Here is a 70984-nt window from a genome sequence, read left to right on the forward strand (position 1 = left end):
TTAGAGTCTGTGTATATTGTTCTAATTTTTCCTTTTAATAACCTTAAAGCCCTGAGTACTGCATATAATTCACAAGCTTGTGCAGACCAGGAGTTACTTAGTGGTCCGGATTCAATTACCTTTAAATCTTTTTATGGATTTGCAACTACTGGAAACCGGGCCAAAGTCCTCTTATTTATTTCTCTCAAATCGTGCACCAATCTGTAGGATCCATCTGACTTCTTTACAGGCAGGATGGGAGTATTGAAGGGAGACATACAGGGCTCTAAAAGCCCTTTTTCCAATAACCTATCTATTTCAGGTTTTAGTCCTAATTTTCCCTCCCTAGGGATAGGGTATTGTTTTATTCTTACGGGTTTGCCAGGATTACTTATTTCCACTGAGAAAGGCTTAATCTGCAATTTCCCCACTGTTTCTGGGGTATACCACACCTCAGGATTAATTTTCTTTTCATCCTCCACCCTTAAAGGGTAGAGCTTTATCTGTAATTCTTTATTTACAACTTCTAAATTAATACCCAATTGTATTATCAGATCTCTCCCTAATAAATTGTAATCTGCTTCAGGTACCAGTAGTAAAGAACCTATACCACATTTGGAATCAGTTTCTACCATCACATCCTTGATAACAGATACCTCAAAGGGCTCTCCTTTTGCCCCAATTACATGTACAGTGTCAGATGACTTTTTACATCCAAGCGGCAAGGCTTGCACCGTGGATCTTTCAGCCCCGGTATCCACTAAAAATTCCATCTCTTGTTGTTGGGGTCCCACTTTAAGCTTTACCAAGGGCTCCTTATGATGTTTCTTCCCCAACAAATAGAGCCCTTGACACCCCTAATCTTCCTTAAAGGCCTTCTCATCTGCTATCCTTTGTCTGCATCCCCTCTTCATATGTCCCTTCTTTCCACAGTAGAAGCAGACAATTTCACGACCTCTTCCTTTTCCTTCCCTAGAAATATAACTCTGCTCCCGATTCTCCCTTTGTTCTACATTCCTTGCATGGGAATTAGGGTTAGGCCCTTCCCACACAACTGCAGCCATAATCCTCCTTGTTTTTCTTGTTCTTTTCCCTGGCTGATAAGGCAAATAGTTTTATCCTTGTCTCCCCAACTGTCCACAGGGAAGCATATTCGCTCTTTTCTGAATCAAAGGCTTCTTTTGAGTTAACATATATATTTAGAGCCTGACAAATCCAATCCTCAAAGGACCCGAATACCGGCCAATACAAATGGTCTCCCCTAATTTGTTTCCCCCCCCACACTTCCATACAATAATGTATCATTTTAACTTTGTCTTTCCCTTTTCTAGATGGGAATGCATCCCAATTAATTATCATCAAACCCAAGGGGCTATCCCTGGGAATCTGGGGAAGCTTAGCATGGGTCCCCTCTCCCATGGGACCAGAGGGCTTGCTTTTCCTCTGTCCCATCTTCCGGAGTGCACTCAGTTTCTCACACACGTGCTCCCCTGGTTCGTGGCCCAGCCCCTCGCGGGGAATGGAAAACGCACTAATACAGAGTCCGTACTCACTTGGTCTCTATGAGACCTCTCACACACAGCACTCCGGGAAAACCACCCCAAACCGAGCGGGAAACCAGCCTATACTCACGCGTCCTGCGTCTTCGCTGGTTCTTCGTGCACAAAGTTTACAGGGGTAACCGGTTCTCCTTTGCCCGTTACTCAATTTAGGTTCATCGGTGGAGAGTGATCAGATAAGCCTGGGGCAGCCGGGCCGCCATAAGGGCGGGGTGCCTCCCGATCGTCCCGTAGCGACTGATCTACTTCTCCATCCGAGTCACGGCACCAAATTATTATAAATTGTGACGCGACAATTTGAAGTGTCTTAATTCAATAAAGCAATTTTATTTAAAATAGCAAGCGAGTAAGGCAGGCAAAGCACAGCGCTGGGCGGCCGGGGAGTCTCCTGCTCCACCAACGGTGCGCCAAAATGTTCTGTCCCAACCTTCCTTTTATCCCCCCCCTTCTCCTTGCAGGCGTGACTCTCCAGATGTAGTCTGAGTCTGGTCGTTGTGATAGCTTCTAAGTCTCTTCTTTTGAGATACAGCAAGCAGACCAGATACACACACCCAGGACTCTAATCTCAACCTCCTTATCACCTTGTAAGCAAATAAGCATTTCAAAGACACACCAGTACATTCTTATGCAAACCAAGGTAAGCGAGCATACCACAGTGAACAAATGATCTTCCACTTATTTACCCTTTCCTGGTTTAGGATTTTTTCCTTTTGGTCCCCCCTGCACCTTACTGTTTTTTTGTCCCATATTAAAGTTTTCCTTACCATATTCCAAGTCAGTGTCTGCCAGCTGTTCCAAGAAGTCAGCAATCCGCGTGCTAAAATGTGTATTTTGGTCCTGTCCTGGACCGAGTCTTACCAAGTGTTTAAACCGGTCTGTTCCTGACCGAACCTTGCCAACCTAGTTACTGCACAGTGAACCGATCCGTGGGTTTTCAGTTGGAAGAACAGTGAGCTCTCTTTTACCTTTTTGTCGGGCTCCCCGAGCCCGGGGCCAGTGAGGTTTACCAGTTTCTTGAATCCACGAGAACATACCTTCCCTCCCCCGACCCGTCCGTGGGTGGATCCCCGTAACTCCCTGAGTTTCAGGTCGTATGCATGTTGTGAGTATACCGAAATCCTTTCGCTTCCCCCGTGGCCAACCACCTCCCTCTCGGGCTAGTGGAACTGCGGCTCGTTGGGGTCCGCTCTCGCGCCGTGACTATGTCACGTCTCACACACACCCACTCACGCCCCACTCAACCACGCGATACTCACGGCTCCTTTTCCCGCGTGGATTCTTCGTGCACGTTGATTTTACGAGTGAAAGTTTGCTGCTGCAGCCTCGGAGATTTAGCTCCGAGTTCCGAGAGCTCTGGGCCCGTTTATACCCTTTCCTTAACGTGGCTTTTCGGCTGTTTTCGGAATCTGGTTGGTCCCGTGGAGTTTCTCAGTCCTGTCCGGGAGCTGAAATCAGCGGGGCACCGCCCGGATCAAGGATAGGGGAACTCCTGGATACCCCCAAACCAGATCACGTCGGGGTCACCAAGATTGTTATAAACGAGAGTTTATTTTAGCCAGATTAAAAAATAAAAATAATTTTATTAGCGGTCAAATTCTATCTAGCCAGCCATACAGAAAGGACAGAGCCGAGCCCGGGGTCGACCCTGGGTGTGCAACAAGGAGTCAGCCTCAGCAGAGGTTTTCCCCTATGCCCACACACCTCCATCCTGGCACAGGCGGTTTTTATAGGGAAAATTCTGCCTGAGGCCAAGGTTTTAGCAATCAGTCCTTTCTTCTATTCGGAGTCCATATGTTAGTAAGGATTTCTTTTTGGTGATGAGGAGAAAAATTCAATGTTGGGCGTTTACGGGAAGGCTTCTTTCACATGGATCTGTCTGAGTATTTCCATGATATCCATCTTGGACGATCAGCACAGACGATCAGCAGACAACGGCCCATCTCCCGGCTGAGCCACATCTGTTTATTCGTAAATCAGTTTCCAGTATACACTCAAGTCTCACCTACAAAAAGGGGGGGAAGGGGGGAGGAACTAATACAACAGGCATGATTTAACAAGCATCCAATATTACATATTTCATACAAGGAATGGTGCGAATTATATTTACTATACATAACATGCCCCAAGTCCCAAACACAGAAAGTTGATGCAAGCATCACAGTAACCTATTACAATTTCTAAAAAAATTACTTAGTTCAGGTAGAAACTTTAAATCAATGCTGAATCCAGCTTAAGAATGGATTTGTTTTCCTTCTCAAAGTGGAGCAAAGGCTCAAAGCAGAATCATTGTCATCTTAAAGAAGACAGCCAGCCCTGCTTTCTATTCAGAGTTACTGATCACCCCCATAGAATTGAGAGAGTTCATCTCCCTGCAGCCTTTCAGAAGGGAGAACAGACATGCATTTCATTTTCCTGCAAATCCAACCCTGCCACATCAAGGAAAAGCTTGCAAGCCTTCCTCACCTCTTTCTGTCCTACTGACACCACCCCACCAGCCTAAGAAAAAACAAAAACCACCCAAACAAAAGGAAGTCTGTAAAAATGAGTTCACTCTGGAGCTAATTGCATTTCAGAAGAGTTTAATTTAATACATGTTTATACAATTATACAATTTAGGAAGCACAAAGGGTTTAAAATTGAATGTATACAAGGACACATCCTGGCCTCACCTGGATCGTTTTTACTTTTGCAACATACAGAAAGTACACAAAATAGTATTTATAAGCCAGCCTACATTAATTAGATGCAAATAGCTCACCCTCTGTTGCTGCATCACAGGGCTAGGTAGACAGACAAGAAAGTAAATTTGCTTCAACAAACATCGCACAAATGTTGCATATAAAACTCTTCTCCATCAGTTATGCAAAATAACCCAGTAACATCGCTTCAAACCGCAGAAACCACTCCTGGAGAAGTGCAGATCTGTCAGTCTGTGTGCTCAGCAGCCCTAGAGCACATGGCTGGCACGGTCAGTAGACCAGCCAGCCTCGGCGGGACTTGTCCTTCGAAACCCAGGGACCAAACCCCAGAGGGGAGAAGTGCGGGTTGTTGGCGTCCTGTGGAAACCAAACCCCACAGCAGCAGCGGAGGCCGTGAGGACGCTGCGCTGTGCAACAGGACTCGGGAATGTCCTGGCCTATTTCAGCTCCCTCGCACCCTCCTCCCTCAGATGAGCTGTGTGTGATTTACAGCTCATTATCAGAGCTCCACTCTGAAGTCTTAGCAACCACTCCAGATCAGCCCAAATACAAAAGGGAAAGAACATATAAAAGATTGAAAATAAAAAGGGGGGTGTGGGAGGACGCAACAGTCTAAAGATGAAACAGCAGCTGCATTCTTCTGTGAGAGGGCTGGGGAGTCCCGAGGGGGAAATGGGCACAGCTCAGGTACCTGCGACCCGGCGGCGCGGGCGGCTCGGGGCAGACCCCGAGGCGAGGCGAGCGCTCAGTGCCGAGCGCTGCCCGGCTGAGGGCTGGGATCTGCGGGATGAGGGGTGGGATCTGCGGGATGAGGGCTGGGATCTGCGGGATGAGGGCTGGGATGGCCGGGATGAGGGCTGGGATCTGCGCGATGAGGGGTGGGATCTGCGGGATGAGGGCTGGGATCTGCGGGATGAGGGGTGGGATCTGCGGGCTGAGGGCTGGGATCTGCGGGATGAGGGCTGGGATGGCCGGGATGAGGGCTGGGATCTGCGGGATGAGGGCTGGGATCTGCGGGATGAGGGGTGGGATCTGCGGGATGAGGGGTGGGATCTGCGGGATGAGGGGTGGGATCTGCGGGATGAGGGCTGGGATCTGCGGGATGAGGGCTGGGATCTGCGGGATGAGGAGTGGGATCTGCGGGATGAGGGGTGGGATCTGCGGGATGAGGGCTGGGATCTGCGTGATGAGGGACAGTGGAGGCCCCGCCGGGCTGAGGGCTGGGATCCCCGGGCTGAGGAGCGGGCTCTCCAGGCTGGAGCACAGCGGAGGCCCCGCCGGGCTGAGGGCTGGGATCACCAGACTGAGGAGCGGGCTCTCCAGGCTGGAGCACAGCGGAGGCCCCGCCGGGCTGAGGGCTGGGATCCCGCGGGGCTGAGGGCAGCCCCCGGCCCGGCCCCTCAGGAGGCGCCGCAGCCACAGCGCCGCCCGAGCGCCTCCGGGCTGGGACAGCTCTGAGCATTCCCCTCAGCCAGGCGGGAAGCGCTCGGAATTGCAGAACCGGCAGGGCTGAAAGAGATCTTTAAGATCATCCAGTTCAACCTCAGCCCAGCACTGCCACTGCAAACCCAAAACCATTTCCCAGTGTCAGATCCAGAGGCCTGTTTAGCACCTCCGGGGATGGCAACTCCACCACCTCCCTGGGCAGCCTATTCCCAGGCCTGAACACCTGAACAATGAAAAATTGTTTTTGTGAAATCTAACCTGAATTTCCTCTCAATGTGAGGCCACTTCCTCTGGTTCTCACTGCAGGCCCAGCAGGAGAGAGTGGCCTCCCCCCACTGCACGCTCCTGTCAGGGAGTGGGAGGGAGCGGTGAGGTCCCTCGCTCTTCTCCAGACTGAACAAACCAGCTCCCTCAGCTACTCCTCATGGGACATGTTTTCTAGTCCCTTTGTGAGCCCTGCTGCCCTTCTCTGGACACGCTCAGCCCCTCAATGTCCTTTTCCACCAGGGCCCAGGGCTGGGCACAGCACTCGAGGTGCAGCCTCAGTGGTGCCCAGCGCAGAGGGGCAGGCACTGCCCTGGTCCTGCTGCCCACCCTGCTGCTGAGACAGGCCGGTGCCATTGGCCTCTTGCCCCCTTGGGCACACTTTGGCTCACACTGAGGCGGCTGGTGACCTGCAGGATGTGCCACTTGGCCTTGTGGAAACTCACGCCCTTGTCCTTGGCCCATTGATCGAGTCTGTCCAAGTCTCACTGCAGAGTCTTCGTGTCCTCCAGCAGATCCACACTCCCACCAACTGAGCATCTGCAAATTTACTGAGAGTGCTCTCAATCCCCACCCCCAGTTCATCAATAAAGATGTTAACCAGGATCAGCCCCAAAACTGGAGAACACATTTCAGTGCAGCTCATTTGCGTACTTTGCAGTTGGAGGCTGCAATGCCCCCACAACAGAAAGAGCTGCCATCCCTTGGCATTGGCCACACACACTGGTGCAGGAAAAAAACCTTTTACTAGGTGAATATGGCTGACAGAACTGAGCTTTCAGGCACACACTCCCTTTCCCTAATGACCCTGAACTCATTGAAAGGTATTTCACCTTCCAGCTCTTTGCACCATTGGATCCTCAGACCATCAGAGCTCCACCAGCCTCTCTCATCCTTTGCGCCTTCTCCCCACTCAAGCTGATGAGCAGCTTTTATAAGAAAAAATGCAGTTCTACTGTCAACAAGGTGATCCAATTTGTAAATGCAACTTACCCTGCCAAAAACAGCTACTGCCTTTTTCTTTCAGACCAAAAATTCTAGAATTTAAAAAATTGTCATGATATAGTATGATTTTATTTGTCCTAAAGAAACAACAACGACAAAAAGAAGATAATTATACATAAAGGAACTTTAATTGGCAAGTAATACAGGACAGAACAGTCCGGTCAATGGCAGAACACCAAAGTATTTACAGAACTGTAAATACTGTAAAAACTGTAAATTCAGCAGCAGCAGCACCTGAAGGCATCAAATTCAAGAGCTTATCCTACAGCTGGAAAGTTGCTGAAGTCTGTGACATTCCACTGTAAATAAAGGTGTTATTAAAAATTACGAACTGCCCTGTAATGACTTTGATAACTTCCTGTGCAGCAGCTCCTGCAAAAGAGAAGAAAAAACAGAAGGCAGTTAGCAGGTCATATTTAAACAACAGTAAAAAAATGCTACTTATCTATAAGTCCCTAGACTGGAATTATTTCAGAAGTGCCTGATAAATCTCCTAGGAGCCCTTCAGTACTTCCCATTATAAAAGATCAGGAAACTGCTACTTCAAAAGTTAGTTTTGCATACACTTTTTCTCCATGTACAGACACACAGAGTAAAAATGGGCGAGCACACAGACCCATGCAAGTTGCGACCCCTCTCATCTGAGACGCTGAATAAAAAAAACCCAAAACTTAACTGCAAAATAAACTGAAGGAAGGGTCACTTCAGTGTGATCCCTCAGAGTTTTCCTGTAGTAAGAAACATTTTGTAACTTCTCCAGAAATTACCTTTATGTATATCAAATTTTGGTTTATCAGAAAAAAAATTCTTAAATATGCAGAATATGTAGTACATAATTATCTTCAGCACTGCATGCAGCCAAATAAAAAAAAGTAAGTGAATTGATATATCAATTTTGGTCATCCATTAAAATATACTAGCAGGTTGAATGAAGGTAAGAATCCAAGGCTACTTATATTTCATAGATCTTTAATATAAGTGTACTATGTTAAAAGAAGATATGTACTGCACTAATTTTAAAATTACTATAATTATCACTTTCCTTTAAAATAAATTAAGCCTCTTTCCATCATTTCATTTAACACACTTTTAAGCTTGAAGAGTTGATGTATTGCAATTGTTTTTGAAGTTTATTTATTCACTGATTATAACGCTTGCTGCACTCACTCTATATGTACTTTAAGAGGAGGATTTGCCCTACTGCCCTACAGCCCACAGGCTGTGACTGCAGCCTGTGATTGCAGCCTTTGCTCTGAGAGTCCAGAGTAATTAAGGCAGCAGAGCTGTGGCTCAGCAGGCTGCTGTTTGTGTGGCCCTGGGAGTGTCACTCTTACCTCCCATGAAGGCAGCAACAGCGTGAGGCTCGGCAGCTCCATAGCGACAACTGCACAGGAAAGGAACAGTCACAAAGTGCCTGGCAGTTTTACCAACAAAGCCACACCTCAACAACAACACTTACAACTCGTGCACATAGTCATCTTTCACCACTACAGACAACCCATGTTCCTGAAGGAAACCAGTAAGGCATGATTTTAACTTTCCAATATCATCTTCCACCTGGTAGTTGTAGACACCTGGAAAATAAATCAACAGTTTCATCACACAACTGTAACATCACAGTCAAAGCTAATGGGTTTAAATGGCAGCCTAAATATTTTTTTTCCTAAAGTTTCTAAGCCAATTACTGTGTTATTAGTACTAGGCTAATAATAATTGAATATTCTGTTGATACTTCTCATGATAGACAAATTATTGCATAGCTGAACTGATTCATAGTACATTACAACCTATGAATGATACCAATTCAGATAAATTCCTTAAGTTCCCGAAGAGAAAAAACCTCTAATTTTCACATTCCTAAAGCTGTATTACTACAAAAAAAAAAAGCAGAACTAATGTTTTTGCAGTTTATAACTTGAGCCACGGTAACTATTGGACCTTTGTAGTAGATAGGGACAGGCGAACGGAAGATCTCGGGATGTGATGGAAAGAAAGACCCCCCTTCCCCCTCTCCTCCTGCAGCACGTTATCTATTACCCCAAAGAATGTAACCACACCTAACCCAGTAGTTTTCCACTCCTGACTAACCCTAGAGACCCTACCAAACCCCCCTGACGTAGCAAAGTCCCCCAAGACTATTTAAACCCATGAGATAAGATAATAAACGCTTTTCGACCGTCCACCACACTGGTGTCAGCGTCTGTTGTTAGCCCGAGTAGCCCGGGCGAAACCAGGCTGCCGTACTGTTCCTTGCAACCAGGTCGCCTTGCCTTCCCTGAAGGCAACAGACCTTCATATTTCTTTTGATGATGTGAAGTAACTGGTATTAACATACCTGGGTATCTGCCATGCTGCTTGTAAAACCTATTGACAGCCCTCAGCATCAAGTACAGCACTATTTCACTGTCTGTGTTATCCATATGGGAAACTGAAAACAGCAAGAGAACTGATTAGCTGGTGCAGATGGGATGGAAAAAGCAAGGTTTTGAATTCCCTGAAAACAAATGGTAAAATCTGGTGTAGAAAGAAACCTTAATGAATACAACCTGTGACAGAATCTTAATCAAACAGCTGTCAGATACACAATTTTGCCTCCAAAGTTTATGACAAAACCATATTTCGTGCATTTAATATAAACTATTCAGAGAAGAAATTCACATTTCAATTCTGGCAACTGCATTAATTTAAATGGGTATTCCTTAGTTATAATTTTATGATTTGAAATACATGCTTTAAGTATCTGTAATTATAAAACAGGTCTTAAATCCCTTATGCCACGGTACAATAGTGTTTGTAATACTAACTGCTACTTATATCCAGGTCAAAAAAAAACCCCAACAAAACAGGGTAAAATAAAAAGCTAAAGCAATATTAAGTAACTAGTTTGTTAGTTCACATCCTAAAGAGATAGGCTGAAAGGGGCCAAGATAATTATTTTAATTTGGTCAGGTTAAAGCACCTTTTCAGCTCTGTCAGAAATAACTGAGCTACAGAAAAGAGAAGCTTGAAAAAAACCAGTGTTTTATTTATAGAGTACTAAAAATAAAATCCACAAGAAAAAAAAAGCTGAAACATGCATCAATCTGTAAGGTCGTTTTTGAAATTTCAAAATGAAACTGAATTCAACATTTTAGACCTCAATCTCCACACCTGACATATTCCTTATGCTAGGAATTTAATTTAATTCACCAAAGACTTTGTGATATTCCAAATAATAAAACTGCATGATGGAACAGAACATGTAGCTTACATTTCCTTTTCCTCACCAAACCATTCCAAGTTGGAAATGCAGTGAAGTTTGTGGCAAGCAGCAGTACTTACTGATTGCATCCCTGCTGCAGGAGTTGGGGCTGTGCTCCTCAGCCAGTGAGCGGCAGCGCACCACGTGCAGGAAGGCGGCGTTGCTGCCTGGGCAGGGGGACAAGGAGAGATTGCCCCATCAGTGCCACCTCACTACAGCTCTGTCTCACTGCCCGTGGCACGGGAAAGCTACAACTTAACAGCATTTCATTGAACACTTCCCTGTTTCTTCTCAGCTTGCAGTAATAAAAACCTGTGTAACTACCTTTAGGTCTATGGTCAGGAGAGTTTTAGGGAAATACTTCATGCTCCTGTGGAATCTCCATGTATCTGCCAAGTTAATGTAGCAATTCATTGGTCACAGCCACCAGGTTTCCCTCTTCCAGGCTGCAAATCAACATGGTTCTTTCCATCTTCCACTACATTTAACACTGCCTCACATGTTCTTAATTAATATTTCGCCAGCACAGCCATGAGCTGGAAAAGGTCCATTTCCAGTAACATTGCTATGAACCAACCCAGGGTGCAATTACAACCTAGCACTGCAAAAGGAGCAATTGAGAGGTTTCCAAATGCTTTACCAATGCAGGGCACCACGCTCTTTGCTCTGTGCTTACAGGGGAGCTTTCCAGCTCTGAAGGAGCCTTAGCCAGGCTGCTGCTGGAGGCATGTACACATCCAGGACAGACACAGCCTGAAGTGCCATCAACTGGGTTACAGCTTTTCAGACTACTTCAAGTCTGTAGACTTCACACTCTGAAACCAGTATCCCAGCATGGGCAAGAGGGCTCAGGTACTCATCACAGAAAGCAGAAGGCAGCTGCTCCCTGTTGTTTGCAGTGAAAAGATACATAATTTTAAAGCCAACCTTTACAGACTGACTCCCGAGAGATGCTGAAAATCTGCTACTTCTCCTGAAAATGAGGGATGCAAACCACTTAGTACTTAAAAAAATTCAAATACTGATTTACTAATAACTACATGATAATTCAAAAGTTTTTGATTATTTGATCATTTGCATAAACCCAGAAGAGAATCCAAGCATACTCACAGAACAATTTCAATTCTCTCTCTGAAATAGACTCAGGTGCCTAAAAGAGAGAATATACTCATTCCAGTACACACAATAGCCAGAGAATTCCTGCTTTCACATATATAGTAATATATTTATTGTGAAATAACTAGTTACTAATGTACCAAAAAAAAAAAACTGTCTTAAAATCGTAAAGAGTATATCCCTGTATGTATTTTACTTTTATATGATCAAACCAAATTCATAAATAAAGCAAATACCTCACAGATACTTAGTTCCATTAAAAGAATGGCCATAGGTTTGCACTCACCTTGCCCAGGGACTGTAACAATTTAGCAGCATGACTCCCCACAGCAGCAATATCCTTCTTTGCTTTCTCACGGTATCTGGTAATAATGAAGAAGCAAATTACAGCAGAAAGCCATCCACTCCACATTGAGGGCAATCTTTTTTTTGTTTCACATTATAAAGACAAAATACAAGCCACATGAATGGTAGCGAGCTCTCTCAAGGAGTTGTCTACTTACACATTTTGCAATTTGATGAATTTATTGGAGTCTGCCATCATATCAGGAATGGTGCCTCGGACAGGCAAGCTTCCTTGCCCTTCATTTGCCACAAATTCTTTTAAAGCTCGAACCAAAATCCAGAAGGAAGATGACTACAAGTGCACAAGAGACAGTCATGTACACAGATGTTATTTACAATGCTTTTTCTACAGTTAAATCTTACCCTTAACTATTCATACCTGCTCCGTGAGTTTTAAGCAGCAGTCATCATTAAAAAGTTCTTCAATGCCTCTTGGAATCTATGAAAATAAATAATTTTGTAATTCCTTTTGATTTCTTGAATTTTCTCATCACTCACTACATAGGTGAGCCAACTCCAAGCGATCTCAGAGTTTCACAGCAAATCTCCCCTGAACCCTGTACAGTCAGTGCTGCTCAGACATATTTCAAATGGCAGCCCTACCCAAGAGCAAAGCAATGCTTCTGAGCAAGACCAATGTGACAAACAAAATCTCACCTGACTTCCATCTTTGATGGAGAAGATTTAAAGAACTGCAGCAGCAACTGCCCACCCTGCCTGCTGGGGCAGAGCAGCCGAAAAGCCAGAGAAGGGGGCTACAAAAGTCAGTGTTTTAGTCAGAATCCTGAACTGCTGAAGGCCAGTTTGGTACATAAACTCAAATAAATATTATTATCCTGGGCCATATCTTGTGGTGGCTTGGACGACAGCACTAAGTTTTACCTGCTGTTTTCTTGTTAGACTTAACATGACCATCCCAGCAAGGATCAGCACAGTTCAAAACAAAAAAAAAAACATAATCTAGGAAGAATCACAGAATGTGCTTTTGCTCTATGTGCTTTTGCCCTATGTAGCCTTTGCAGTTTACCCCAGATGAGAAACTATAGAAATCAGAGCTTAATTTTACACCATGAGTTACGAGGTCAGGATTATTTAAGAAACAATGAAAAATCACTTCTAATGCTCTTAAGCTTGACCGGTTTATTAAGTGAATTTTGTAGTAAGTTTCTTCAAGAGGAAAGAACTGAATTTCTTTTATCAAGAGTCCCATGCAGCCCTTCAGTTCTACAGAGAATAACTACTACAGCCCCTGGCTTCTGTACAGCACAATTTCAGTAACTGCTCTCAGTCTCTCTCACACCAATGTATTTAAATCAGCATCAGTCACACCTCTCGTACCCAGCATTTCACAGAGTTTTTTACAGACTGAACTGTAGAAGTCAGACAAGAACTCACTGATGCACTCTGGTTGCTGACTCATTCTAGACTTGAATTTAAGTCTGAAGGGAAATGCAGATTTCTTGCAAGGGCAAGGGAGTAAGAGAATTTCCATAAGCTGCATCTCCAGCTAGTCTAGGTCTACTTAACTATGCAATTTCAGTTCTAACATTGTACTAATCCTGTTTTAGCTAAATATAAGTGTTACAAATGGAATTTCTGTCCTAAAACTGAATAATATATTCTGAAAAAATGAAGCAGTTGAAATTGCTTCAATTTTATCACAGAAATGTTTATTTTACCTCTGTACGATTTAATGCTGTATTCACATTTTTTATAGCTTCCTCAAAGTTTTCCTCATCTTCTGGGGCGCCATTGTCATTCTTTAAGATACCTTATTGAAAAAAAAAATTAAAATGCATAACTGTTTGAATTACATCTCATCATTTATGTCTTACCAAGAGAGAAGACTGGCTTTGGATGTATTTGTGGCATAACAGCTACCACCAAAAAAAAAGAAAAAGAATCATACAGTATATACCAGCATATATTTCATAAATTAAGCTTGAGAGAACTAAGAATTACTTCTCAGGTACCACCTTGTATCCATTTCTGCCAGCAGGAATAAGGGACCCCTGGGACATGGATTACCTTGCCGAATCAGTTCCTTGAAGGCTTCTTTCTCTTTGTAATTCTTAGGCAACTGTTCACTTTTCTAAATTTAAAAAACACAAAGAGATTTTTGTCTTTAAAATGCCTACTAGTAAGCTCACTGTGTTTAGTCTGCTGAACTCCAGGAGTCTGTCATTGCTCATACATTCACTTGTATTTCAATTAGTAATCTTTTTTTATGATTCCACCTTGGTTTTTTTATGTTACACACTCTCAAAATAACTAACTGCTTCAGAAAAGACAGACCAATAATAGTAATAATAGTTTTGCAACATACCTCATTGAACCATTTTGTGAGATACTTGGCTACAATCACAATCCATGGGGTATGGCTGTGGTCCTGTAATTGAACAGTTGAGAAATCTTTGTCAGGTTGAGAAAAGATAAAACATGGGAAAAAAATTAAAAACCTATTTTTAATGTAAACTCCAAATATCCTTTCCACCACTCTAAAGACATGGGACATGTTCCAGATTTTGGTTCAGCCAAAATGTTCTTTAACTACTATAAAAGAAATTATCAAATAATTATTATTACTTTACTTAAATAAGGGTGAGCCATGTCTCCAACATTTTTCTGGAGTGGAATTTATGCTATGCATAAACACCCATGGTGCAAAGCTCTGCAACAGTAGGTTAACTATAAAAATTAAAAAACAAATTCCAAAAGAGGGTGTGAGGGAGTATTCAATCTAACAAAAGATCAAGTTGTCCAAGAATACTCCTTGCTTCCTAAAACCCCCACCTGCTTAAAATTTAAATAGACTGGAATATTTGGGGCAGAGGTAAAAATAGTTCCTTGTGACTGATTCTAGAGTTGGTTCTGGTCAGATGAGACTTGGCACCAGAGTAATCTGCCAAGAGCCATTTTCACGGGATCCATGCACTGTATATCTGCATCTGTCCTGGGGAACACAGTGCAAACCACACACCAACCTTTTTCTCCATACGCTCCAAGTCATAATCCTGAACGTGTTCTATCAGTTCTGGAAATGGTTTGTCCAGTCTCAGATCTTCTAACATATTGTCAGGGTGAGATTCAACAACTGTGAAAAAATGACACAACTCATTTCTCAGCTTTATGTCTGGCCTTCAAAACAGAGCTACACAAATACAGGATCACCTACTCCTTTCAGTGCTTGATTCTCAAAGTAAGTGTTCTGTGTAAATCACCCATAATGTCAGGTTAATCCCGAATTTTACTATTTGTTGCAGTCCATAATCCCCACGCATTCCTAAAAGAATGCAAACTGCATAAGACTTAACAAACACTAAATATGTCACAAGATGAAAAAAGACAAACAAAAAACCCCAAAGTGTGATGTAAGTTATTGAAGCTTTAAACCTTCCAGAGAAGTCTTTACCTCAGCAAACCCTCTAACCTGTATGTTCCTTAATCACGACTCTCATGTAACCAACCAGCCCATAGGTCCTGCAGACCAGCAGAGGAATGTTGGAATTCCAGAGAACTTCAGCCAGGCGCAGCAATGTACTGTAAAGATAAACATGCTGTTTCCAGATCTACAGAAGACAGCAATTAACTATAAAGTTAACTCCTGCACCAGTTACTCTGTGGAAGAGTCCTCTCAGAAAACTTCTCTAGTATCATCATGATCCTAAGCACATAAGGTGATTAATTTAATAAAGGAATTTACAGTGAGTTGGAAAAATATTCATCCATTATCTTACTCATATCTCATTCCACCCTTCCAAATGCTCCAAGTATCAAATAAAAAGCTTTAATGTGTTATGAGACAGAAATAAAGAATTAAATCCATGTACTGCAGAGTCCTAAGTTCGAGCAGAGGCAGTTTCCATCAACCACTGGCTGTAATTTTCCTTCACAATGACAGAGTTCTCTTCTGCTTAAGTTTTTCTGCTAAGAAGTGCCTGCGCATAAATGCGCACACACAATACACATACATATATACATATATCTACAAATCTACAAATATATATATATATGTATTTATAAACCTGCTTTCACAACTGAATGAAAACAGGTAATTCAATCTTAGGTAATTCTTACCTTTCTGGTAGTTGTGTTGCAACCACTAAGTTAAACCGATTAAAAAAGGAAGGATCATTGTCTAAAAGCTTTTCTGGACTCTAAAATAGGGGGAAAAACATATGTTAAGGAACACTGAAAATTTCTATGTACAGAACAAGTCTGCTGAATATGAAGTGTTAAGTGTAAGTTATTAAACTGAGGTGAAGTTACAAAATAGCGTTTGAAATACATACAAATGATTTAAGATCATCTTTCTCAAATGTTTTTGTATCCTGAATCTATTTAAGCTGCAACATCACAAAGCAACACAGAGTTGTTATTTCACATTTTTGTCACACTGTATAACACAAACATAGTACTAATTTAGGAACACAAACCTCTTCAACAAAGTTTCCAGAAACATCACTATTCAACTCCTGCAAGAGCTCCGTGGCACTCTGGGCACGATTCTGTTTTGGAGCAATCAAAATGAAATGTAGTTTACACAGTGTAGGAGTACTACATAATGCCACGTGTAACAATGCCAAACCAAGCAACACCAACAAAACAATCCCAAAAAACACCCCACAACAAAGCTCATTATAAGCTAAGGCTCCTTACTCCAAGCCTTGCTCATGTGAAGTAAAAATGCATCCCATAATAGCAGGCACTTCATTTGAGATCATTTTCTGTAATACCGTTTTAAAAAGACATTGTGAGACAACTATTTCCTAATTTCTAGTTTTGTTACAGAATTGCCAGGAGTTATCTATTCTCTGTTTTTGTGATAATTTTTCCCCATTCGCCTCTCTACTCTTAGCTTTACTCCTTCAACCACAATGGTCTTATACCTTATCCTTCCATAGATTTTAACCCTAAATTCTTAATTTTTTTATTCAATCTCACCACAACTGAGTTTATCTTCTCACTTATGAGCAACTAAAAAGTAAACATGGGGAATTTTGTTAAAGAATAAACAGACTTTAACCCATGCACATATGCTTTTAGCATTATTCATAATAACACATTTAAATACTCAACACTTCCGTGCTTTTAATACATGTAAACTGACATTTATTACCTCCTTACCTGACCAATATGGCTTTTTTGTAGAAAGAAACTGAAAAGAAGACAAGGGAGAATTACATGTGAGCTTTTATTCTGAAGAAAAAACAACACTGATGTTGCAGTTTGCTCTGCAGAATACACTGCTAAGTCTCATACGCAACAAACCACTTTCCCCCTTGAATCTGCCTTTTCTCACCACTTCAGAAACTGTTGTATTTTCTTCAGAAAGAGTTTTTTAAGAAAGCTTTTCAATTCCCAAGCCATAGATGTGAAATATAGAACATGCCAAACTTCTCTAGAAGACAGAATCATGCTGCAGGTTCTTTCTCATCAGGCTAATCAAAGACTCACCAGCACTCATTTCCTGATATAATAGAGTATCCTTCCCCCTCACATAACCCCTGTAGGTATCTACATGTACCATAACAAAACTTGATCAAGAATTAGTATTCAAATCATTTTTACAAGCTTTGCAAACATCTTCTTACCTTTTCCCCTGCTGCACTGAGCCTTTCAAAGCTATGAAAGTTAATAAATGTCTAGCAGTCACAGTTGTGCCATGGCTAATGAAAATTAAGTCATCTGCACCACCTGAATTAGGGAAAATATACTCAACTACACTGAAACACAAGCACTGTCATAGCTCAAGACTACATCAAACAAGTTAATTTTCAATATTTTTATATGGAGTAGAGCATTGTCCTTATAACCTTGACATGTGAAGCAAACAGACCTGTAAAGTCCAAACCCAGCAAGTAAAATAATTTAGCAGCTAATACCAAAATGACTATGCACACTGTCTGTCACCTACCTCCAAACCCACAGAAGACCTAGAAAAACACAAAGTGGCTTTTAAAAGAATCTTACAGGGCTTCTTAGCAAACATAGAGATGGAACTACCTATGAAACTCGGTCATTCGTCAATTTGTAACTGAAATCAGTAAAAACCTACTTATTTCCAACATCTTCTCCAGAGACTCGATTCCCATCGACAATTGTAAACGAACCAATACCTTTGGGGGGAAAAAACCTCCTATGAATAACTTGGCATCATCAAGCTATCAGATACATCACAAAAAAGAGACAGAAGAAATACCTACTGACCTGGCAGGACCAAGTTTTTGAGTATTTCAGTTCCTGTTGCTGTTGCATTTATCACACAAACATGGGCAGATTCCAATGCTTCTTGGCCATGGTCACCCCACAGTCTGTATTGGGAGGGAGACCGAAAGGCAATCAAGCTATTGAACTTCAGATTGCACAGCCAATATAAACAAATAACAACAACAAAAAAAGACAAATGGAGGGCTGGCCTGCTAGTGCCACTGCTGAGGACCTAAACAGCACTAACCACAATAAACATCCTTAAGGAAACTTACCGTGAAAACTCTGAGACCTTCCAAAGAGAAGTTTCCCTGACATTTAATTTTTTCCAACTTTACACTATATGCATGCACACACCTCTTTTTCTTGGAACATACTTTAACTTTTTAAAAACCAGAATAGGTTAAAGCAGTCCTTGCTCAAATGCCAAACACTGTGTTTTTCCTAACTTTTAAAATAAATAACATAATTTTATATGTATTTTTAAAAATTCCTCATACAAGACACTGAAACACACAGGAGACAGATATCAGTCTTGTTGAGTCTCGTACTTCAGACCCCTAAGAACAGCACTGAGGCTGGGATCAGGCTGGGACAGTCCTGGGTCATATGTCCTGCTGATTTCACTGGGGTGGTAACTCACAGAATTTTTAGGACTGGAAGGGGCCTGTGAAGGTCACCCAGTCCAAGCTCTGCCCAGGCAGGGTCACCTGGAGCAGGTGACACAGGAGTGTGTCCAGATAGGTTTGGAATGTCCCAGAGAGGGAGACTCCACAGCCTCCCTGGGCATCTGCTCCAGGGCTCTGCCCCCTCCAGGCAAACAAGTTCTTCCTCATGTAGGGATGAAATCTTTTGTGTTTTAGTTTAGGAAAACTGCTCTTTATCCTGCTACTGGGCATCACCCAAAAGAGTCTTGCCCCACCCTCTTACACCCACTTTTGAGTATTTCTATGCACTGATGTGATTCCCCTCTCTGTCTTCTCTGGGCTAACCAGGTCCAGCTCCCAGTCTCTCCTCACCAGAGATGCTCCAGACCCCAAATCGTCTTCACGCCCTCCACAGGACTCTCTCCAGTGGCTCCTTGTGGAAACAAAAGAGCCACACTGCAGGCAGACACGCCTGACTCCGGTGCCATTACCCTTCCCTGGTAACTCGGATCTTTACTGCCCTTTCACAGAACCCAAGAATGGATCAGCCTGGAGGGGCCCCGGGGCTGCTCTGGTGCCACCTCCCTGCTCCAGCAGGGCCAGCCCAGAGCACAGGGCCCAGCAGTGTCCGTGTGGCTCTGCAATGTCCCCAGGAGGAGACTCCACAGCCTCTCTGCTCCACCTGCTCAGGGCTGGCACTGCCCAGGGCAGGAGTTCTGCCTCCTGGGCAGGGGCAGCTCCTGGGCTCAGCCCTGCCCGCGGCTCTGGCCTGCAGAGCAGAGCCTGGCTCCATCTTTTCAGCACATCCCCCTCTATATATTCATATATATAGATATATATGTATATACAAATATACATAATATATTTATACATGTTAATATATTTGTACATTATATACTTGTACAACAAACATTGTACAAATAACGTATATATCTTATAAAAAACATACAAAAGTACTTATGTAGATACATATATCTATGTATCTCCATCATCCTTAGTGTATATACTTAAGATTATGTATGAATATATATATAGGCCCCTCAATATATACTGTTAATTTCTTGCATATCTACTGTCCGTGTGCCGGCCCCGCCGGTCGGACACAGCTCCGGCTCCCCGCGGCTCCGCCGGGCCCAGCGCGGCCCGGGGGCCTTTCCCGGAGCGACACCGAGCGGGCCCGTGTCCGCCGCGGGCCGCTCCCCGCTCGGTCGGGCCGTGCCGGGCCGTGCCGGGCCGTGCCGGGCCGTGCCGGGCCGTGCCCGCCCGCGGTACCTGAGCTGCCGATCGTAGCGCTGCTCCTTGGGGCCGGGCCGCGCCATGGCCGCCGCTCCCGCCGCGCACGCGCGGGGCGGCTCCTGCCCTGCCCTGCCCTGAGGAGCGGCCCGGGCTGCGGCGGCGGCCGCGGTTCTGCCTCGCTCAGCCCCGGCTTACAGCAGCCCCGGCACTGCGAAGGCTCGAAGCCGGCTCGGTAGCACCTGGAACATTCCCCCTCGCTCGCACCCACGCCGTGTGCACCAAGGCCGCCCCCGCCCTTCCCTGAGCACCATTTGCCGCACGTGAGGCCTCAGAGAGAGCGGCACTAAACCCGGCCTTCTCCACATCTAATCATTTAGCCCTAGTAACAGTCACAATAGGACTAAACCTGCCCCCAGCAGCTTTCCTCCACATCTCAACCCAGCCATTCTTTAAAGTAATATTACTCCCCTGCTCAGAGTCCGTAATCCATAGCCTGAACAGAGAGCAAGAAAAATAGGTTGCCTAACCATCAGCAATCCAGCCCTCATGGGAACCCCATTGCTAGCAGGATTCCATTAAAAAGAGCTCATGGAGGGTTTTATAACATCCTACCTATGCCTCGGCACTCCTCCTCATAAAATGTGGAACACATAAAATTTTGTTAAGATGCCCTTTGCTGCCTGGTCTTTGTAACTTGGCACACCTGATCAAGAAGGAGGGAGATTTAATCTGTGAAACAGAGCAGCCAACAAGCTCTGAGTGATGTCCAGCTGTAGGAACACAAACTCCTGGCCAGCAGAACTGCCCTGTTAAGGTTTGGGGCCGGACGTGTTGCAATGACCTCAGCCCCTGGGGAGGTTCACAAAGCTCGGGGAGAAGGATTTCCACTGATACTCGAGGAATGCAGAATTCTGGGGCCACGAGGACATTTGGCAGAACCCCCAGATAAGGACAAAATAAATCAAGGGAACTCAACAACTCTGTGGAATCAGCTCTGAATGGGTAAAGGGAAATTCAGGGGCAGGTCAGGAGCACCAACTCCTGGAGCAGCACCCAGGAAAGCACCGAGCCAAAGGAGGAGAGAGAGCGTGGCAGCAATTAGCAGAAGCAAGAGACTCATTAACCAATAGAAGAGAGAATACTAATCAATAAGAGAACTATGTAACCTGTAGCCAATGAACATTCAATGCCTTTTCTAAAATATAAATAGGGAAAAGTATGGATAATTGGGCTGCTTGATTTGTGGAACACCACCAAGCACAAAGCTTGGTAACTCTGACATAAACGATCAGTGTCTCTCTCAAGTGTGTATTTACTGGCTGTTGCACAGTAATGGATCCAATTTGTCTGGTCAACAGTGCCATTAACAGAATTTATGATCAAAAAGTGCATTTCTCTGCATCTCTCGACACACTTTCTGTATAGGCTTTTGAGGCATTTTCAGGCAGACTGAGGTAGAAGCCCTGAAGGTACCTTCAGTCAGCAAAATCCAGTAGGATGTGTTTTGCAGAGATGTTGCGAAATATATTATTGCAGTTATTCCTGCTTAGTATGGAGACAAGAACATGTGGAATCTATTGTGCATATGTGCTTCTGCAATGAAGATCTTTCCATATAGGATCAGCAGTGGTTGGACATTGACAGTGTACAAAAAAGGAGAAAACTTCCACGCCTTAAAAAATTTCAACCAACGTTTCTGGCACTAAGTTTCAACAACAAAAGAGAGGTCCTGAAATACCTGCATAGTTCACACGGATTTGTTAGTCCATATAGAATCCATTATCCTTTTAATCTGCCTCTCTTCAGTAACCTTAGTTTTCTGTATATCTGCTGGAATGATGTACACTGCAGTGCATTATTACACGGAGTGGTTTACATCTTGCAAGTGATGTACTACAAAGCAGTGCTTCCTCTTTTGTTTTCCATACACAACATCTCCAGAAAAGTTCAATTTTTAGGCTTTGTGGTTGCTGTGCCACAGTAAATATTTCCTTTTGTTGTCATTTCAGCGACCATTGCTGGATTTCAGGAACATTCTATTTCCCAAAATCAAAAGCAGTCTCCTGTTCTTGGTCTCTGCTACACTTAATCTGGAAAAACCATAAATTGCAAGAATTAATATGGAGGGGCTTGACAGCTGGCCTGCAAGCAAAGCTGAGTTAGAATTGTTATTTCAGTAGAAGAAATAACAACTGACGATTTTCAAGTGTATCCATAGCAAGGAAGAAGACAAGTCCGTCAGCATGGGAACAGATTAGAAAAGATACATGAAAATTTTTGTTAATTAGACTACGTGCATAAGTAAATGTTTATACATGCTTTATTAAATTTCTGCAAAACTTTTGCCAATTAAATGGATGTTAATTGCTTTGCACCAATGAATATAGTAAGTTACTGTGATATAGTGAATGACTTAAGATCACGCTTTGTTAAGAGTATCTAAGCTGGAGAACATGCAGAATAAAAACTTTTTCTTCTTGGATCCCAATCAGGTGTGCGCGTGTATGTGTGTGTGTGTGTGTGTGTGTGTGTGTGTGTGTGTGTGTATGTGTATGACACATCCAACCTAATGGTGACAAAGTAATATTTCAGTTCCCATACTTAGTATAAGGCAGTCAAGTGTGTATATCTTTAAAAATCAAAAATAAGTAATAAAAAAATGGTGTATGAAGCCTAGAGAACCAGGTGCCTCATTCCCCTTTTTCTGCCCCACTTTCCCAAGTATTCCTACTAAATCCCTTCTATCCCCTTGGCCATCTTGGTCTGTGTTTGATTCAAGATTTTTCTCTTGCATAGTTGTCTGTTTACCATATGCATGTTGTCCTTTCTGTCCTTTTCTTCTTAATCCCTTCTTCACTCTGGCACCATTTTTTTGTTTTCCTCTTGATGCCAGGAGGAGATTCCCAGTTGAGTTTTTCCCTTAGAAATCTCATAACTCTCAGAAATCTCTGTAGCTGTGGGAGAAGGATGACCACTTTCAGCTCCAGACGTTCCACTGGCTGCATGAGAATCTCAACGTATCAATATACATATATATATATATATTATCTCAATATGTCAATATGTATACAAAAGCCATCACATTTTTGTGTTTGCAAGGCATAACTTGAGAATTTAAAAGTTGAAATTTCTGTGGTCAACCAAGAAGTGTAGGCAGTGTGTTTTAAAATAAAATACTAAAAAATACAAAAAAGTATCTGGAATGATTGTGCTTTTTAGTGTTCAGTGCTGGCAGTATACTGTTCTGCTTATGTTTACTGTGTGGAGTATTTTTCTGCAGCTCCTGGGTACATTCGAAATGCCTTTACCATGTAAAGAACAGATGCCAGCTGAGAGTAACCCCTGTGGGAGCTGCCAGCATCTGTGGTGGCAATATAAGAGGAGAGAGGAGCTGCCTGGATAAACAGATACTCTGTCAAGAACCCGAGGCACAGACAGGCTCTGGAGTGATGAATGTTTTATTTAACATTACATCTGCTCCTACCCATGGTACGTGAATGGCTCAGAGTGTGCAGCCTGCACCCAAACTGGTGGGATTTCTAACCTGGTTTTGTTGCCATGCAGTGACACACCAGATGCTCTGGGGTGCATCAAGGAAGGCACACGATACTTTGTTCAAATGTGTCACCATTATTAATGATGTCAGCAGTTGTAATTGCCAAGTTACTTAATACACTTAGAGTGCCATTGAGCCGTTCACCTTGGAACCAAATAACTCTTACTTCATTTTACATACCTTAAAATGCAGCTTCGCCCCTCCACAGTGATGCAGTAATATTTATCAGAAGCATTATCCTCGAGTGACATCTCCATGTGCAACAGCCTCCCAACAGCTCCAGACATGTAGTATCATAGAGACATTTTACCTTAGAGATTAAAATCCCCAATTTCCTCAAAACTGCAAAGCTTAAATATGTCCAACTTCAATTCAGCATTCCAATCTTGGAGTTTTCTAGCCATAATGATTAGCCTTATATAGCAATTTTAATAAAGAGAGCTCCAATTAAATAATAAAGATAATTATTTCTATACATAAAGGTGGGGAACCTGAAGCATTCGTTGTTTGTTCTGTATCACAACCTGATGACAGGTTCAGAAGAACCCTGTATTTGGGCTGCTGCTCTGTTTTCTCATCACTGCTGGCAAAGGGGAATAAAACCCTATGTGAGAAGGCTGGGGAAGACAGATTTTTGTTTTAAGGCAACTTGAAACATCTCACTGTAGTGATTTGAGTTACAACTTCCTGTCACTCACTGCAAAGCAGACACTTCTGATATGGCATCAAGGGCCCAGGAGAAATTTGTGGAAATCATGTCACTTTTAGCTCAGCATTGGAGGAATCCACACCTTAAGCACCTACCACTCTGTTGTCCTCACTTCCATAAGTTCATGAGTGTGATGTAATTGTCCTGGATTCAAACTAGTAAAACAGAACCGAACTGCATGATGACTGCAGCTTTTGAAGTTATAAATGATAATTTGAGGATAGAATCGGTAAAACACATTCCGAGAATCAGCCAATATCTGTCGCTGTTGAGGCAGGGACAGGAATGATGAGACTCCATTGTCAGAAGGCAAAGAATGAACTTTATTAACAAGTGGTGTTCCTCTTTTATAACTGGGATCCCTAAGGTGAAATATGATTGGTCTGGAAGTGAAAACATTTCACACCATTGACGCACTGTGAATAGCACATGGTGGTGGAATGTATCTATACACAATATGAACAGAAAGCAAGATAATAGATTGTTTACATTCCTCCCGGACTTTTCCCCAGTCTTAGCCTGGCAGAAATCTTTCTCTTTTTCTCTCTGACTGAACTGAGAATATCCATAAATATCCAGAGGTATTAGGGTTACAGAATAATGTGATATTTGTATAAGCAGCACTGTTACCTTATATTAAAGGAAAATTTAATATTTGCCTCATAAAGAAAGAAGGTTGGCTGGGTTGGAAGCTGTCCCGGATTGAAAATTGGGAAGCTTCCCAAACTGAAATACATTGAAAAATGTATTCTATTTGCCATCTGTATGGCAGTTGTCTTATGTTAAGTGGGCAGTTGTTCCTTGATCAATCCTCTCTCAGGGGAGGCATCTGTCGATAATGGGCCATTGAGTGTCACTGCATGACTGAGAAGAACAAGAACATCCCATTGTGAGATGCTCCACCCAGAGGGAGGAGCCAAGCATTCCTACCAGCATAGAGTCTTGAGATTCTGGCCCACCAGCACAGCTTTTTCTGCGCTGGATTTTCCCAGAGGAACAGCTGCCTTTTCCACTGCCTCTTCAGAGGAAGACTACACCCTTTTTCTACAAGATCACAAGAACCACACCTGCCACTCCAGGAGGACTGCAGCCACTATTCCAATTGGACTGTTACCAGTTCCCTGACCAACAGGGTGTCAGGTTGTATTCTGACTCTGTCAGTGTTGTTTTGGTTCACTGCATTGTTTATTTTATCTTTTTATTTTCTTCCTTAATAAAGAACTGTTATTCCTGCTCCCATATTTTTACCTGAGAGCCCCTCTTCATTTCAAATTTATAACAATTCGGAGGGAAGGGATTTACATTTTTCCATTTCAGGGCAGGCTCCTGCCTTCCTTAGCAGACACCTGTCTTTCCAAACCAAGACAGAAGCATATTAAGTTGTCATACACACATTGACTATCATTTACTAATGATACATTTTACAAGCTAAAGTGTTATTCAGGCTCTCTTTTCTTTCGCCTCAGGTATTGTCATTCCCCTTTCCACTTTTCTAAATCCACCCATTTAAACCTCCATTTCGTGGAGTCTGTTTCCTGCCACATCTTTGGGATATTTTCACTTGTCCCAGAGCTCTTCCTGTTCCACATGTTTGTAGAGATCTGTGTGGGTTTGAGTGAGAAGATAAAAGCTGAAGGGGTCCATGGTGCCCAGTGCAGGTTGGGCACTGTAGTACCACTGTGCCCTGTGGGCTCACCTGAGCCTAGTGTTGATGTTTCTCTTGAAAACAGTTGCTTAGCATTCTGTGCCTTGCACGTGGGCTTCCCCAGCTTATGGTCTGCTCTTTTAATGCACAAAATCCCTCTTCAATTTCTTTTCACTGTTGTGTTGGTATTTTTTGTACTTTTCTCTGGAACAGCTTTTCTGTCTCTGCATCTGAGTGAGTATTTTAAGGTTCTAATTCCAGTGCTGGGTGCCCACAAGGGCCTGTGTTCCCAGACTGTTGGGACACAGCCACACCCAGTGTCTGTGCCAGGGACCTGAGTGGGTCACAGCAGCTTGACAGGAACAAGTTGAGGAGCTGACCTGAGTAAGCTGTTGTAGAACTCTCCTGTGGAAACCTTTGTAGGAGTTTACATCCCTATGTGAGTGATTTAGCTGGCATCAGCAACTCTAAAAGGTTTTGTAGCTGACTATCATGGAAACCTCCTGAAAAAGAAAATTAATACTTACACAGCAGTACAACAACATAAAAGTTGCCGAAAATGTTCTTATTGATTTATTCCTTCCATATTCTTGATTGCATAATAGAAGAAACTCTGTTTTTGTGTGCTATTGTCTTTGTGAAAATCAATATATTTGGAAAATCTAGTCTTGACAGAGAGATTTCCTCAGATCTAACAAAATTACAATGAAGAAGCATTTTTCCTTGCCCTAGAGATGTATTAAGACAATTTACAGCTGCAGATTGGGTGAATCATTGTAGCCTCTCCATGGCTGTAGCAGGGTGCAGGCAACTACTGGATCATTCCAGATAACTGAGGCTTCACAGATCAACTCCTTTCTCTGGAGTCTGCTATGTTCTGTCCTTCATATAACCATTCTTTAAATTTTGTCCATTTAAAATGTTTCTTTAAAGTTTCAAAATTAAAATCAGATTGTCAATTAATCCTTAATTTGTTTGATTTGTTCCTTCTTTAAAAGCAGCACAAGAAGATTTTTTCCAAGAATAAAATGTTCTCCATCTCAACTAAGCACCAATTGTGATTAATTACAGATCTGGTGAAAACACCATTCCTTTTCTGCAGCTGGCAGGAGGGTTTCAGAATAGAGGCAGTGATGTTTCTCCCTGCAGAACAGAGATGGGAGAAGGGCAGGTCCCACCTGCGCATGACTGTTCTGATGCTTAGAGCACCTTATGGCTTTTCCTTCCTTGGGACAGAGAATGAGAAAACACTGATGTTTTTTCCTAGATTTGATCCGCAGTTTGGCTTTCTCTCTAAGTCCTGAGACTTCAGTTATCTGAGTTTTACATTTTCATTCAGCTGTGCTGCCTTAGCAAATAGGGGGAGCAGGAGCAGGAGCAGCAGGGCTGGAGCAGGAGAAGACGGGAGCTTTCCCTGTCCTGCAGGAATTGCTTTGGCTGCTCTGTATCTTTAAGGGGCTGACCCTATCCCACGGGAGCCTCTATAAAGGCAGGTAGGCAGCAGTGCCCTGCTCAGGGAGCTGGAGCCAAGCAGGGGCAGCTCCCAAAATGACTGGCCAGCACAGTTGGGGATATGGGCAGGCTGACGGTAGGTTATGGCATTTCCGTGCTGCATCTCTCTGTCTTCCCCCACTCGTTTTCTTTCTAGAGCTGTTGCCTGAGCCCTGCAGAGCTGCCTGCATTTTGATGTCTGCAAGAATCAAGTTTATACAGCAGGTAATTAATTACTTTATTGATAATCGATGGCACCCAGCAAGTGGCACCAAAAAATGTGCAAGTTTACATCTGCTGCCTTTCAGTGTTGCAATCAACATTCCTAAACTGAGGGAAGCAGTTTGAATGCTTTGGGTTTTTTTCAGACTGCAGATATTACAGATGGGTCCCTTTCCAAAATGCTGTTATAAAAAAGATTACCTGTATCTTTCTCCAAAAGCAGTTCTGTTAGGTAAGGAAGATTCAGTAGAGCAGTAATAGATCTCCCGATTCTGTGCAGTTGCTGAAACGTGATATGTAGGTTTTCATAAAAGTGAATAAAATAAGCTATATGTTATGTATGTCTAGTACATCAATACATTGTACAGATCAGTATCAGATCTCTTACAGAACAAGTTAGGCTTTCTGATTTGACAGTTTTTAATTTAGTCCTCCTCCTTTGCTTCCCACCTCCAAGGATGTGTGTCACAGTGCACGGGGGGGATGTGGAGCTCCTGAAGAATTGCCACAGTAGCATCATGTAGTGCCTGGATCCTTTACAGACAGGGTGGATGAGTGGCTGATGCTGGCCAATGAAACAATTGCATAACTTGCAGGAGTCTCTTTCCTTGCAGCAATTATTTTAGCTGCTGAGTGTCCAACAAGAGTCTTTTGAATAATCTTCAGGGGCCAGTCTCTTTCTTAACAGCAATTCCTTTAGTTTCTGTGAGTCTGAAAGCAAGTTTGAATACCAAATGAAGCTGGTTAGTGCTAGTAAATAATGTTATGTATTTGTGCTTGTAGCTAGGCATAATAGAGCCATGGATACTCTTATGAAGCTTGTGAGAGCCAAATGATATTGCCTTAGCTTGTGTAAGAGCATTTAATTCCTAAATCTGCTTGCTAGGCAGGCTGAGAAAAGATATTATTTTATAAGCTTAGCAGAAAGTGTCAAAGCTAAGTAACAGTGTAATGGATCACTGTTGTATTATGTAAACTCAAGGAGGCTAAATACCTGTGCTTGATTTAAAAAAAGATTCCCCTTGTGAAAGTATGTGAGAATGCTACGATTAAAAATGTGCTTCTTGAGAATCCCAAACTACAATTGTTACTGTTATACTTTATGCACAGAAGAAGCAGCAGAAGAATTTAATTGCTGCTTTCACTACTATAGCAAAGTAGAAAATGAGCCACAAGAAATAGGAATTTTTGATATGGATAAGCTTTTGTTATCTCAAATGGCTTAAGATTCTTCCAGGTCTGGCAGCAGAATTCTGCTATTAAACTGGGCTTTTCCCCCTCTTTATTGAGGTCAGGAAGTCTAAAAGTGCTAATTATCATCCCGTATCCTTCACTCAGGTTAGAGAGATACCATAAGGGGCATGAGTGAAGAATGGAGCTGTCTCAAAGATTTACTGCAGTCATAAAATTATTTTAAAAATAACTGCATAGTCAGTAGCTAAGAGACTGAGTCATCTGCATCTAATTTGAATTGCTGGAGCTTTTATACTCTCTTTCCCAGGGAGAATTAAATGCTTTTTCTTTGGGGAGTGTGTTTGTGCACGCAAATGTTTACACCAGTACCCACCTTGGAACACCTTATCAAGGTAACTCCAACCTCTGCAGACAGAGAGTGGCACGAGTGACTGTGGGTACGACAGTCTGTTGATGTGCCATGATCTGCTTGGTGTGTTCTGGACAAGATCTTTGAATCCCCATCTTGTTGCAGCCTGCTTGTGCTAATAAAACCACACCAGCTTAGAATTTAAATTAATTTCTCACATTCCAAACATTGGAGTCACTTTGCTGAACAAGCTTTATTTCAAGCCTCCTGAAAACCCATAAGGACCATTCTGTGTGTGGTGGGAAGGAAATAATGCTGCTTTCCTTTGCTTGCTGTTGAAGGCCCTTCTGAGTGGCACAAAGCTTACCCCATTGCCCAGGGGAACCGGCAGTCCCCCATCGACATCGACTCTGCACGGGCAGTTTATGACCCCAGCCTGCAGCCACTCGTCATCTCCTATGAGTCCTGCAGCTCCCTCAGCATCTCCAACACCGGCCACTCCGTCATGGTGGAGTTTGAGGACACTGATGACAGGACAGGTGAGACTAGCACAGCCAGCTGACTCACAACACCAGCTTGGGATTTAGTGGGGGAAATAATTAAGTACATTCTGTACAGAGTAACTTCTATGATGTATAATTTCAGTTTAGAACAAGGCATGTGACTGCAGCCATTTATATTTTGTCTTCACTTGGAGCCTCTGTAGCAATGCAATATCACAGATCGATAAGTGTTTCTTCAGTAGAAAAAGCTCTTGCGTCAGGAAAATGAGAAGTTTGATTGCAGTCCTTTTCTTTGAGATGAGATTTGAAGTTTGCTGGGCATGTCTCCAGCACTGCTAGACCACATCCAGCACCCAGAGCAGGGATGTGAGCTCCTCAGTGCTTGGTTCGTGATCACCCCAATCAAAGATGCCAACTCACGTGCCAGCTCTGGCTCAGTGCCCAGCTCCCACCCACAGGGAAGGGAAGAGGATAAGCAGAGCTGGGTCATGCAGCACAGTCATCATAATCCCTGCACCAATTTGTACCTGGACAGGTTACTGTTACCTTGCATTTTCTTCTTTCCTCCCTGACTCGTAGCACTTTGGTTTCTTCAGAAATTAGAAAATCTTCAGCTCATTCTGAGTTCTGAGTTGGTAGCAGCCAACTTTGGATGTTGGACTGTCTGCAGTTGTACATTATTCTTGTCTCAGCCCTTGGCAGGGAATGTAAATTCTTTAAGTGATTGAATATTTCTTCTGTTAGGTCTCTTTCCATGGTAGACTGTGCTTTTACCTCTGGGGGTAGGGGAAGAGCATTCAAATAGAGATAATAAAGTAGCTGATAAATAGGAAGAGTGCATTAGAAAAACAAAACAAAAAGAACTGGAACAATTTTTAAACCTATCAGCTGATTTCCTCTTCCTTTTGGGTGTGCTGGTTGACACAAACTAAATAGGATTCCTTGCTATTGAAAACAAATTACTTTTTCTGTGAAGTGGCTTGTCTGTCCTACCAGGACCTTTGAAATAAGGGCTAAAGGTTAATATTCCAGATATCTTGTTTTAAAATTTCTCTTCTGGAATGAATTTAACGACCTGCCCAATGAGATGCTCAAGTTTTTAAGCATCTTATCTTTACTGAATTTGCAAAGAAGACTGGGTGAGCATTTTCCATTTTTATTGCACATATCTGTTCAGAATGTCACCCTATAAATAGAATTTGTTAAACCTCTTGGAAGTATTATCTTAGTTTGGTAACTACTTTAATGCAATTTTCAGCTGAACTGTATCTGTGTAACAGTGAACTTTATTCTGCTTTAGAAGTTTAAGAACATCTATTACTCTGAATTTAGAGACACAGAGCACCTGCCAGGAATGAAACCCTTTCTACACTAAGTGTGTCTTGTTTCAATAACATTTTTTCAAGGAAAATGACTGCTAGGAGTGGGAAACATGGTTTAACTGCTTTTAGTTGTATTGAAATAGATCTAGTGACTCAAAGCTGTGTAAAAATGACATTACAGAATTTTGACAGTAATCCATAATAGCTCAGCTTCTTAAAATATTAGGGACAGGTGATGCATTCTTTTTCTAATTTTAGAAAAACATACTAGGAGTATTTATACCCTTAATTAATACTAAAACCTTGGCTTTGGCAGAGCCAGTTTCCTGCATACAAGTCAGCTAGAAGCATGCACATGTGGTAGCACCACACAAGGCCCAGCTTCCATTCTTGAAATAAAATATTATGAACGGCACTGAGGATACAAGCTTTACAGATCTTAAATATAATTTTAATTTTCTTAATGTGAGACTCTGATCAGGTCTTGAGGTCTGTTGGGCAAAGTGTATTGCATTTGGTGGCATATAAAATTACAAGGATTACTGATGCTGTGATAAAATATCTTCTATAGGTGGCATCTTAAACATTCGTCTGTGCTTAGGTGCTATTTCTAAATGATGCATGAAGTGTCTCTGTGGCATTTCCTTACCTTTAGAAGGTGATTTGGGGTTAAGTGGTATCATGTGAAGTACCAGCTATTGTATTTCCTCTTTTATGGGATCAGGTATTTAAAGGAAATGGAATATAGATAACCTCCACTGGAAGTAAAGATACTGTAAGAAGGAAATACTTAGCTGAACTGTCTAACTGATGTTCAGGGTATAAGGTTTCCTTAGTCTTCTCCTGTCCAGGTGAACAATCCCAGCTCTCCCAGCCTTTCCTCCCAGCAGAGCTGCTCCATCCCTCTGCTCATCCTGGTGCCTCCTCTGGGCTCTCTGCAGCAGCTCCAGGTCCTGGCTGTGCTGGGCCCAGGGCTGGGGCAGCTCTGCAGGTGCTGCCTGCAGCAGAGGGAGAGAACCCCCTCCCCTGCTGCCCATGATGGGGTTCAGCCCAGGGCAGGGGGTTTCGGAGCGGGGCCAGCTCTCACCCACAGCACCCCTGGGTCCCTCTCCCAGGGCTACTCCATCTGTTCCACTTGTATTTATTGTGTTTAACTGGAAAGGCATAAGGGTGGTTACCATATCTTCATGTGTCAAATATGCTCTTTCAAGAAAGCTACAATTTCTGTGAAGATAGCCACACAGTGTTTTTAATTTACATTTTCAAATGAGTTTTGATGCACTCCATTAGTAAATCCACCCCTCTTAAATGCCTGGATGATGCATCTTTTGCATGCTGGCAGCTGGGAGAGCCTGCTGGCTTTTTTCCACTATTGTGCCAACAGTGCTTAGCTTAACTAGCAGGAAGCTAAAAAGAATGCTTAAGCTTTCTTCTCCTGATTTTTATTTCTTATCTTTTTGTTTGTTTGTTTGTTTTGTGTTTTTTTTGTTGTTTTGTTTTGTTTTGGGGGTTTTTTTGTGTTGTGGTTTTTTTTTTGTTTTTTTTTTTTTTGCTCTTCTGCCCAGCAATCAGTGGAGGGCCCTTTCAGAATCCATTCCGGCTAAAGCAATTCCACTTCCACTGGGGCACCACACACAGCCAGGGATCAGAGCACACCATTGATGGAAAACCTTTTCCCTGTGAGGTAAGGATGTGTTTTCACAGACGGGATTATTTCCTACAAATGATGTTGTCATATGACTTTGTCTGCAGTGGGGGCAGAATTAGGATTCTGATTCCTTGCTCACCATGGGTAGGTCAGCCATCCCTGCCCTCCTCAGCTGGATGGGGAGAGGAGAGATAAGGAGATAAGGAAAGGCATAAGGGATAAGGGCAGGAGAGCTTCCTCACCAGTTACTGACACAGCAAAACAAAAAATCTATTAACAACCAAATCAGAGTAGGATAATGGCAAATAAAAACCAAATCTTAAAACAGCTTCTCCTCACCCTCCTTTTTTTCCTGGGTTTCATTTTACTCCCAGCTTTCTGCACCTCTCCCCCAAGTGGTGCAGGGGGATGGGGAATGGGGGCTGTGCTCAGCTCACCCCAGGTTGTCTCTGCTGCTCCTTCCTCCTCAGGGGAAGGGCTCCCCACATCTTCCAGTGCTCCAGTGTGGGGTCCTTCCCACAGGAGACAGTGAGCTCCTTGAGCTGCTCCAGCCTGATTCTTCCCATGGGTGCAGTCAGTCCTTCAGGAGCTGCTCCAGCCTGGCCCTTCCCATGGGTGCAGTCAGTCCTTCAGGAGCTGCTCCAGCCTGATTCTTCCCATGGGTGCAGTCAGTCCTTCAGGAGCTGCTCCAGCCTGGCCCTTCCCATGGGTGCAGTCAGTCCTTCAGGAGCTGCTCCAGCCTGATTCTTCCCATGGGTGCAGTCAGTCCTTCAGGAGCTGCTCCATCCTGGTCCTTCCCATGGGTGCAGTCAGTCCTTCAGGAGCTGCTCCAGCCTGGTCCTTCCCATGGGTGCAGTCAGTCCTTCAGGAGCTGCTCCAGCCTGGTGCATTCCTTATGATCATCAGCTGGGGAAGCTTCTGGCAGTTTCTCACAGAAGCCACCCCTGTACCCTCCCACTCCCAAAGCCTGGCCATGCCACCCCTGTGTGGGCTGTTACAGAAAAAAATTTGCCTGGTTCCTGCCCACACTCACGGACCTGTCCGAAGGATTGAACTTCTTCATGTTTCCAGCAAAGCCTTTGACACACAACTGTTCTGTTATGAACAACTGTTAGTGCTATTGATACAAAAACATGTTCATAACTTTGATTACTAATTTAATTCTTATTTGTTATTTTTCTTTAAAGCTCCACTTAGTACATTGGAATGCCAAAAAATACGCAACATTTGGAGAGGCAGCAGCAGCTCCAGATGGCTTGGCAGTAGTTGGTGTTTTCTTGGAGGTAAGAATTGCAAAAATAGCATGTTTACATGATAAAAAGCATTATGCTGTAAAGTGTTTGAGGACTATGCCACATATTTAAGAAGTGCTTAAGGAAAACAGATGACTTACTGGAAGCATTAATGCATTACAAATTGCTGATAAACTTTGGTAGGAATGTTAAGATTTGGGTTAGAAAACAACTCCTAATTAAAGCACAGTTGTAGTCCTTCTTATTTAACCTGTCTATTCCATTATTTTAGATTGGAAAAGAACATGCCAGTATGAACAGACTCACTGATGCTTTGTACATGGTAAAATTTAAAGTAAGTTTTAAGCTCTTTAAATTTGCTTCTGGGATATCCTTTAAAAATCATGCTCATGTACATCTTTGAGACAAAAATGAAAAATCACTCGCCCACAGATCCTCCCATAACTAGAACATAATTGTAGTTGTAGCTTCTTTTTCCCCTCCAAAGTTCATATTATTTTCCTAATCTCAGGTGCCTCACAAGACCATGCTGACCCCACTGGTCATCCAGAGGTTCTGCCTTTCCCCAACACTCTAAAATCCACAGCTCCCTGACCCTTGAGACTCAGATCTTAGACTCAGCAAAATAATCCTTTTCCATTGAGCCTCAGCTGGCTCAAGTGGAAGCTGGTTGTTTGTCTTTGCTGCAGAGCTCTGTCAGGGATGATCTCACTGAGGTCCAGGGTTTGTTCCTGAGGTGTTTTCTGAGTGAGCAAGACCCTTTTGGATGCTCCTACAGAATGAAGAACATTTCTCTAGACTGTGGTACTTAAGGCAATCACTACTTTAGGCAGCACCTCCTTCTATTTCTACCAATATTTTGGTTGATGTATCTTCCTCTATCAATGCACCTTCCTCTAATTCTAGATTTGAAGGTTTGATTTTTTTTTTAAAGCCAATACTTACAATAGCAGACAGTGACTATAGGATTTAAATTTTCCTACTAAAATAGATGAGAAAGTAATGAAACAAGGAATTCTGCTATGACAGTATCTGTACTCACACTGAACACTATATACAGAACACACTTCCTACATTATTTTTGGGCCTGTTGTGACAAGAGGTGAATTTTGGTAGATACAATAATGCAAGACCTCAAAGGCCACAAAGCCAGCATTAGGCATCACACTTGCCATCTACTTTTGGCTAACAGTTATAAGGCAGCCAAACCTTTACAGAATTTTCCTTTCCCCTATTTTTAGTGTTACTTAAACATTTTCTTCTCTTTCAAAAAAAAATTTTTTTACCTGCACTTAAAAGTAAAAGGATAAATTTCAATCTATGTTCTTTTCCCAGGGAACAAAAGCTCAGTTTAGAGGCTTCAACCCTAAATGTCTACTGCCCTTGAGTCTAGATTATTGGACATACCTCGGTTCTTTGACAACCCCACCCCTTAATGAGAGTGTGACATGGATAGTGCTGAAAGAACCTATAAGAATCTCTGTGAAACAGGTAACTTTCTGACACTGTTATTGTAGCATTCAATGCTGGATAAGCAGGCAAAGACTGTTTTGATTTGAAATGAGGCTAAGTTAAAAGTCTCTGAATATTCAGCCTATTCAATCCTCAGGGCTTCTGTTATTTTCTGTTAATGCTCTCTGGGAGCTTTGCTTGAACCTGTTCCATTAACTGATTAAAATATACTGAATATTTCTTTTTAGTCCTATTTAAAAAAACATTATTGTTGATTGCCCCCTTGAGCGGTGAATTGTTTCCCCTGAACTTCCAGCTGGAGAAATTCCGCATGCTGCTCTTCACCAGTGAGGAAGACCAGAGGATCCAAATGGCCAATAACTTTCGCCCTCCTCAGCCTCTGAAGGGGAGAATTGTTCGAGCTTCCTTCAAGGCCTGAAGAAAACTGGTAATGGTCCTGAGATATCCAAGAGCTTCCACACGTGAGATACTCTAAACAGAAACTCTGGTCTACTGACCACTCATGGAACACACAAGACAGGCATTTCCAAGAACCCTCTGCTTGGATGGGGACAATCTTCTGGCTTTTTTTGGAGAAATGACATCTTTTTACCAGCACTATTTAATATAAGGGACAGCTGAGTAAACTAGGCTGTTATCCAAGACATGAAATTCTATAAAATTAAAATGACATTAAAATTCAACTTGATATAAAACGGAAAATTGTGTGGTGATCTACCAGTGCTGATGGCCACAACTTCTACTTGTCTCATTTAATATATGAGGAAACAGTAATCAAGAATTTTGGATAAATTGGACTTAAATTTTCCTTAATAATCTGTTGTTACCACTTGCTGAGCTCTAATTTAAAGATTGCTTTCACTGTATTCTTGCTGCCTGATGACACAGTGTGTGAGTCACACTAGAGAAAAGATCTTTACTTGCCTCAACTAGGCCCTGGTATGAAAATTAAATATATATTTTAAATCTAGTGTTCTAAGATGCTATCTTACAATGTAATGCTGTGTTGAAAAGCAGAGCAGTTTACTGCAGTGTTATTTAGGTATTTGTCCCTTCAGCCCATGCAGAACACAGGACTACTGTGCCCTGGTCAGGGTCAGTTTGGTTGAAGAGTTCCTCTGTAGCGATCCAGGTGTGTTTTGTGTTCCTCAGTTGCTCAGATTCTACCTCAGCTCACTGCTATGCTCTGCAATATGACCTCCTTCAGTGTCTGCCCTACAGAGAGCAGGTGTTTTGTTTCCTTTAGGGACCTAACTTGGGTAGATCTTGTCTGCCCTGAGTGTGCATTGCTGCACAGACCCTCCCTGCCCCAGGGCTGCCTGGCAGGGATGCTCCCTGCACACATAAGGCTTCAGCACTCCTGAGTCCTTTTGCCTCTGCAAAATTGCTTTAGAACAGGCGTGTGTTGGTTCTGCAGCTTAGTGACAGAATTCTGACTCTGGTACTCAATACTGTGATATTCTCTGTGACTACCCACAGTCAATTCCCAGCTCCTTGAGTTCTGGGCCTCACATGGCCTGCTCTGTCTGTGTGGTTCAGGTAGATATTGCTGATGTTGATCACTTTCCATCAGCTGAGATGGAGAAATCGGGATGTCCAAGGATGAAAGTGGGGACAAGGGAGAACACCAGCTGCTGTGGCTGCTCCCCTTTCTCCAGGGAAGGATGACACAAGGTGTGGACCACAGTACAAGGAGTGAATAACTGGAATTCTGCTCCTCAAATCTCCAGGGTTTTTCTGGTACACTGACCTAAAACTTTGTTTCTCAGTTTCCTCTTATGTAGAAAGAGGGTAACACTGACCTCTACCTCACAGGGCTGTTGTGAGGGCTAATTCAGCATTGTTTTAGCTGTGGGATTCCTATCCAGGAGATGCTAAAGGCAATGGAAAATCCTTACAAAATGCAATGGTTTTAGCTATTATGAATGTATTATGAACTTCGCTAGTAATGCAAACTGGTATTGTAGAAACTATTTAATGTATCTTAATTTCTTTATCAAATTAAATAAATGAGACTTTAAAATCATGTGTGCATATCTTCATCCTTCTTTTTGAGAAGACCCACCTCTCCCTACTTACAGCATAATTTTTCTTGGATTTTCATCAACAGAAATTATGTTTGTTTTCAACAGGTGCATCTTTTTGGGATCAAGGAATGCTTTGACTCTTTATCTTCAGTTCTACAGAAACTTTGCCTAAGCTACTATGGAATGATCTGAGTCCAGATAAGAGTTATCCCTCCCAAGTTTGTGGACATGTTTTTAAATACTAGAAATTATTTCTAACACCTCTTTTTAGTCTATATCACAGTTCTTACCATCTTCTGGGATTAACAGTTTCTATTTCAGTTTAATCCTTTCACTTAAGTTCTAACATACTGTATACCTTGAATGACTTCTTGCCTAGAGTTCAATTATCATTAAACTTATCTCACTGTTAAAATTTACATTAAGAGATGCATTCTAAAATGTAAAAGTCTTTCAAAAAAACTTACATTTTGATAGAAAAAAATTATTAGGGGAAAATTAAAAATACTTTTGATGAAAAGATAACCAATATTATTTACCTTATGTACCATAATCAAGCTATTCCAGCACTGCTGCATTAATATTAGTACAGGTGTTCACAGAGCAGGTCAGTCTCTCATAGGAGGTAAAGAGGGCTTGTGCACTGAAACTTTGTCCAGTTTTCCCCAACTCCAACCCCACAATCTAAAAAAAGTTTATTTATGCCCAGAACATGTCTGCTGTGACCTTGCACACAGTACTTAAGTTTCTTTGAAATGGTTTATTCATGAACAGCAGAAGGATAATGTTTAGCTTACACAGTTATTGTAAAAGCTCAGTTATTGCAAAGAGTGTTAAATGCTTACTTGCTCAAAGGTGTTCAGTTCCAGAAGAAACCGAACTGTACCTTCCAGCAGAAATAAATTTGATTTTGCTTATAGGTTTTGTTGGTTGTTTGGATTGGGGTTTTTTTTTCAGTTGTTGGATGGAAGAACATGATCTATTTTTTAGCACAGGGAAGTAAAATATAAAAGACTTTTATATCCTTTGTTGTTTCTTGAGACCCTGATCGTCCAATAAAAGCCACAATTATTGTATTGGATAAACAGCTATTTAATGCACTTCATTTATTTTGAGACTGAACAATTCTAAAACGTGAGCTATCCTTACCTTTTACCAAATTGTTGTGTAGAAGGAAAAATGGGATTTGACTGTAATTATTCCAGCAAGAGTTCACCTACCTTCTCCTGGGATTGCAACCATCCTGACTGAGAGGAGAGAGGCCTCACATTTAGGACAGCAACTGAACTTGCACAGTGGTAAAAAGCTAAATTAAAAATGCCATCTAGTGGCTCTCCTTCCCTTTCGTGCCACAGTGCTTAAAACAATTAAGGCCCATTCAGCCAAAATACAACAGAGGAGAGAATCTAACTCTGACAATAATAATTTGTAAAGTGATTGCCATTGAAAACCCCTTGCTGGCTCTGCATATGTAGCCCTTGAAACTCCTCCCTCAGATAAAAATCAGTCTGACAAAAGAAACTCCATAAACCAGGTACAATTTTTTGTTCCTCATTTCACTGCTGAGCAGAGAGGTCCTCTGCTTAATGAGCTGCACACTCTTTTAACTTTAGTTTTTAAACTTTAATAGCTGTAGTTACAGTTCAACTTTGGAGTTTTCCCCCAATCTCTTGCAAGCAGAAAGATTTTTTGTCAGTCTCCATCATGCAGTTGATATGATGTAGCAGGTTTATAAGGATAAGTTTAATGATGAGGGTAAATTAATCCAAATACAAGAATTGGGAAAAGGTTTTGCAAGGTACCTCAACACCAGATGGTGCTTTTGGCAGAGTTCAAAGGTCAGAAAGATAAAAAAGGGAGTATTTCAGGAAAAACCAGAGATAAGCCTGAAGAAAATGGGGTGTTATGTTATACCTCAGTGTAGCTGATTTCCTCTCTGAATTCCTCTGCATGCAGAAGTGACCATTTAGTAACAGTGCATCAAAGGACTCTCTCTGCTTTGCCTGGGAGAGTGGGGCTCTCACGCTTTTTCTTACTTACCCTGAGGAAAGCACAACAGAAGATGGAACCTGACTGACTTGCAGAGCTGTAAGTTAGGGAACCTTCACTCCTCTAATGTTCCATTTATGCTGCTACCTGCACTGCATTTGACATTTAGTAAAGTTTCAGCATTTTAATCCAGGTTGTGAACAGCAAAGTAGTAATGCAAATAATTTAATTTCATATTGATACAGTGGAATATTAAATAGAATTTAGGAGCCAGCTCATCCTGTTTGTCTGTTGGAGGAGAAGAAGTTGGAAGGAGGAGAGAGAGGATAGGAATATAGTCACTTTTTTACACATGAGCATTTCTTCCCAAGACACAAGACTTTCCTGGACTTGAAAACTGACCCCAGGAAATGTAAAAATACTTTTACAGTGGCACAGAACCTTAATGAACATTTGTTTGTTTAACTAAAACCATTTTAAGCAACATCCAATAAAAATGATCCATGTGGCCTTCAGATCCCATTACAGCAACTGGAAAGACCTTTGCACCAGTGCAATTACATTGACTTAAACTGGGTCTTCAGATTAACCCCTGCAACTCCAGACACTGCTGAGCTCTGCTGCAACAGGAGAGGCTACATGAAGCTGGAATGGCAGCTTTCCTATAATTAATTGTTCATGGTGTTTACCTCTGTGCATCTATGTTGCTTGCAGCTTGCCTTCTTTCCTAGAATTTGCATGTTTGGTTTAGATTACTTAGGAAGATCAGACAGGAAACAGCTGCAACCAAACTTGAAAGTGCAGTTTCTCTAAAATCCTCCTTCATTTCTCCATTTGTTTGTGGGGTTTATGTGTTTATAATAAGAGATTTCTGCATCTGTGGTGCCAATTTGCCTTTTGTGAAAATCCAAAATGTCATATACAGCAGATGAAATGTCATTATTCACAGGGCAAGACACAGCCAGCAAACAGGGGACATTCTTAAAGGTGCTCAGCAGGAAGGTTTTTTGTGGGCTGGTGCTGTTTCCTTTCCAAAAGCTGGTTATTAGACTTTAGAGCTTTTTGTGCAAAAAGCACAAAACTCAGTCTGTGTTCACTGAGATGACAGTTCGTTCAAAGGACCCACCTTCCTTTGCATGAAGTTTCCAAAGGGTTTGGATCTGTTGCTGTTTTCTAATCTGTATCACTAGGCTGAGTCTCTATTGCAGAAAATCCTCTGAAAAATAGGAAAGTACTTTTAGTAGTAGTTTACTACTTTTCTTTGGATTCAAATTTTTGCTGCTAGTCAGCTTTCTGACAAAAGGATTAGCTATTGGTTAGAAATATTAGTCCAATTTTTAACTTGCTTTCTTAGGTATATCTGGCTTATTTGGTGTTTCTGATCTTTGTGTGTCCCCATAACAAGAAATGTTTATAAAGCATCAAGAGTCACAGACTTTTCATGAATATCAACGAGGTCACAGAAAGTAATCCATGCTAGCACCTGCTGTGAAGGCAGTGTGGATGAGGGGCAGATGTTTGCAGCCTCTGGAAGCAGAAGATATTTAAATTGCACCAAAGTAGTCACAATCAGTTGTCCAAACAAAAAAGCAGGGGAAAAAATAATATTCCCTGGGAAAGAAGGAAACCCCAAATAGTGCAGTCTGACCTAAACAAGAACACAGAAATTAGTTCAAGAATGTATTTCCACAGAAAACCAGAGTTGCTGACTGTACAAGGCCGCAGATAAGATTGTTCCTTTAAAAAAGTCTAAATATAGGATATATTTTAGCATATAGCTGCACCTTAATACAATACCTGGAATTAGACTAATTTTCTTATAAATACAGGTAAGGATTTTCTTCTGGCACAGGACTAAACTTTGCTCACCTATAATCAGCAAACTCAAAACCAAATCTGAATTTTATTGAAAGAAACTAGAGTTCTAATTTTTTCAATGCAAATTAAGAACATAGAGCACTATGGCAACCAAGCACTGTTGCTACAGAAATCTGCCATTTTTATTAGCTATTCCTAACGACAAAACCACTGCAAACCTGAGCAATACAATTTCTTTCCTCGGATTATATCAGAGAGCAGAATTTCTACTATTTTTGCCTTTAATTACATATCACCTTAGTTCATCAGCATAATTAAACAGTCCAAAGCAGAAATCTCAATTAGATATTCAGCCCTGTCAAGTACCTTCAATATGGGATTCCTTCTTGTGTTTAGAAAGCGTGGAGTGAAAGGGATATCTCCTGCAGGACTGCTAACTGTTTCACCTTCATTTACATGGTTCGTAAGTCACTTCAGCTTATGCATGTGAATTTATTAAATTACTGCATGAACATGTGAGCAATAAGTTACAATTTTCAGCTGAAGAGAAGAATTTAACCATGGTGGGAGCACAGGAAACTCAGAGCAGTCAGGTTTGTCTTTGGGCTGCTGTGTGAGACTTTAAATAGTACAAAAGCTGAAAATTGGTAGGGCAGAAGGAAGAATCATTAAATCCAGCTCCTGTCCCTGCACAGACACCCCAACAATCCCAGTCTGTGCATCCCTGGAGCACTGCCCAAAGGCTCCGGAACTCCGGCAGCCTCAGGGTGGGAACATTCCCCAGGGAGATCTCTAAGGTGCTGTTAGTATATCTGAGCACTGGGCAGAGCAGAGAGATGCAGGTAAGGTGTGGGAACTCAAAATGTCTCTTAGACATTTTTAGAGGTTCTAGGCCTTGGTCAGAAGCATTTTAGACTCTGGCAGGCAGCTGAAAAACAGCTGTGATTTTGAGTTTGAGCCATGAAATGAATTACCAACTTTGGAGGTAGAACAAGCAGTCACAAAAGGTTAGATAACATAGTAAAAGTAGTTACAAAGTAGAGGGGAAAATTTTAGTATTGTACAGGGGGGTATTTACTTTATACATGGGGGTCAAAAGTTCTAAGATAGAAGAAAGTGGGCTGATCCTGTTCTTCCTCCTTCTTTTTCCTTGCCTCCATGTTCTTGGTGATGTTAGCACTCACAGATTGATTTAGAGTAGAAAAGCACTTTGTAATATAGGTAGTAGGTATTAGGGGAAAACTATAAACATGTAATACGTAATATACCATATAAAAGATAGCAGCAGCCCTGGGTGGGGGGAGAGAAGAAGAAGACAGCAGATAGAGAGGATGTCAGTGTGTGTGTGTGCCTCTACCCAGGCCGCTGACCAAACAGCCGCAGCCCGAGAAGACAATCTTTTAGATAACTAACAATAAACTGCCTTGAGACCAAACAGCAAGAAGCTGCAGAGTTTTTCTTTAGAAGCACAAGTTAGAAGAAGAATTTCACCACCATATGAGACCCCAGAGCAAGGTTGGGGTTCTCACAGTAAGGGTTGCTGTGGGTGGCCTCTTTCAGCTCAGATTTGTCAGGCAGATAAAATAATGATACGTCAAAGTGTCGGTTGTTTTGGTTTTGGTTTTTTTATGTGTTAAAATATTGTTCTGGTATTTTTTCTTAAAATTACCTTCTTTCTTTTTGTATGCTCTTCCACGCAACATGAAACTATTGTTTCATTGTTTCAATGAAAAGAAGAAACAAGTGAAAGCTCAGGGTCATTGAAGATGATCGGCGTCTTTCCCCATGAGGTAACCTGGGAACACGCTCAGCTCATCTAGATATTTGCACCACATTATTCAACTAAAAATCCTTCACTACAAGAAGCTAGTCAAATTTAAAAATGCGCTGATAGTATCAAAGCATCTTGTGACTTGCGAATCTCTGTTTTTGCGAAAATGATTGTTAGAGGTTTTAAAGAAGGGACTACTTAGTAACCACTGCGTTAACATCAGTAACTACTGATTAACGTCCGTGCACTTTGGGCCCATTCCTTCCCCTCGTTACCGGGCTTAGAGCCGCTCAGTGGAAATGTTAACTGAGACAAGCAGCCATAGGAAACCAGAAAACCGGGGAGCCAGCAAAACGAGCCCTTTTGTTCTCCATAATCTATATAGCGAGTTATTTACGAAAGAGCTTTGAGATTTTGAGCCTCATCAGCCGGGGTCCTCAGCGCTGAAGGGTGTGGAGTCGTAGTGGGGAAAAAAAAAATCCGAAAAGCCCTAGGGCTTCTCGCTCAAGGACACAGCGTGGTTTTAAATGTTATTAATGAGGGAGAAACCCCTGCTGGTGCTTTTTCTTCCTAACACGTGTCAGTGGCTTCCTTTTTGCCGTCGCTATCGGGCTACCCAGGGCCGCCCCGGCGCCCCCTCAGCGGGGCGGGCGAGGGGCGGGGCCGCTGGCGAGGGCACAACATGGCGGAGGGGCGGGGCGGCCCGCCCGCCGTGTCCTGACGGGAACTCGCGGCGCGGCTGTCGGTTAGCGCCGTCCCTCAGCCCGCCGGGGGCAGCGCGGGCCGCCGGCCTCGACTGGCGGCTGCTCGGCTGTTGGGTGCGCCGGGGGCGGGGGACGGGGCGGGCAGAGAGCGGCCACCGCCGGGGCGGCCGTGCCGGGGCGCAGGGAGTGGAGCCGGGCCTGGCGCGGCTGTGCGGAAGCGGGAAGGTGGGAGTGTGCGGGACACGGGCTGCGGCGCGGTGCGGGGTGGGTGTGCGGGGGACGGGCTGTGTGCGGGCTGCGGGGCGGGTGTGCGGGAGCAGAGGGTGTGTGCGGGGCAGCAGGGTGCTGGGGAGCAGGGGCCGGTCTGCGTGCCGGTGTGTGCGGCTGGGGCAGTGCGGAGGCGGCGGGGCTGGGGTCGGTGCGTACCGGATGTGTGTGGGCAGTGTGCGGAGGACGAGGGAGGGGAATGTGGGGATCTCAGAGGGGCTGTAAAGCCGAATGTGACGGGTGTCTGTTGTTTCAGTGGGAAAAGCGGGCGGCGTGCGCTGCGCGCTCCGGCAGCTGCCGGCCGTGCCGGGCTGGCCGGGCTTGGCCCGGGCCCCGCGGGGACACCGCGTCCCCGGGGAGGCAGTGCCGGCGCTGGAGAGGGAGTGAGTTTATGTAATAATTGGCTCTTACATAATGGTCTTTACCCACACCGCTTTAATTAGCACCGGCACCGGGGGCGTCCTGGGCAGCACCGTCTGCACACTGCGGCTGGGGAGGACCCCGAGGATGGGAACGCAGTGAGCGGGGCTGGCACGCAGGAGCTCCAGGGCTCCTCAGCGCTACCTGACCTTAGGCAAGCGCCGGGCTAGCCGATGTTAGTGACCCTGCTGCTGGGCGGAAAACCACACTGCCTGGCAATGTCAGCCAGCCGCTGCGAACAGGGGACGTTTCTTTAAAACACTGTTTCAATCCGCTTTTTGATCAAGTATGTAAAAGTCATCCTTGTTTCAATCTCGCGTGGCTGAGAGGGGCAGGAAGAGAATGAAGGAAAACGGAACAGTGAATGGACTGAAAAAGGCTGACAAACCTTGGCTTAGTTTGTGCTGTAGGTGCTTTTGGGTTTAGCTGTTGCTGGAGTTGGTAGTGTCAGCTGTCTTCTTATTATTTTGGTTGTGTTCTTTCTGTAGGATAACAAAAGGCATTGTGTGTGTTGGGAGATGCAGTGTCCCAGGAGACTGCAGGCGAGCAGTCTCTCCTAACATCAGCAGTGAAATTATGCTGTGTCTTTGCCTGTTCTCACCAAGTCGCCAGAATCATAGTGGTGGGGGTCTGTTGGAATGCTTGTCTGCTCTTTTCTGCGTTAAGCATGGGTAGCACACTTCAGAAATGTTTTGTGACACATTGCTTTGGGTTCCAAACAGGATTTCAGCAGTTCTTGGGCTATATCAGTAAGCCTGTTTAGAATAGCTCAAGGTGACTTTTATGTCCTGCTGATTTCTTGGAAACATTTCCACTCATCTGATCTGGCCGGTTTCTTGTTATTTCTTGTGAAGCGCCCTGCTAAAAAACTGGTGTTGTAGCAGCATGTAGCGTTTTTAGCCTGAGCAAATGGTGTCACAGGCCACCTCAAAGTGTTTGAAAGCTCACAGAGAACTCTCTTGTTCTCAGTGGCTGCTAGTGAATTCTTTTGGGAGTAATTGTACCTGTAGTGCTGCCATACAGTGAGGTTTTTTAAATCCATGGGGCAAAATTCTGTCGTGAGTGAACATCTGCTTGTACTTAGCACTATCCCACAGCTGGAATATCTTATTGAAAGCAGGAGACAATATGAAGACCTTCCCCATGACAACTGAAGAGCGTCAGCTGCTGAAATGCCCGAGGTTTCAGTGCTGTTGGCATCAGAGATCTTCCCCGCAGCTTGTTCTAATTGCCTTGCAAATGAACAAGCCAAATTTTGAACCTGTAAAAGTTGTCAATGTCTTATAACTTTCACTGCACCAGAGTGCACAATGTTGTAAAAAAAGCATTAATTAACCAGCAGTTGAATTTGCCTTCAGCTGTGTAAAAGATCCTGTCTGCCTGAGGGTTGGTTAAGACCTTGAAGGTAAAAAAAAAGAACAGCTGAGCTTATAAGCTGTAACAGAATTGGAAAGGTAGACTGGCTTGTTCTAGCTCTGAGGATCATGGTAATTCACATAAATCATTAACTGGCCACATCTCTCAGTCTTCCCATGGGGTTTAAGTACTTATCTTCTCTTGGGTTTGAAGTTTTGAGTCTATTAATAGAGTTGTACTCTAGCAGGCTTTTTTGAGAGTTGTGCAATAATTGTCACTTTAAGTCCCAGTTTTGTTTGTTCTATGTCATGTTAGACAACGCTTTTCCTTGTGCAGTTTCCAATACCGTTTCTCGTAATGTTGCCATTTCTTCTTATTCTTGCCACAATTAGGGAAAAAACCCTGTCTGGAAAGTAAAAATTTTCTTTTCTGATGAGTTAAAAGGAGCAGTCGTATCCTTGGTTATAATTAAGTGATGGAAATTGTATCACTTTTAAGATGCCTTTATGCATAGCAATCTCTTTTGGAAAGAAGTTCTGAATGTTTCTGAGAGTTTTAGATATGCTTTTAAACTTCTATATGGAAAGCTTCTTATGAACTTTCTAATTATTTTTCCTTTCCTCATTTTATATTTCAGGCTGCAAGGAAATTCCGTGTTACTGAAGGAAGGTGCTCCAGTTTTGGAGTGACTTATGATGTCAAGAACTGTATCATCCTGGATTTTAAACTCAGCCAAAAGCAGCATTATTTTACAAGGGAAAGGACGTTGGTACTCCATCTGTATCCCAAATAGAAATAAGATAAAATGGAAGCTCATTTTCTCCAAAACATGTCCCTACCCTGCTGGGAGCTGCAGCTTAGACGGAATTTTCTCTTTTCCCAAAGCATTCCGGCACACTTCCACCGAAGAAGAACATTTTCCTTTCCAGCTGTCTCCGGCACAAATCAACAACATACTCAGAGCAGGCGAACTGTCCCACAGAACACTGGATTTGAATGGCAAGAACGCGAATTCCGTGCTGAGGTTTGAAAGCAACCAGCTGGCCTCCAACAGCCCCATAGAGGACCGGCGGAGCGCGGCCACGTGCCTGCAGACGGCGGGGATGATGTTCGGGGTGTTCGACGGCCACGCGGGCGCCGCCTGCGCCCAGGCCGTGAGCGAGAGGCTGCTGCACTACATTGCCGTGTCCCTCATGCCCCGCCGGAGCCTGGAGGAGATCGAGCTGGCTGTGGAGGCCATGAAACCTGTGCGGCCCATCCTGCAGTGGCACAAGCATCCCAACGATGTGGAGTACCAGGAAATCGCCTCGCAGTACTTTGAGAACCTCCGCGTTTACTGGCAGCACTTGCTGGACCTGGACACTGAGCCGGGGTTTAGTTTGGAGGAAGCCATGATTTGTGCATTCAAAAGGCTAGACTCAGACATATCACTGGAAGTTCAGGCTCCTCAGGAAAATGAGTTGATGAGAAATATTGCCCTGCAAGTAGCTTTTTCTGGTGCCACAGCCTGTGTAGCTCACATTGACGGTGTTCACCTACATGTGGCAAACACCGGTGATTGCAGAGCAGTTTTAGGGGTCCGTGAAGAAGATGGAACGTGGTCTACTCTCCCTCTAACCCGAGACCACAATGCCTATGATGAATTTGAAATTAGGAGATTGAAGCGAGAACATCCTAGATCTGAGGAGAAAACCCTATTTGTGAATGACAGATTACTGGGGATTCTCATGCCCTCCAGAGCTTTTGGAGATGTGCAATTGAAATGGAGTAAGGAATTGCAACACAGCATTCTTGAGAACAGCTGTGATGTTGAGGCTCTAAACATTTATCAGTACGTTCCTCCAAACTACCACACCCCCCCTTATTTAACTGCAGAGCCTGAAGTTACATACCACAAGTTAAGAAGCAAGGATAAGTTTCTCGTTATTGCTTCAGATGGGCTATGGGAGATGCTGAGTAATGAGAAGGTTGTAAAACTTGTTGCTGGACACCTTACAGAGCTCAACATGCAGAAACCACCACTGATTTTTAAGAAGCCAGTTAATTTGGGCTACATGCACAACTTGTTGCTGCAGAGGAAGAGCAAAGGCCTGGCCTCCCTGGACCAGAACACTGCCACCCATCTGATCCGGCACGCGATCGGCAGCAACGAGTACGGCGAAGTCGACCCAGAGAAGCTGGCTGCCATGCTGACCCTGCCCGAGGACCTGGCCAGGATGTACAGGGACGACATCACTGTCACTGTGGTGTACTTCAACTCGGAAACTATTGAAGATTACTACAGGAGCCACGAGTAGAGCCTTGCACTGCTGCAGTTCAGTATCACTATGGAACTTTGATCCCAAACCATTCCTCTCACTCTCTGGTAGTGCCGCTGCTACCAGTGCCTGCAAGTTCCTGAATCTTTTTGTTACTTACTGGCTTTGAAAATAACTTTCTAAATGGTGAAATTTCCATGGGTTTCCAGGTTTGTATACACTGAAGAAAAAATGTTTTCATAAAACCTCACTGAAATGTGACTGAACTAAAGATTGTGGACCAGTTCTGATTCCATGAGAACCTCTGGTAAAACATTCCAATGAACAAACAAGGCAAATTTCACGGAGACTGGTACAGTTTTAATAGAGATGGATAATAGGTGTAGCTGCATGGAGTGTCAGACTGTTCTTGTGGAGAGCGAGTAGCATCCTGTTGAAGCACTGTAAGTGAATTAAGTAAATTAACCAAAACTTTTTTGGATGTGTCAGATATTTTAACATATTTCCCCATATTTATAAAACAACATGAAAGCAGACTGTTCAAAAACTCCTGGGAATGTCAGATGTCTTTCCTGATTCTCTTCTTTAAGCAAGGGAAAAATTGTATCTTCTTGTGCAGTTCTTTTCAAGTGGGAATTCATATTCTCTTAACTCCGTGTGGACTTGTGTGACAGCTTGGAGTTCAAACACACGAGGGTCTTCAAAGTTTCCTGTTCAGGATTTAACAGTACTAGACTTAAGCATTTGAGTCATTTGCTTAAACAATGTACTCTTTAATAAAGTATTGATAATTTAAATGGTTTGTCTGATTTAGAAGTTCAAAAATAACTTAAAAGTAAATACAGGAAAAGAGAGCACCTTTCTCTCCAGATTTAACTTAGAAGAAATAACAGTGCTGATACTTCTCCAAAATAGGTTTAATCTTTCATTCTTTTTTCTCCTTATAGGTACAGAGTTATCTTCCCTAATGAATATATGTTTTAGTCTCTGAACATAAACAAAATTGTATTTTACAATGGTTTTCCTTTATACTGAGCTTTCCAGAGTGCCGTCCAAGCTTGCAGATTAGCTTTTACGTATGGGGTTCTCTGGTGCCTCTTCCTTGTTTACACTCAGCAGGAACTGTTTCCCACAAGGATGTACACACTGAGAATATAGACCTGTTTGCTGTTCTTTGCTGCTGAGTAAGAACTTGTGTGGGTGCAGAAGAGCAAATAAAAATATTGCTTTTTTTTCTTAAATTCACTTAAAAGCATTATCCTCCTATACTTTAGCAGATTAAAAAGTTGTTTTTTTCCTCAAGACCTTAAGTAGACAAGGTCTTGGGGCTTAGCCTGGTAGTATTTTTGGATTTGGGGCTCTTTGTGTACTTTTCCTTAAATATAAAATTTCTTAGTGCTTTTTTCAGGCATTTAAAAGTCTATTTTGAAGATAAGATTAGAAGGAGAAGGAAGCTAAAACTGTTGAAAAAATATTCATGCTTTTGACTATTCAGGATTCAGTGCTACGATTGCACTCACTAAATGCATCCTTAAAAAAACCTTCTGAATTTACTGTTATTATTTTGTCTAGTACATTTTGGAATGCATCCAGCCATTCAACCTGAAGGCAGATTCAATGAGTAGATGTTCCCCTTGATACCAGCAAACCAGGATTTACCTCAGGATATCTGAGCGCTGGGTGGTAAGGGCTGCAGGCAGACTTGGGGTTTGTGCCAGATGCTGCAGAGGTTGCTGAAGTTCTTGGTGCTGGGGTCCAGCTTGTTTGGAAGGCTGCCCTGCCCTCATCCCCCAGGCTGGTGCTGTGGGACTGAGATTTCCTCTGCCAGGAAAGGCAGGCAGGGATGGTCAGGCCCATGTTAACCTCAGAACAGGGCTGCTCTGCCTTCAGGGCAAGGGGGTGAGGAGGGGAGAGCTCCTCAGCAGCATCCCTGGACTCTTCTGGCCTCACTGGGCCCTGTTTGCTCCTACAAATCCTCTTGTGGGATCAGTTACAGCTGCTTCAGTGCTTGAAATGTAGCTGTAAGTAGTGAGAAAGCATTTCTCAGCTATCTCTTAATTGAGAAATTACTTAGCAGTGTGGCCAGAGGCACAAAGTTGCTAAGCCATTATCAAAAGGAATGTGAACTGAGACTTGTCTCATGAAGACAGTCAAGAAAACATTTAATGTAGAGCCAAAATGCTGCTGCCAGAGTAGTGTAGAAAAGCGGCAAGCGCCTAGCCATAAAATAAATAGAAAGTTCTGTTCCTTTCACCATTCACTGGCAATACGCAGCTCATCTCTTGAAAGACACTGTGGCACTTTTTCAAGTGTAGCTCCTGGAGATATTGTTGTGTGTAGGTTGTAACTGCACCTGCAAATTGGTAGTGATTGTTTCGGGGAACGTGTCTGAAAATCAGAAAGTTTTATCCTATTCCATGGTAGGTTTGCTCAGTTTTTACATACAGCACTACAGTTCTCTATGGTGAAAAAGGATAGTGTTAAACTAAGTAAAAGTTTGATTTGGTTTGGTTGGTTGATTTTTTAAAATACAACTTACGGATTCAGCTACATATTCCCCAGAATTTGTTGCTGTCAGTGAAGGCAATCCACTCAGAATCATTTAAGTTGATAAAGATCTCTTAAGATTTAATCAAGCTGTTACCCCAGCACTGCCATGGCCACCACTAAACCATGTCCCTAAGCACCACATCCAGATGGCTTTAAACGTCTCCAGGTATGGTGACTCTACCACTGCCCTGGGCAAGCACACAGGGAAAGACAGGAATTTGCCAGAAACTCCTCCCCATCCCCAAAATGAGTGTGAACTAGGACTAATGAGGATGAGAAAACCCCAGGGTGAAAAGTCCACCCATGTGGAAATGTCTGAGGACTCTGGAAAGGCAAAGCCGATTCTCTGACATGCCAAGCGCGTGTCGAAGACAACCTTCAGGTAAGCAAGGGGTTACTTGGCATTGTTATCAGAGCACCGAGTTTTATATTCTCAGTTGATAGCCCAGGACTGTGAGATGACAGCTATGGATTCTTACCACAGAGCCCTTGGACATCCACCCTCTGTCACAGCTGTCACACGGGGGACAGGAGCAGCCAGCTGCGGTGGCACCTGGCCTGTGTCATTCACCCCATCAGACAGCTGAGCACCTGGAGCTACGTGAGCACTGAGAGTCATTTCCATGTCCATGCTCACATAAGAACAAGGTGACAATACTGTCACCCCTCCTCTCGTGATCTCTGACAGCTGGGACCAGGTGATCCAAAAGAACTGTACCTGATCAAAATGAGGGAGATTCTGCCAACAAGCCTGAGGGATCTTCAGCTCTGAAGAGCTGCCCAAACAGAATAAAGTATACACTGTGCTGGAATATTGCATTTTCTTGCCATTCCTTTCAGACTCAATTCTCTGCAGTATTAGGTGTGCATATTTACTCAGGAAATAATAATGTTTTAAAGTCACTGCAGAAATTAAAGGTTGTGCTGAACTGTGACAGTGTGCACACCGAGAAATGTTTTGTGATGAATTTTCCTGCTACAACCACAGTAAGTTGTATGATTTCAACAACTTAATGCACCCTGAAATTGCCTGAATAGACAGCAATTCAATTGTGTCTTCTATCCAATGTATTTTAACAAAGTTCCAGATTTGGTCACTTCAAATTCTCAGTAATGTGTACACCATACTCTTCTGGGTATTTTCATCTCTTTATTGCTTCATTAATTAGTGCAATCAGAACTAACCGGCACTAATAAAAATAGTATTTTGTGACTTGGAGAGTCAAAATTTTTTATGTGAGCAAACTAACTGCATTAACCTGCTCCTGCAAGCTCAATGATGTGAAGATTTCTGAGAACATTTAGATGCAACTCCTGCAAAATTAAAAATCTGTTGGGTTAAACATCATTTCAGGCATTCTGGTTTAGGTTAGATAGTTCTGCTTACCTTTTATGTTCTTCAGCAGTAAGAGAAGTAATAGTCAACAGTAGTCACACAAATTCTGTGTCTTAAAATTATGGGCAGTATGGCTTTTAAATAAAATATCTGAGGTTAGGCATGGATGTAAATACTAGGAAAAATATTATTTTCTTCCCTAAAACTTACACCTTGAGCTCAAATACAACTTCAGAACTCCTAAATTATTATGCTTATTTACATATAAGTATTTAGACATCCATAATGTAGTTGGAGTTGGGAGAGGGTCTTTTTTTTGTAACTTTTTTTGTAGTTGGTGAGGGGGGATCAATTTTTTTTGTAAGTTAAAATACTCCTTTCATACTTAAAACCAGTCTTTATTAAATGGATGAAAGGCTATGTTTTGGTTGCTGCACTGGAATGTAGCTCCTAGGGAAATATGCCAGGTTCCAGGTCAGAAAGCACAAATATTCAACCTGGGGTAGAAGTAAGCAGTTTGAGTTTGCTGAAGTGTTTCTAGCTCTGGGGGCTTTCCACAACAAAAACAACTCTTAATAAATGAAAGTAAAGACATCTTGACACTATTTATTCCATTAAATTAACCAGCTAGCACAGGGGACATGAGTTCACTGTCCAAAATATCCAAACTGGGCTTTGGTTAATTTGACACTTAGAGAAAGTTATTTTAACTTTGATATGTACATGTTCATCAGCAGTTAAAGCATCACTGTAACATTCAAAATGTTGTAATTGTCTTAAAATCATGCAAACCCCCCTACAACACCTACAAAAACAATAAATCCTTGAATTGCAGTAGACCAGTAGCAAGGTAAGCGTTCATGTATTTAGTCTTTGAGGCTTAACTTTGTTCCCTTTAATTCTGAGCATTTATCTGTTCTTGGAGAGGTAAAAAAAAAAAAAAAAATTCTCCCAGAAGATACTTGTCTAAAATTGAGGAAGAGTTTTTTGATGTTAAGTTGAGCAGAGGTTCTGTTCAGAGCTGTAGCTGTAATGAGAACCAGAGCAGAGCTGTGCACACCTGGGGGTTTTGTCAGGTTTGTCACACTGCTGCTGTGTGCTCTGTACATCCACAGGCCCAGGACTCCCACAGCAAGTAGAAAGGGAAGAATCCCAGGTGTCAATTCCTCTCAAGGTTACAAAATGTGGTGTGACATGAAAAAATGTTTTCCCTTCTTGTATCTGTGGTGAGGACATTGACCTTCAGAGTGTCCCTGTCCAGTGGAACACTTGCCATTTTAGCAGCTCCTTGTGTCTATCCTGCAGGCCTGGCTCAGGCTGCTCCTGTTGGATCTCTGCGCTGGGTGAGATCATTCCTGTGCTGGTGGCTCGGGGACATCACGTGCCAGCAGCCCAGGGCACACAGGGCACCTCTGCTGCAGCTGGGCCTGGCACTGCAGTGCTGTGACTGAAGTTCTTTAACATCCTCGAGGAACAAGGTGCCTGTGAGCCAGCAGCTGGGACAGGGAAGAATAATTATGGTTTTTATTTGGGTTAAGGGAACTTATCTGGCGTTTTTCGTAAAGAGAAAAAAACTGCATGGCTTGATGAGTTTTGTTTTTTTTTATTTAATTAGGCAGTGCAGAAGGGGAAACTGTGGTCATCAGGCAGTGTTTAAAATTTTATGGGCAGCAGATGAATGGGTCATAAAGCACACTTGCTATGCCTCCCTGCTGAAATTTCGGAGCTAATCATACGGAAACTTGTTCTGGGGTGGGTAGGTGAGTTCGGACTCTGGCTTTGCACTTCTCCCAAAGCAGCCCAGGGGTTCTCCCTGTGGAAGTTCTTCCTGCCTGCAGGTGACTGCTTTAGGGGCAGCCTCCTGCTGCCAGTGCCAAGGGTTCTGAGCCCCCAGCGTGGAGCCTTGGCGTGCTCCTTTCTCTTTGTGTTCAGTGGCTTTGGTTTGTCCCCTCTGAAACGGACTTGGCTGCTTTGAGGCGGCTCTCACGGCACTAGTTCACACTCCACACTTCTGTGCTGATTTTCTTAACAAGCAGAATTCCCATTTCAGTGCATTTCTGCATAATCCTTGCTTTGGTACCTGCAGAGCCAGGCTTGGCCAGACGATGTCACCTGAGATTTGCGAAGGGATTGCTGTGCTGTGACCAGTCTCTCCTCTCTCTTTCTTTTCATAACATAAATTTCAGATGCTCTTGAAAATAGAGAAAAAAACGCCAACCACCTACACACATCTTAAAAATTCTGTGTGATTTGTTAGTACTTCAAACTTATGAATGGGGTAATCTGAGCAAGAGTTTGATGAATTCTTTTTCAAGATCAAGCTTGAATGGCCCAAGTACCCTCAGGGGTTATGCTTTGTGGAACGGTCTCTGGCACTGTGAGGTACAAGAAGGTACAAGAAGATGTCAGTGAAGCCAGGACACACCTGCCTGAGCCTCCTGAACAGGCTCTGCAGTTGCACAAGAGGAAAAGATGCTTCCAAGAGCTGGGGAAGTGTTGGCTCAGCCACAGCCCTGGTGTCTCCTCCTGCTGCTGTGCAGCTCCAGCTGCAGTGCCCTGGCTGCCCCAGGGCCACGCTGTGGCCTAGGTTAAAACAATTTCAATTGGACAAATTTCTAGTCTGAGAATTGCATTGGAATGCTCCTGGACGAATGGGGATGCACTGTTCACAGAAATGTCTTGTGCCAGACTCATTGTCAGCTGGAATTCTTGAGTAAAATGAGGGTTTCCCCACCCTTTACCCTTTCCTTTTATCTCCAGTTCTTTTTTTTCTGGACATAGTTGCCTGCACTGGGTGCAACTTACCAAAACTTGTATTTTCTGTGTATTCTTGCTGTCACATTTGCCACATGCCTCTCTCTCTCCGATTTCTGTTACTCCATGGTATCACATTTTCTGATTATTGTTCCAAGCAACTACATCAAGAAAAAGGGACAACATTGTAATTTTAGAGCAATATGAAAAGGGAGACATAACTTTCTTCCAGAGGAGGCTGAGGGAATTCCAAGCTGCAACCAGATGTGGTTTCAGCCAGGTGCACATGTGAAAAATCCACAATTCCATAGAAAAGCTTCTCCCACTGTTTACTGCTGTCACAGCAATGCAGAATTAACACAGCAAGTAACCCCCATCTGAAGTGCTGGGGGACAGAGGAATAACTTTGTACTCATTGTTACTTGATAAAAGTAATCATCTTAAACCAGCTTCACTTTTCATGCCATCCCAAACTTCAGCCTGGGATTTGTTTGAGTCTGTTTCTAACCACTTACCATGAAAATAAAATAACCAGACAATAAGTGGAACCCAAATGAAGGACTGACATGCTGGGCAGCGGTGGAGCAGGGCAAAGTTGTGGGTTCTGATCTCAAACCATTTGGAGTTTTTGCTAACCAGATTTTTTCTGTGCTCTCACTCTATTAGAAGTGAAATCTGGTCATTTGGGCAGATTTTCAGAGGAAATAATAGATCATTATTAAAATCTTCCAGGGTTGGGGCTCATGATGCATCATCCTATTAAAAAAAAAAACAAACAACCAGAAAAAAAACCCAAAAACTAGAATAGTTATTTCTGACTGTTTGGAAGCATATGTAAAACAAATAAAATCAGTGCACCCAGCCCTAATTCTGATATGCCATGCATTCAGGAACCTGCTCTTTGCCAGGGGTTTTCTCTGCTGTGGAATCCCCTGTGAATTCCCAAAACGGGCACACTTGCACAGTTCAGTTTATGAATGAGAGATAATTGCTGTATTATTGAAACTATGGCAATCATAGTAAAACCCTGATGCTGCTGAAAAAGGAATTTCTTTATTACGACTTTGTGGTGAGCCCTCTGTCTCTGAAATCTTTGGCTGCAGTAGAGCAGATGGCACTGGCCAATAATCTGAGTTTCTGTGGTGAAAACCCCAAAAAACCCTGTAAAACCCACAGAAACAATGGGACAATGTTGCCCTTCTGTGACCATGTGACATAAAGGAAAACGGGTTTCAATTTCATTTTGGCTTCAATTTTGTTTTGGCTTCAATTTTTGTATGTTTTTTTAATCACATGGTGTGCTTGTTTATCTGGTTATCCTTATTTCCTTTTCTGGAGTGAGAGTTAATTTTTAAATAGCTTTTTCATTTTTTTTTTTTCCCCCCAGTCAGGCTTTTAGAAGCATTCTAGTGTCATTCTCAGTGCATGCTAGTAATAAATATTTCTATTTGATTCACCTGCCAACTCATCTTTTATTCGTCCTTCTGATGAAAACAATCTCCCACGAAACTTCTGTTGCTAAGAGAGTTCAAAAACTTTCCAGTTATGGATGCAATTGATTGCCTTTCCAGCCTAGTGTAAGAATTTTCTACTGCTTTTTTACACATTTTTGAAGAGGTCAAGAATAGTAAAGTTCTGATGTTAGTTAGAGCAAGAGGAAGAATGTAACTGAGGAAATGTAGCAACAGGTGAACCTGTTCTTATTTTATGTTCTTATTGCAAAATACCCACGCGGTACCCAGCAAATGACAGCTGTAATCAAAAACAGCTCTCCTTGATTTGTATCTTGCAATTATGTTTTGTGAAAACTGCAAACTGTGGCAAGAGCCTACATATCTAGTTAAAATATAACAAAATTACTAAATCAAATAAATTGCTAAATCAATTTGAACAGGTTGTATTATTCACCAGACCACCTGATTGGTGCAGCTGAATATATATTGGTTTTTGTGTAAGTGTGGCTAAGCACATCATGTGATCTACAGAGGAAGTACAAGACCTGGAGGCAAGCTGGGATCCTGGGCCTCCATGAGCACCAGGATCTTCCTACTATAAATACATTTTTGTGGTGAAAATATTATTTTTATACCCTGAGAAAAAAAAAGGAGAGGTATGAATATGCATCCATTTAAACTTTTATTTTTGCCAAAGGAGGTTTTCTCAACTTGGTTACATTTTAGCTGCTCTAAGGACTTTGCCATGAGCTGAGAGGCATGACTGTATTTCTGATGTGTTCCTTAGGAGCACAGCAAAGGCTGGCTCTGGTTCCCAGGGTGGTGTAGAATTAAAACCAAACATGCCAGTGATGTAGGCATTGCACAGAAGTCAGACCTCATGGTCAATAGGACAATTCTGCTGGGAAAGTAGAAGAAAAGCAAATGTCCGCTTCCAAAAAATCATTGAATTTTTGATTCCTTGGCCTGGAGTAGGAAATGCAGTGTTCTGCTCTCCCTTGAGGACGCATGAATTTTCTCTGTCCAGAGTCAATTGACCTCTCCTTGGAAAACTTGGGAGGAGTAAGAGTGGGACCCCCTGGATGTGCACATTGTACCTGCACGTGCAGTGGGTTTTACGTGTGAAATACCCATGACTGATACTTAAGGGTCTCTATTTTTATGGCTGTGCATATGGCTGATCTCTATTTTGGTTATGGGCTGATAGAGTATATTTTTGTTTATTGCTGACCAGTTTTTGAACTTTGGTCTCTTTTTTTTTTGTGGCAGAAATAGAGTGGATCAATAACCTATTAATAACCTATTCAAGCCCAAAGTTCTATTCATCTGCACTTTCCAAACAAGAGATCCTTCCATTGTTCAGTATTACGTGCCACTTCCATTTCAGCCCTGAACTCATAAATAATAAATGAGCTTGAAGTATTCATTTCCCTCTTTCAGCACTACCTTTATCTGGTATTTCCTGACATGGCTCATTATAAGTTATTTTTGAGCACAGTCCGACCTTGTTTTCTGAACAGATGAATTCATTGTTGGAAAATACTATAAATAGAATTTAGGGGCTCCCAAATTGAGAAATTCTAGCTCATTAGAATCACAGCTGGAACAATGTGATCAGATATACAAAAATTTTGAGCTGATGAAATGAAAGTCAAGTCTTAGCTAATTGGTTCTGGACCTCTAAACAACATAAGGGTGATAGAAACCATCTGGAAAAAGAGATTCAAGGCAGCATATACTGGAAGGAGAGAAAGAAGAAAAAATGAGGGCAGTTAATGCTAAGGAAAATAAATGAAGTGTATACAGTGGGATAAACAAATTATTTCTGGTATCTTCTGCTATTCTGAGTTATCTCCATGTGAGGCTTGCATGAAATTAAAGTCCTATTAACCACTGCCAGTCTTCCTCATATGTAAGAGGCAGATATGTCTTCTGTATCAACACTTAGTGCTGAAGTAGCGGGATAAATTTATGGATTAGTGACTCCACTGTCTCAAGCAGGATTGCTATTGGAAAATGCATAAGTCCTCTAAACTATCTACCCTCAAGGAAGAGTAAAGACTCACTGCATCAGGCCACAACTAATTCCTGTGGGAAATGATAACTCTGAGCCCAGAGTGCCTCCCAGAACTGGAGCTCTGGAGCTGGGCATGCATGAAGACTTTGCTCTAATTCTTCCCTTACTGGCACATTTCAAACATGGCTGGATGCCCAACCAGTCAGTTTTATTATCACAAAATAATACCCAAAGTAATGTCTTGATTTCTTCTTTCCTCACTGAGGAATAAAGCTCATTGTGCAGGCTGAACATCCTGAGACCCATCAGGCAATGAGGGGGAGCTGGAGGATATTTTTCTACGATATGCCATTTGATATTTAAGAATTGCACTATCATAAAATCACAAGGGTTTGGGTTGGGAGGGATCTTAAATCCCACCCAGTTCCACCCCTGCCATGGCAGGGACCCCTTCCCCTGTCCCAGGCTGCTCCCGCCCCAGTGTCCAGCCTGGCCTTGGGCACTGCCAGGGATCCAGGGGCAGCCACAGCTGCTCTGGGCACCTGGGCCAGGGCTGCCCACCCTGCCAGGGAACAATTCCTCATTCCCAACATCCCATCCAGCCCTGCCCTCTGGCACTGGGAGCCATTCCCTGTGTCCTGTCCCTCCAGCCCTGGTCAATTGTCTCTCTCCATCTTTCCTGCAGCTCCTCCAGGCCCTGCAAGGCCACACTGAGCTCACCCCAAAGCTTCTCCTCTCCAGGTGAACAATCCCAATTCTCTCACCTCTCTTCATACAAAACATACAAGAAAATACATATATTGTGAATGCCTGAGGAAGGAATAAATGGCAGAAAGGGCACTCAGTGGAGTGAGGAAGTTTGCTGAGATCAGACCACAGATAAAACCTGTGAGCCCTGGCAGTGCCCAGCTCTGCGCTCAGACTCAGCCACGGGGCGTGAGCAGGTCTTGGGAAAGTCCTGCTTCCTCCTCCTCACTATGGAAGAGTGAAATACCTTTGACATGAGGTGTTTTGTTCACACCCAGCATTGCAAAGTTATGCCAAGAATTTGAACTTTTGAGAGGGCTATATTTAAAGTGATACTTTCAACTTTGAGAAATTGTTTTGGCTAAATTTTTTTTTTAATAGACCATCTAATATTTGTGTCTGAAAACTAAGGAAGACTTTTCTGTGTTCACAGTACTGCATAAAGAAAAGAAGCAGTGATAATGGCAAAACAAGTTATTGATTTCCCTGTTTCTCACCTGGTTTTTGGGTGATCAGGGTGGCTGCTGGACTTAGACAAAACTACAAATGCTTTTTTAGACTCGCTTATACCACCCTAATGGAAAGGACACAGGCAGTACCTAAAACTACTTTTTTTTTGTGGTGTTTCTTGAACTTGTCATTTCTACTGTTAATGCGCATAACTTGCATAACTTCAAGACGATGTCCGTCTTTTCTCCTGTGTTTTTCACTCTTATTTTAGAAATCATTCTTTCACTTCCCTGAAACTGGAAATTTCTGATGTACCTATGTAGCTTAATTTTGTGGCAATAATACCAGAGTACTGTGAAGTGCCGTGGTGCCCACCCAAAGGCCCCTCTGGCTGGAGGAGCTGCTGGTGATGAACGTGGAAGGAAACAGGCTGATTCTCTCCTGGGGCTAAGCCCAAGATTTATTGGAAGCCCCTAGGACCTCCGAACCTTAGGGGAACAACGAGCCAAGCGCTGCGCAGAGCAAGGTGCAGCAGTTTATAAACCAGGGAGGAGACAAGGGAGGGGCTCAACCACAACCAAGGAGGGATTTTGGGGAGGGGAAACCCAATGGGGAAGGCGGGGAGGAGGAGCCCTGGCCCTCGCCCAACCACTCCATGCCCTTGGTGGAAGGTTCTGGATAGGTGGGATGGGGAGTTGAGTGATGGACAAGGCACCAGGGAGGGGACAGGGGAATGATCCACCAATTTTCTGCTGATTGACTCCAGGGGAGGAGGAGGGGATTGACTTGTAAGGAGAGGGGCAGTTAAGGGTAAAACCATCAGAGAATATGGAGGTACAGGAGCAGACCATTACAGAAACAACACGACATACAAAAACACAGTACAACACTGAAGTCAGAAAAAGGAAACCTGGAGCTCAAAATCACTGTATCCTTTGAATTGTGCCTTATTACAATTTTGCTCCCTTCTCCAAAAACTAAAAATACCCCCAAACCCTCAACAAACACTATTCCCTCAACACCAAGCAAATGTGAATGGGCAGTCTGTCCAAGCAGATTTTTAGTATTTATGGAGCTCAGAAGACATGGAGACTGTAGCAAAATCCTCTGCACACAGTTCAAAACTACCACCTCACGTTCATCTGACTTGCTGTGTGTGTAAGATCTGAGCTGAAAGCACAAACTGACTTTAAAAAATCTATTTTAGATTAAATTAGTGATCTTAATTACACTATGGGTAGTGTAAGCCAGGACTGATGAAGGAAAAGAAAGTAATAGAAAATAATGCACTGACCTGAAAAAAATAAATTTGTCATGCTCATTTCAAAATTACTGAAGTTCTTCTTGCATGCTGGTCTTTTTCCTTTGGTCTCTGTGGATTTGCAAACTTTATTTCCCTCTGGCAAAGAGGGAAAAAAGAATCTGTTGAATTACATCATATAGAATTCTTATAAAAAGAAGAGATTAAAAATAATACATAGCCTAAATCTTTTAGGCATACACACACAACATTGATAAAGACAAGTCTCCACAAAAGGAGTGAGGAAAGAATGTAAAATACTCAGAAAGTACAAAACATCGAGAAGCAGAAGTAAATTTGGCTTATTGTATATAAAGTCTCCATGCTGTATCTTGCCTTCTCATGTTAGTGATTTGAATGCAGTAATACTCATCCATCAAACACTATACTATGCATCCATAAAACACTACACTATGGCTGTATCTGATCAAAATTGCCAATCACCATTAGCTTGTGGAATTTCTCCAGGAATTGCTGCTGCCCTGCCTCGTTAGTCAGCAGCCAGCGTGGGCTGCTCCCCTCTGATCTCACCGTGTTTAATTGATCCTGAGAGGTGAGGGAATTGTTTCACAGGAAATTAGAAGCTGCTTATGGTGGCTGTTTGAAGGAAGCCCTTGTGCTTTGTTGGAATGTCCCTGGAGGTGTTTATGGAAGCCTGGATTGGCACTTGGTGCCTTGGTCTGGTGACAGGGTGGGGTTGGGTCCCAGGCAGGACTTGATGATCTCAAAGGTCTTTTCCAGCCTGTAGGATTCTGTGCCTCTGGGACTCTGGGGTTCTGTGATTTTGTGATGTTACCCAGCCCAGGTGAGAGCAGGGGACATTCCCACACAGAGGGTGTGGCCTTGGGAGGGGCACATCAGGCTAATTTTGGGACACTGGAAAAAACTCCAGTGGCTCTCAACCACCTCAGCCATGCAGTCGCTAGAGCAGACAAGCTCAGGAGCCAATTTTAAGAAGCTGTTATATTTCCCCATCTTAAATCTTTTAAAGATGATGATTCACAATCTTTATTCATTAATGGACAGCTGATTCATCACTGGTTATAAGGGAAATAGATTTTTATATTGCAGCATAATTGTTCAGATTGTTTTATAAATACCATGCAATTGCTTCTATGACTGATGTCTGTTTGAAAGGTTTACAAGTTGTCTATAAAGCCCATAACCTTCCAAGTCACAGCATTAGGGCAATCACTAAAGTGATATAAAGTGGTAATTTTTATTTTATGAAAAGGTTTTTCTTTTTAAAAAAAGAAGTTTTAAAGCATTCACAGCTTTTTCAATGGCCTATATAGCTCTATTAATATAATTTTAATGTAAAAATAAGATGTACAATAATTATCTGTTGGTTTAAATAAACTGGATTGTTCAGTCACACATTTCACAGTCTTACATGCTGATTTTCATAGGATAAAAACTGGAATGTTTGGAGTAATTAACAAAACATTAGAGGCAATAAATCCCCCCCCCCTTAGGGTAGGGATGAAAAAAATCTTAATTTCATATGAAAAGGCAATTCAGAATTTCCATCAGCACTTTTTAAAGTTAAATGGCTTATTCAAGACCAGCTTATATAAAAGAAGGTATTAATTTTAGAAGTTTCTCTGTCTAAGAGTTAAGCAGGCTGAATGGAGTGGACTCATGATGTGACAGTGCCAGTAGCCCTCAAGGCCATGTTTGAGTCACCTTCCCTTGGGAAGAAACTGGAGCCATGGCTGGGTTGAGACCATTCCTTAGGGAGAGTTTTACAAACCCCTTTTGGCCACTGGCCACAGGCTGACTTCTGTTAGTGGCTGAGTGATGTTCTGGTTTGGGTTTTTTTTGGTGTTAGAGCACATTTTCCTAATTTGCCTGGTAATTCCAAGGAGTTACCATACTGCTGGGAGAACTGAGCTGACCAATGGCACCAGGTTGTTCCTGGTTTTTAGTGTCTCAGGATTAAAGAAACTGGCTCATTTGGGGATACTTTCGTTCATCATTCATTCACCACCATCATAATTATAATATAAAAATGTAACACATTATTACCATTATCATTATCGTTTTTATTCCTCCAATAATTTGGCCCCAAATACTTTTTTGGGCTTTCAGCAAGTCTTTGGCAAGCAGTAACTCTTAAGTTGTCTCTCGCTGTGGGTGTCTGTTGCAGAGGCTGAGACTTCTGAGCCAGGGTGTTCACAGCTTTGGTGTTCTGAGCTGAGGGAGTTTATGCCAGTGATACTGTGAAATAATTAGCTGAGAACATATTTGTCCTGGTAACAAGGACAGAACTCTTTCCCTGGTGTTAGGAGGTGATTGCTAGGAATCACTGCTCCTTCTGCGTTGCAACGTGTAGGGAGTGGGTGAGAACACAAAACCTGGAATTCTGTGGAAAAAAGGAAATCCATGAGAAGCTTTCAGGCAGCAGGTCTTCAAAATCTGTTTGTGTCCAAAGGCCAGGCAGTCCAGCTCAAAAAATACTAATGATAAACTTGTAGAAAATGGAGAACTCTTGAAGCCAACTGATTCTTTGTGTGATTCTGATCTCCCTTTTCAAATACAAAATTTCTGTGTAACCTGAGTGTAATTGATGTACAACAGCTCTCTCTATGACACTGAAAACTCCAAGTAGCTGAGTGAAATCCACTTGTGTCAGACAAGGATTGATGGTCTGCAGCTGATGGTTGGTGTGGAAGCTTTATCTCTGTCCCCTTTGATAGGTTCTCCTTAAAGTTTCCATCTCTGGCATTTAACCCTCATGTCGATTTTTATAATGTATTTTTTATAGTTTTGATGACAACTCTATTTCTGTTTCAGTGTTGCTTTTTACTCCCCGGGACTTGTTGCTTCTATTGCATTATTATAATTCAGATTTTGTAAGAAAAGAGTTCACCCAGTGTGAAGGCATTTTTTGGTTGTAAAAGCACAAAATGGGGAGCCAGGAGTTATGCGCAGGAGATGTGACTGACTAAAGCTGTATTTATGTGAGCAGAAAGAAGCTGAACCTTTGAACATCCAAAATGCTACTGAGGCTATTCACAGTATTCTCTTCCTTTTATTGGAGCCCTGATGGAAATTTCCATTTTCCAGATTTGCAGAATTCCCATTACTTAAATAAAGTAGGTGTGGAAATGTAGTTTACATAATTCTAACTTTTACCACAATCCTCTATGCATTTCTTATTTAATATTAATACAACTAATTGATATAAAATGTCTTATTTTAGTTGCCTTCTGAACTAATAATTGACATCACAATAAAAGTATAAGGAGGGTGAGGAGGAAATATCTGCTTAAGAGTAGACTAAAGGGTATTTATATAGATAAACAGATATATTTCATAAATACAACAGTACAAGAGCTTAAAGTATTTTTTTTTTGTTGTTGTATTTCTTTGTATTTTGTTGAATTTCTTTGTATTTCTTTTGAATTTTTATATTGGGAAAAAAATGCTCTCTTTTGTCACAATTTGCTCTGAGGCTCTGAGGGCTGTGAATTGTTTACAGGCAAAGTTAGGGGGTAACTGCAGCAGTGAATGAAACCTGTCTGTTTTTTGCTACGCTTCAGACTGGTCAAAAAGAACTGGTTTTATAAGTGAGTCTAGGTGGGAGATACAGAATGTGAGGATCCCTAATTCAAATCTGTGCTTTTTCAGAAGCTTTGGCAGCATCCACAGCTTTGCTCTGATGCTCTGGTGTCAAATACCACTTTTCAACCCCCTTATTTCTGTGTTCTTCTGTCTGGTCTTTCACCTCCTGGGAAGGAGCACAACAGGATTAATGAGATAATCTTATCTCCTATAGGGCATTGGAAATGGCACAGAATAGGATGTATTAATACTGCCTTCAGCCTAATGTACAAAGGAGTTTAAACATTAATTCTGTGATAGGTTTTGCCTTGTTGCATGTAACTCAAAATGCAGATTCAAGCCAAAAGTTGTGCAGAAAAAGAAATGGAGGAAGAGGAACATCCCTGGTTCATAGCTCAGAAGGGAAATGTTCAGCTAAAGCACAGCTGGGTGCCTCTGAACTCTGTTAATCTGCAGCTGTAGATAACTGCAGTGCCTGCTCTGCCTGGGCACTCACACTCTGTGCTTTGGGTTTGCAGGGTCCAGGGAGGAAATCTCAGCCAAGGACACAAATTTATGCATTCAACTTACTTGCTGCTGTGTGGCATCCAAGATGACCTCTGTTTTAGTGGAGAACTGAGGAATATTGTCCCTGGCTGGTTTCTGGCATGTCCCTCTGAGCAGGATTGACACAATTCTGACACTGTTCCTAATGGCTGTGCATCCCTCTCTTGGATTTTCTGTACTGCAGCTGTGTCTAAGTATTTGTGTTCTGGAAATGAGTGGGGCCTCTGCATGGGAAAGTGCCAGTTTAAGTTCTGTCCACTGGAACAACAACTGAAAGATCCATTTGTCATACAGTTTTTCTTGCATATGTCTTCAAAGTTTCAGCTGAAGTGCCTGAATCTGTAAAGCCCAGGCTGACTGAGCAGAATGGGTGCTTGCATTTCAGTGGGAATTTCCTGCTATCCCTATTTGCACTGGCTTCACCATTAGAAGAGAAGAACCAAAAGCTGTGCTGCATAAATGTCTGAAATCCTACTAAAGTCTGTAAGCCACCCTACAGAAGGGTGCACAGCCCTCTAAAAACAAGGGAGACTTGAACAGAAACTGTGGTTACCATAGAGTATTTTTTAAAATTAATTGCAGAATAAAATTTTCCATGTTTTTGAAAAACAGCAATATTCTCTTAAAGACTGAAGCTGCTTTTTTTTAATATCTAAGGATATCTTAAAATTATCTCCTCCTGAGTATAAAACTGGTAGTATTCCACTACCATGCTGAAAGTATTAACCAAACTTCCCAAAGACTTCTTTAAATTGTATCTACAGTTTGAAACAGCATTTGTCACACCAAAATTTAATTTGTAAATAATATCAGTATGGGATATGTCCACATGGCATTCTGGTTCCAGAGTTTATGTACAGCAAGATTTGCCATCTCTAAAGCAGTAAAGCAGTGTCTTATATTGCAGCACCATATTGTTGGGTTTTAAAAAGACATATTTATGAATAACCACAGCCAGAACTTGCCTGCTAAAGAACCACCATTCCAATTACTTGTACTAATTGAAATGTGGGATTCATGAGTCTGATCCACCACACAGAGCAGTGATGGGACTGGAGGTAGGAAAACACACAAGCACTTTGTTCAGGTGGTGAAAAATAAGTTACAGAAGCAGCATTCAGCTGTGTCCCCCTGGCCAATGAAAGAACAGGGTCAAGCTGTGGCCAAAACACGGGGTAGAAAAAGAGTAGAAGTAGTAGCTGTTCAACTTTAGCTTTCAATATTTATCTAAAATGCTCAAATAACTGATCCAACTGAACTAGAGTAATTCTGGTTTTGTGGTGTGATTGCATATGAAAGCAAAGTAGGGAGGTAATTCCACTACAGTCTAAATTAAATGCAGTATCATAATTTATCTATTTTGGCTAACTTTTTGTGTCTGTTCTGCAATTAATAGACCGACAGCCTACATTTCAATCAATTCCTCTCAGAGCAAGAGTGTATTCTTTTTTACAGTTCCACTTAGGCAAAAATGACTCCTCATCTGGCACCTTACAATTTTTTTTTTTCCAGGTATGTAGTAGAAATGAAAGAGCTGAACTAAGTACAAGAAGGAACCGTGTCATCTGTGGGTAGCCTGTCTAAACTCTGTGTCAATCAAAGGAACAAAGACATCTTTCCAGCTTTTTTCTCTAGGAAACAAACAGCAGTTGTGAGTTTGCTGCTGCCCCACAGCTGGGAGCAGGCGAGCAAGGGAGCAGGTTGGAAACACGATGCTGAGCACTGCCTGCTTACACTAAAAATATCCCAGCCCTTCCAGAAAAGAGGCAGGAAATCTGCTGCTGCAATCTGGAGGTAAGGGGAGCAGAGATGCTTGGTGTTGAGAAGACAAAATATTTCAGGTTTTGCACCCTTTGCAATGAGTGAATAAGACTTGGTCTGCAGGGCTTCTCTTGGTTTCCAGCAAGGGGACTGAGAACTACCAAAAATGTGTTTCCAGTGCATTCATTTTTTAGTATCGATTCTTTAACAGTTTTAATTATGGGCATTCTTTAGAATTTGTAGTTCTAGTGATGGAAATTAAAAGATGTAATTTACTGTGATTCCAGTCTTTCACCTGTGAGTTTAGAAATCTGCTAACCCACTGCACTGACGTTGGCTGAAATCTCCATTTTGGCTGGGTTCTGGGAAGGGGGATTCTCCCTCTGTGTGATAAATAAGTAATGTGATGATTGACTCTCACAATTAACAGACAAATATAATGGATATAGGTTAAGAAAAGTTTTATAGATTTATAGTTATGTCTTAACCCCTCGCATTGTTATCAAGAGACAGCTGGGCTGGGACACCTGGGAGGGTTGGATTGTCACTATGGTGACATCTGACCTCTGGTCAGGATTTGGGGAAGTGACTCCACCACTGGACAGCAAAGAAGGGGTCGATGGACAGAACCTTGGGAGGGGTTAAAGGGTTAAAAGGCAAAAACTCCGTTGTGTGGGCGAGCACATGGTGGGGAGAATCCATTGCTCCCTGCGCTGTAACATTTTCTCTATCCAGTCTCCTGTTGTATTTTTGGTATGGTTTAATAAACCTTTCTAAAATTATGAAGAGGGAGTAGCCATGTCTCACACTCTGTGAGCTCAGGGAAGGTGAACAGCCCTGGCTGACAGTGCAGGTGGTGCAGTCAGCCAAACCTGTTCAGTTTTCAGTTGCCCCTGGGAGCCCTCCCTGCCTTTGCCCAATGTCAGTGACACCAGTGTCTGTCTGTCTGTCTATCACAGGGATGAGCTGGGCTGTGGAACCTCTGAGTCAGTGTTGGATGTGTTTTATCACTCATCTGGGCTCTGTCAGCAGCCCTCCTTTCCCTCCCACTGGGGATGAGAAAAGCTCCCTAAAGTTTATGTGCTTGACAATTTGCACTGGACTCAAACCATGGTGCTCACAACTGACACTGAGAACTTCTAAAAGTCTTGCAAACAGACTGATAACAGATACTAAAGCAACAGTCCAATAATTTTGATTTTTAGTTGATAGTTGTGTTCATTTTCCCCTTTAAAAGCTAAATTAAAAGGGTATTTCACACATTAATTATGAGTTGTCTCTACTTAATGGTATTCACCTTTTTCACATTATTTCATGCTGAAGTAAAAAGAATTCAGAATTATTTCCCTCTACTTGCCAACCTGCTGTCAGGGTGTGTCCAAGAATGCTCATAGCTTATTTCTCTGAGTAATGTAAAATCATAAAACTTACGTATTTCAGTATATAAATAATAATTCCAGGTAAAAACAGACAGCCAAGACAGTAAAAAAAGAAAATAGTCAGGGTTTTGACCTATTGTTTTGTCATCAGTCTGGAGAAATTCTTGCTCCATTGGGGTCTCACAAGTGTAGTGCAGTGGGAGACTTGGCTGGAATGGATCAGGCAGCACCTGTGGCTGTAACCATCACCCTCTGAAGTGTGACAAGCCACTGGTAAGAGGAGCAGTCCTGTGAACCAGTTTGTTTATAAATAGGGAATTAGTGCCCATTAGAGGTGTGAATTGTGCCACTGTGCTCTCTGTGTCCTCTGCAGACAGTGCAGAGCCATCCTTGGAACAATTCCGTGTGCAGGGCTGGGCAGTGCCCAGCTGTGCCCAGCTGTGCCAGGGCTGTGCTGCTGCTCTTTGTGCTCTGCTGGGGCCAGGTGGGATCGGAGCTTTGTGCTGCTCTGATCACAGCTTCCTGAGGGACGTTTGCACGTTTTTATTTAAAGGAAGGCGTTGCCTTCAGCTCAGAGCATCTTTGTGCACGTGGATTGCTTTCCTTTTGGAGGTGCTGGCCCACAGGAGGTCGTGGAACAGAGCTAATAGGCAATATTTGCTTACCCTGACTTGCTGGTCCTGCTGTGGAGAGCCTGGAGTCACTCTTCAGCAGACACCCTGCATTGGAAACCTTCAGCAAAAGAGTTTCTTCCACTTTAATTTTCTGTCAGATTTTATAACACTAATAAACCGAGAGAAATATAGTCTATGACAATGCAGTTCCTCTCTGATTATGGCTGCATCTCTCTTAAGCTGTCATATTTAGCAGTATTTTAGTACATTTTCTGGCAAATGGAAGGATTAAAAATCACTGCTGGATTTCCAAGGTAAAGGAAGGGAACTTTCTCCCACCCAAATCAACTCATTGTGCTACTATATATTTTTCTGATGCTTGTATTCTGGTTGACAGTATGAGTTATTACTTAATTTTAGTTTGGCCTATTTTCTGTTGTTTTCCCAAATAAAGCCATTTTGGCAGATACAGCACAAGAAGATATATAATCTTTAGTGAGCTTTCCCTGGAGCCAGACCAGACTGTGAAGACCTGGAAAAGGTAAAGAAGAAATCTGCTAAAGCATAGGGATACCCGTACACAGATATATGGATATACTTTGTAGGTCAGCTTTTAAAATAAAAAGCAATTCCCGCCCCCCCCCCCCACCCCCCACACACACTTTACCTTAACCATAAGTGTAGTAACCTTTCAATACTTTTGTTCTCATTTATTCTTTTCATTTTAGTGTTTCCATTGAAGGTCATAGTCCCTCTTCCAGCATTTGAAATGGTCAAATGCTAAAGAGAGGGAGATTATGTACAGAGGAACAATTTCCTAGCTGGATTAACATCCATGTATAAATTCATTAGTGTGCCTTAGGGAAGAAAGGCTGAGGGACTGAGTTTTCCTTGATTACCAGATTTCACCATCAGGGAAGAGCTGAAATGAATAGGTACATGGAGATACTCAGCTGTAGCAATTGCTGCCCAGGCTTTGAATCTAATCTGGTCAGGTTTTTAATCCTTCCAAAGTAATTGGGAAATGAATTGCATTCTGTAGTCTTAAAGCATACCTTTGATATACTCTGTTAAAATAGGACAAGTTGGAATCACCCTACTTCCAGCCTTAAACAACCTCAATGCACTGGTATTAAGGACCAGATTTATCTCCAGAAGAAATAAGGCCTTTTTCATAGACTTCTTGTGAAATTAACTTTTAAAATTATTTCAAATATTGGCAAGGTGTTCATAACACTGAATTTGTTCTTTTACGTGTGCATTTATTGCCTAGATTGGCTATAAAATCATATTGAAAGGCAACATGAGCAAGGAGCTTGAATAAGAAGTTTTAAAATAGAGCTGGGGATCTGTTCCAGCTTTTCTGATGCTGAGCCATGGATTTGGTTTTGTATTTCTTCACCTTCCCACACTGTGTCTGTCCTGGATAATACAGAGGCTGCTCTCTGTTCTGTGAATGGTGCCAGGTGCAGGCAGCAGAGACCTTCTGAGCTGGAGCCATTGGGCAGCAGCAAAGCCCACACTGGACACAGAATTCCAGATGTGGCACCTTACAAGGCCTCTTCTCTTTTCTAAAGTTGTCCCTCTGGAGCGTCTTCTTGTTCCTGACTCCTGGTGTTACATTTCCCTAGGTAAAAGTTGATTTATTAATTTGAGCTACTCAGCTACGGATGACATGGTTGTCATGGAAATTGTAATCTTCCTTTGAAAAATCTTACCAGTGATGTTAAGATTTATATGTAGTGTGGTAAACTAGGTCTGATCTGGCCAGCATTCCTCAAGCTACAGAACATTTACCATCTCTACACCTCGAGATTTGGGTCCCACTATGATGGTAAATATCAGAAATACAGTTCCCTAGACTGTTGGTAGTAATGACTAAAGCAGGTGGGGGTGCCAAAATGTTCCTGTTCTGTTACCCTGCTGTACTGAACTGATGTGAGGTAACAGCAAGGGACCTGCTCACACAGGAGATTCTAGAGCTGTTTATGGCTGGTAGAGTCATACCACAGGTACATCCTGTTTTAAAAAATGTGTTTGGATAAGAACATCTGCACTATCCATAAACAGCGAACTTCTATCTGCAAATCTGCCAGAAGGGTGAATTGGGCATCTGCTATTAGTGCCACATTCCCTTATTAAAATATATATATACGTATGTGTATGTATCTATGTCCTCTCCTGGTCATTAAATGTGGAGATGCATCAGAATCCCATGGTTACATTTCACTTCCAGTTAGTTAATTATTTTCAGTTACATTGAGTATCGAACCATCAGACATCTTAGGACTTCTCGAAGTGACAAGTCCTTTAGACCCCAGCATCAATTTGGAAAACCTCATGTGATAGCACAGTCTCCATTTTCTAGGTTAGTTATCCCTCGGTGAGTACAAATGTCCAGTGGGATAAATATACTCCCTATCTTCAAGAAGAGCCACAAGAACTCTGACAGCACCTGTGTGCAAAAGTAGTCATGTAAGCTAAAGATCATGAATGTTTCCCCAAGCCTGTGTGCCCAAAATAGCCCAGGTTTGGTATCTGAAATCAAAGGGCTGCTATAAAAAGATGCCTGGGTGCCTGTGGAGCATCCCTGCCATCCGTCAGGGGCTATTCCTGGCCTGAGCGCTGACACTGCCACTTACAGTCACGGCAGCCAGGGAGGCACTGAGCCGTGAGCTCCCGTGAGCAGAGCCAGGGCCAGGGCAGGGTCTGACAGAGGCAGTGGTGATTATATAACTGTGGCATTCCTGGGGGAGCCTTCCAAGCTCTGCATTTCCCAGAGCGGCT

The 70984-nt window shown here is 42.6% G+C and overlaps 3 protein-coding genes across 8 annotated transcripts; 2 read left to right on the forward strand and 1 right to left on the reverse strand.

Moving 5' to 3' along the window:
* Window positions 1-7061: 7061 nt before the first annotated feature.
* Window positions 7062-19848, reverse strand: NAE1 (NEDD8 activating enzyme E1 subunit 1). Its single transcript, XM_021548758.4, has 20 exons — window positions 19784-19848; window positions 17865-17968; window positions 17713-17773; window positions 16782-16812; window positions 16091-16162; window positions 15732-15811; window positions 15085-15194; window positions 14639-14748; window positions 13981-14043; window positions 13683-13746; window positions 13334-13425; window positions 12034-12093; window positions 11813-11946; window positions 11596-11671; window positions 11304-11343; window positions 10274-10360; window positions 9288-9380; window positions 8412-8526; window positions 8287-8336; window positions 7062-7324 (listed from the first exon to the last, which is right to left on the reverse strand). Exons 1-20 carry the CDS (start codon window positions 19828-19830, stop codon window positions 7215-7217), a joined length of 1599 nt encoding a protein of 532 aa, XP_021404433.2. The 5' UTR covers window positions 19831-19848; the 3' UTR covers window positions 7062-7214.
* A 7322-nt stretch (window positions 19849-27170) lies between these two features.
* Window positions 27171-37138, forward strand: CA7 (carbonic anhydrase 7). Its single transcript, XM_021548755.4, has 7 exons — window positions 27171-27245; window positions 29255-29452; window positions 32304-32422; window positions 33574-33669; window positions 33911-33973; window positions 34975-35130; window positions 35408-37138. Exons 1-7 carry the CDS (start codon window positions 27206-27208, stop codon window positions 35528-35530), a joined length of 795 nt encoding a protein of 264 aa, XP_021404430.1. The 5' UTR covers window positions 27171-27205; the 3' UTR covers window positions 35531-37138.
* A 5578-nt stretch (window positions 37139-42716) lies between these two features.
* On the forward strand, window positions 42717-51483 carry PDP2 (pyruvate dehydrogenase phosphatase catalytic subunit 2). Of its 6 annotated transcripts, none has more exons than XM_085589415.1 (2): window positions 42717-42736; window positions 46102-51483. In XM_085589415.1, exon 2 carries the CDS (start codon window positions 46157-46159, stop codon window positions 47759-47761), a length of 1605 nt encoding a protein of 534 aa, XP_085445541.1. In that variant the 5' UTR covers window positions 42717-42736; window positions 46102-46156; the 3' UTR covers window positions 47762-51483. The 6 variants fall into 6 exon arrangements, with proteins under 6 accessions (XP_085445541.1, XP_021404436.1, XP_021404438.1 ...); XM_021548761.4 differs by lacking the exon at window positions 42717-42736 and adding an exon at window positions 43375-43535; XM_021548763.4 differs by lacking the exon at window positions 42717-42736 and adding an exon at window positions 43378-43462.
* The last annotated feature ends 19501 nt before the right edge of the window (window positions 51484-70984 follow it).

Source organism: Lonchura striata, chromosome 11 (genome assembly GCF_050655825.1).
Source record: "Lonchura striata isolate lonStrDom1 chromosome 11, ASM5065582v1, whole genome shotgun sequence".
Taxonomy (NCBI): domain Eukaryota; kingdom Metazoa; phylum Chordata; class Aves; order Passeriformes; family Estrildidae; genus Lonchura; species Lonchura striata.

Excerpts from the sequence above, each read along its gene's own strand:
- NAE1 (XM_021548758.4), bottom strand. The coding sequence starts at position 19,830 with ATGGCGCGGCCCGGCCCCAAGGAGCAGCGCTACGATCGGCAGCTCAG. Across the intron at positions 12,094-13,333 it reads CAGCATTAAATCGTACAGAG|ATTCCAAGAGGCATTGAAGA; the intron begins GTAAAATAAACA and ends TTATTTTCATAG. Across the intron at positions 10,361-11,303 it reads GAGAGAATTGAAATTGTTCT|GCAGCAACGCCGCCTTCCTG; the intron begins GTGAGTATGCTT and ends CCCCCTGCCCAG.
- CA7 (XM_021548755.4), top strand. The coding sequence starts at position 27,206 with ATGACTGGCCAGCACAGTTGGGGATATGGGCAGGCTGACG. Across the intron at positions 32,423-33,573 it reads GAAAACCTTTTCCCTGTGAG|CTCCACTTAGTACATTGGAA; the intron begins GTAAGGATGTGT and ends TTTTCTTTAAAG. Across the intron at positions 33,974-34,974 it reads TGTACATGGTAAAATTTAAA|GGAACAAAAGCTCAGTTTAG; the intron begins GTAAGTTTTAAG and ends TTCTTTTCCCAG.
- PDP2 (XM_085589415.1), top strand. The coding sequence starts at position 46,157 with ATGATGTCAAGAACTGTATCATCCTGGATTTTAAACTCAGCCAAAAGC.